Source organism: Myxine glutinosa, chromosome 1 (assembly GCF_964187855.1).
Source record: "Myxine glutinosa chromosome 1, kmMyxGlut1.1, whole genome shotgun sequence".
Lineage (NCBI taxonomy): Eukaryota > Metazoa > Chordata > Myxini > Myxiniformes > Myxinidae > Myxine > Myxine glutinosa.
In genome coordinates, this window is record NC_136261.1 from 393,307,743 (window position 1) to 393,379,831 (window position 72,089).

The 72,089-nt window shown below is 46.6% G+C and overlaps 1 long non-coding RNA gene across 1 annotated transcript; it reads left to right on the forward strand.

The window, feature by feature from the left end:
• Positions 1-1,670: 1,670 nt before the first annotated feature.
• LOC144889854 (uncharacterized) lies at positions 1,671-37,345 on the forward strand. Its single transcript, XR_013622116.1, has 3 exons — positions 1,671-1,745; positions 16,634-16,828; positions 37,260-37,345. It is a non-coding gene; the product is annotated as an uncharacterized LOC144889854 (long non-coding RNA).
• Positions 37,346-72,089: the final 34,744 nt, after the last annotated feature.

The window sequence follows — 72,089 nt, forward strand, 5'->3', positions numbered from 1 at the left end:
ACCTAGCCAGGGAGGGTTAGGTTAAATGCATAGGGATTTAGAAAGATGACCATAGGTGACCAAGATTTAAATAGTGACTTTTGTACAGGTAGTGGGGACGTAGAGTAGAGTAGAGGGTTGATAATGACGAGGGATGTGCGTTGTATAAGGGATGACAGGGAAGCACTAAGTTAGAGGGAAACCAGGTAGATTAGATGATGCAGTGTGTTTGGAATGAGAGTGATGAAATGAGGCATTGCGGATGAAGTCCTTGTAGTGCTGGTTAGCAAATTTGACCATTGACCAATCACCCTGGCCAATCTCAACCGGAAAGGAGCGTTATAATTTCCAGGATCGGGGGACGGCCAGCTTAAAAGACAAGGGGATTAACCCCCCCTTGGTAAGGGGAGCGCCGACCCCGAATCCACAACAATATCTTTCCATTCTTTCTGGGGGATTGACTTTATCCAAAAGGGGAGTGCTTTGATCCTGGAGGGAGTGTGTTGATCCTGACAGGAGGAGTGATTCTGTCCTAGGATAATTACACTCTAGAGTGTGCTTGTCCAAGGATTAGTTCACTCTCGAGTGATTTTATCCTCGGACAGAATCACTCTGGAGTGAGATTTTAGGGGAGTGAGAGAATCCTGCTACACTGGCCCAATGGCCTAATGGATAAATCTTCAGACTCCTAAGCTGGGGATTGTGGTGTTCAAATTCTGCCTGGGCTGAAAAATAAAATTCCCCTTTCTTTTTCAAGTCTTTTATCTCGTCTTGAATAAAGTCTTATACGATGAATAAATGCATTTTGTTCGTATGAAAAATGCCAGGGGTATAGAAAAGGCCCCTTTATTTAAGGGTATGTGGCAACATATAGAAAAGAAGGGACATTCCATAGCTTATAGAAAATGTCGAACAATAGAAAAGAAGGGACATTCAAAAAATGTCGTGTGCATGCTGTACTACCCTTATGTTCTGAGGACGAACAAAGTAATGCTCTGGAAAAATTCCTATAAAGGGGCACCCTACATCTGGCAAATAAAATACATTTACTTCTTCATGCAGCTGTGTCAATCAAATTGGTGACCCACTATATTAACTTTTCTAGAACATCACTTGGTTCCTCCTCAGAACATAAGGGTAGTCCAGCATGCACAGGAATGAACATGATCGGAGACATCCGTGGATCGGGATTCGGGAATGATGTTTGTTTTGATAAATGATAACGAGATGAGAACGAGATTGTTTATTAAACGGGGAGATCAGAGAGATAACGGGTTTAAAATAAATGTTATCATCACATTTTAGGTTTAAAACCCTCATTCGGATATTCTTTCACAAGAAAAGAAACTTAAGGTGAAAAACATGTTGAAAATCAAGCTGATGTTATGAAAATAACCACGTGACCTGCTGTGAGACTTGGGGTCCCGTCTGCCTCTGTTTGATGGTAGACATTAAAGATCCCATGGAGAAGGCGAGCTATCGCCGGCATCCCGAAAAATTACAAATTCCTAACGTCAGTTCCTGGCCGACCGGTTCGTGAAAGATTCCGGCTGAGTTTCCCCGGCTAAACCCAAGTAACATGGGAATAATTGTGACGGTTAAAGAAGAAGAGGGACGTCCTTGGCATGAGACAACGCTCGGGTTCTACGAGGCTACGTCATCGCGTTTTTCATGACGTCACGGGAGGAAGATCCTCTCCTCTCTGAGTTCAAATCCCGGAAGTGTTTTGGTGTTTGTACGTTTCTCAAACTTCATCACCAGGAGAGGTAACGTGTGTGTCTGTGTTCGTCATGGGATCGAGTGATAATGAAGTTATAAGTGATAATGAAGGTATAAGTGATAAATGTACAATGATCGAGTTTGGTTCGTTCCGTCATGAAGGAGGGTGGACACTAGACCTGTGTGGAGCCGGAGGGTTCGATTGGGAAGACACGTGTTGTCCGCAGGGTGACGGGGGATGTGTTTCGTCAGCAAACGTCAGCTTAATGCTTGGGAAGCGGCTCGCTTGATTCTATGGTTGGTGTACCCCTCTGTGGTGGTTTGGCCCCACAGTGGTGGTTCGGCCTCGCAGTGGTGGTTAGGCATCGCAGTGGTAGTTAGGCATCGCAGTGGTGGTTAGGCATCGCAGTGGTGCTTAGGCCTCGCAGTGGTGGTTAGGCCTCGCAGTGGTGGTTAGGCCTCGCAGTGGTGGTTAGGCCCTGCAGTGGTGGTTAGGCCCTGCAGTGGTGGTTAGGCCCTGCAGTGGTGGTTAGGCCCTGCAGTGGTGGTTAGGCCTCGCAGTGGTGGTTAGGCCCTGCAGTGGTGGTTAGGCCCCCAGTGGTGGTTAGGCCCCGCAGTGGTGGTTAGGCCCCGCAGTGGTGGTTAGGCCCCGCAGTGATGGTTAGGCCCCACAGTGGTGGTTAGGCCCCGCAGTGGTGGTTAGGCCTCGCAGTGGTGGTTAGGCCTCGCAGTGGTGGTTAGGCCTTGCAGTGGTGGTTAGGCCCCGCAGTGGTGGTTAGGCCCCGCAGTGGTGGTTAGGCCACGCAGTGGTGGTTAGGCCCCGCAGTGGTGGTTAGGCCCCGCAGTGGTGGTTAGGCCCCGCAGTGGTGGTTGGGCCTCGCCGTGGTGGTTGGGCCTTGCCGCAGCGGTGGTTCTCGCCACAGTGGTGGTTCTCGCCGAAGCGGTGGTTCTCGCCGCAGCGGTGGTTATGCCCCGCAGCGGTGGTGATGCCCCGCAGTGGTGGTTAGGCCCCGCAGTGGTGGTTGTGTGGCGCAGTTGTGGTTAGGCTCCTCCACGGTGGTTTGGCCCCACAGTGGTGGTGATTAGGCCCCGTCGCGGTGGTTCGGCCCCATTGTGAATGTGCATGTTATTGTTTGTACTTTTGAACATTTGTATTTTGTATTTTCATATCCATTAAATTGTATGATTTTCAGTTCATATAAATTATAAACGAAATATAATTTCCTGAGGTACAAAACAATTTGTTCAATTTTGATTGCTGCATTGCATCATCGCTTTTTCCACAGACACGAGATTTCATTCTTCATTGGTGAAGAATCACTTTAAAAACTCTCGAATCCGGATTTGAATCTTAACCAAAATTGAATCGAGTCTTCCTTGTCAGACACCCAACCTATCCACCAAGTTTATTCCAAATCCGTCTGACTTTTTGATATATCGTTTTTGGCCATATCTCTCAATGGTGAAAGAATCACTGAATACATTCAAGAAGCTGGATCCAGATCCAGATTTCCAGAGAGCCAGGAAACACTATCTATCTACTCTCAAGACTGAACTCTCAAACCTGTCTCCCTCTTCCAAATCCTGGTGGTATCTGGTCAAATCTGTTTCTGGAGTTTGTTCCCCTTCCATCCCCTCCCTTACCTCAAACGGCTACACAGCTGACTCTGCACGTGAAAAAGCCGAATGCCCCAACTCTGTGTTTGCCTCAAAATCTTGTGTCGCAAACCCATCTCTCTCTGTACCCACCATACCCAGTTGACCCCAGCTGCTCCTACACTATGTGTCCTTCTCTCCTGACAAGGTGGAGAAGTTTCTGTCAATCCCCGACTCTGATTCTGCAACTGGACCAGACTGCATCAGCCCACAGGTCCTAAAATCCTGCTTGCCACTCTTTCACACCCACTCTCTGTTCTCCTCACCCTCTCTTTTGCTCAAGGTCATTTGCCATCAGCTTGAAAATCAGCCAACATTACCTCTTTACACAAAAAAGGTGCAAAAACAGATCCTTGCAACAACAGACCAATCAGCCTGCTCCCAATCATCAGCAAAGACATGGAATCCATCATTGCTTCAAATATCAAATCCTTCCTCTTCTCCAATTGCTTCATCTCTGATCATCAATTTGGTTTCAGACCAGGTCACTCGACTCTGGACATGCTGCTTCTGCTGTCTCAACAATAGATGGAGGGTCCTCAATGTCAAACAGGAAATTAGAGCTGTCTCCCTTGACATATCACATGCCTTCGATACGGTCTGGCTCCCCGCTCTGCTCACCAAACTGTCCTCTCGTATCCATGGAAATCTCCATGCATTGACTGCAGACTTCCTCTCTGGTCATAATCAATGTGTGGCCCTGAATGAGTTTCTCTCATCTCCCCTTCCTGTTCAGGCTGGAGTTCCCCAAGGCAGTGTTCTGGGCCCTGTGCTTTTTCTGGTCTTCATCAATGATCTCTCTGACTCTCTTGAAAATCCTCTCTATCTCTTTGCTGATGACTCCACTCTCTGCCGCTCCATTCCTCATCCCTCAGATCGGCAGTCTGCAGCCTCCTCACTCTCTGCAGACCTGGACAAAATCACAGACTGGGCAAACAAGTGGAACATGTCTTTCAATCCTGACAAATCTCACACTCTTACGATGTCTCTCTGAAAAGACCGACTGGACAACCCTCCCATCTACTTTCTGAACAATCCTCTCCAAGAAGTTCTGTCACTCAAGCTCTTGGGTCTCACAATCTGCCATGATCTTTCCTGGGGAAACCACATTTCCAAGCTGGCCTCCAAAGCCAGTTGCCGACTGGCACACCTGAGCTCCTCACCACATACAAGGCTTTCAGCCGCAGCTCAATGGCATACTGCTCTCCCCTCTGGGCTGGTGCTCCTGCCTCACCTAGCTCGTCTTCACGCTGTTGAAACCAAAGCTTTCAGAATCATTGGAATCTCCCGCGATGAAGCTAACTCCGAGGGCCTTTCACTCACTCACCGCCAGCAGGTTGGTGGTCTTTCTGTCTTCTACCGACTCCTCTCTGGCCTAGCTCCCCCAGCTCCGTCTGTGCTCTGTCCGCCATATATTCCTACAGGACTCACAAGATCTGCCAGCAACTCTCTTATGGTGAAACTGCCAAAATCAAGACTCTGCTCACCTTCACTCCTTCATTCCTCTTTTCTCCCGCCTCTGGAACAAACTCCCTCACTCTCTTCAATCCCACTCCTCCCTCCAGGTCTTTAAAACAGCGGTTCATCACCATCTCTTATCTTCCCCCATCCAAAATCTTGATCTTTTCTACCCCCGTTAATTCACCCCAGATCCACTTTTTTGAAATACCGACTTCTTTCCTGTAAGTCCTAGCAGTGTCCATGTGTTTTATACCTCTCCCGCCACCCCCCCCCCCCCCCACCCACTTCCCATGCCTCCGCCCAAGCGCTCTCCCTCCCACAGATCTTCCGATGTCCCCGTTCTCTACTGTTGTACTTGTGTGCTTCCTCTCTCTCCCTATCTTGTCTCCCGCTCCTTTGATCATATGTTTTTGTGTCAGTTTGTTTTTATGTGATTAATGTTAGGTCTTACATTAGCCTCGATCTTGTACACACAAAAAAAGAAGGGCTTCATTAAAATCTAATCATTTCATCCTTGTCACATACGCTTTGGCTCTGTGCCATATTTCGTCCAAATCCATCCACAAAGTTTTGAGATCTTGTTCACAAACAAACAGACCGATGAAAAATCACTCCGAGAGCGACCCTTGGCAAAAGAGAACAAAGTAGAATGGCACTTGGTAGAGCATCCTTTTGACCATACAAATAAGTGGTGGTTGATTTTGGTGACCTAATATGCAAATAGCCTTCAAATTTCAAGTCAATCAGGTGAAAATTGAGGATTTTAGAAATGTGAAAATGTTGTTGACCTTTGGCCTATGTTGAGCTTTTGCCCGATGTTGACCTCAAAAATGGTGATTGAATTCAGTTCGTTGATATGCAAATCCTATTCAAATTGCAAGTCAATGTGATGAAAATTGAGAATTTTAGAAATTTGAAAAGATTGTTGAGTTTGGCCTATGTTGACTTTTTGGCCTATGCTGATCTCAAAAATCGTTGGTGGTTGAATCAAGTTCCCCGATATGAAAATCCTATTCAAATTGAAAGTCAATCGGATGAAAATTGAGGATTTTAGAAATTTGGGAAAAGTGGTTGACCTTTTTTATTTGTGATACAGGATCGAGGCTCGTGAAAGAGCAAACATTTATCACACAAAAAAATCAAACAGACACATAAAACATAATAAGGGGAGCGGTGGACAATATGGGGAGAGAAGGGGAAGCACACAAACACAACATTTGGGAGCAGGGACATCGGGAGATCTGTGGGAGGTAGAGGGCTTTGGGGGAGGAGGCGTGGGGCGGGGGAGAGGGGACCTTGTTCAAAATAAATAGGATTCTGTCAGACCACCAACCCCACCATTTGATGAAGTTTCGTGGAGATGAGTTAAAAATTTCGACCAGTTGGCAAGTATAAGTGAAAGGACAGACAAACGCACACAAACACACACGCAAAGCAGAGTTGTTGACATACTTGTCTAAAAAATTTTTTTGGCCAAGTAACAAACAGACAGGGGTGAAAACATGACCTCCATCCACCTTCGGTGGTGGAGGTAACAAGGTTGCGCTAAACGAGGTCTGATGGTATTTTAATTTTCTGCTCCTTCTAACATGTACGTAGTGTGTTCAAAAAGTATCCGACCTTTATTTTTCGTGCGTAAAAAAAAAGAAGCTAGGGAGGCGTTGATTGGTGCATGTATGTAGGCGATCCTAGAGTCCCTGTTTCAAGAGAGTTGTGTCAACTCAAATTTGGACGCCATTTTGTGTCTAAGTGTGTCGGATTAGATATACATGTACATTCGCGATATGGGGTGATATATTCTAAACCTGCTAAAAAAAAATTTACTACACATATTTAGTCTTATTATTACATACAGGTGATATTTGTTTTGTCAAAAACTCAGCTATTGCCGTGAAAAAGAGCTGTGTGGTGATATTAAAAGTGGTATGGCAATGCATATTACAAGCCAACACTGCATATAAGAGCTAACATTATAAGTAAGACAAACCAATGCTGTCGTTCTCTGAATTTTAATAACTTTTAGAAAGGAGTGTGGGCATATCCAATATTTTTAAAAGGGTGCCGAGAGCAATTCCGGTGTAGGACTTCCAGCCGACATATAGTCTAACACACTTAAAACAAATTCTGTACGCGGTATTGCCATATTTCTATAGTGTACAACTTTAGTTTAATCGACATTTATATTCAATTTCCATTGTAATGATTTAACAAGCTGCAAGTCAGCTTCTGTCTCTGACATAAGGAAAACGTCATCGGCATCTAGTAAGATTGAAACGTTCATTTATTACTACACCCTTGCCCAGAACTCTGATGGATATTGCCTGATCGATTAATATGTTTTATAGCTGGCGACTTAATTAGCACTTAATTTTCGACTGCGCCAAGCCGTAATTAAACAGAAAAAAAACTTTTAAAAATACCTGCAGTGTGCACGGTTCGTCTAGTCGAACAGATATGGAAAAGCACAGATAAGACGTCGTATTCACCATAACTTGTTTAATTTCACCAGGAACACGATGAGGCCAACACAGTAAACATTCAGTACAAAATTTGGTTCATACATTCAGTACAGAACATGATTCATACATTCAGACCGTAAGAAAACTCTGCCCGTAATACAACACTCTGACCAGACCAACACTTCATCCCACTACGTTCACTCCTCACAAGTGAAACTCATCACTACTCCGTTCACTCCTCACAAGTGAGACTCATCACTACTCCGTTCACTCCTCACAAGTGAGACTCATCACTACTCTGTTCACTCCTCACAAGTGAGACTCATTACTACTCCGTTCACTCCTCACAAGTGAGACTCATCACTACTCCGTTCACTCCTCACAAGTGAGACTCATCACTACTCCGTTCACTCCTCACAAGTGAAACTCATCACCACTCCGTTCACTCCTCACAAGTGAAACTCATCACTACTCCGACAAGTGAAGACTTGAATATGACTACAGATGGAGAGACTGCTCATGATACGGCGAGAAGAGACCTCATCTGTCTTCTGCGATGAGTGCAAGAGACCTCATGACAGCCACGTGGATGAGAAGAGACCCCGTATGAAGAGAAGAGACCCCGGGAGTTCACATGACCATTTCACTTCTTTCACACCACACACACAGCCTGCTTTCCTCGACAACACGTGTAGAAAAGACAGTATTTCCTATCTCTTGCACCTATATTGCAGCCTCAACCAATTACAGGTTGCCACTCTGGTCACATGACCAACATCACACAACTTGAGCTCAATGTCCTCTGTCAACTCACAAGCGCTCTCTGCGCCTGACTGCACACGACACCATTTCCCCCACTCGAATGCCCAACACAAGGAAGCTCACACAGGCGACAAACCAGTCTATTTCCCACTATATAACAAATATACATAGAGAATAGCTCCAGCTCTTTCGTCTGACTTTTGCTTCCCAAATTTGTCTTCTGACTTTATCACTTGGAAATCTATACATCTTATATTTCCCAGATTGGTTTGAACAACCAAAAGCAGAACAACCAGTCATTTTGTTTGGCAATAAACAACATTCCCGTACCAAGCTGACGTTCACGCACGGTGAAGTTAGACACAAAATGGCGCCACGAAATCACGTGACCAGAAATCTCGGGTCAGCGCATGGCGCAACTCTCTTTATACAGGGACTCTAGGCGATCCTAATGCGCACGCGTGAATTTTTTCCCACCTGCAGAAGCTGTCATTCGACGGCAGACCGCCGATGAGTGAGGAAATGTAAGTGAGCGCCGTCGGATTTTCGTTTTTGACAAAATGACGGAAAAACTTGAACAACGCAACTGCATAAAATTTTGTGTTTCATCAAACTTGCATCAAAACTGCAAATTGGTTTCTGGGTCGTACCCATAAACCCAGGACTCATCGCCAGTGATCACTGTGTTGAGGAAGCTGGGATCGCTGTTCACAGTCTCCAGCATGTCCTGTGCGATCTCCAAACGGAGTTGCTTCAGCTCAATCGTTCGCAGCTTTGGTACGAACTTCGCTGAGATTCTCCTTTTTTTTTTTTTCTTTTTTTTTTTCTTTTTTTTTCTTTTTTTTTTGTATACAAGATCGAGGCTCGTGAAAGAGCGAACATTAATCACACAGAAAGATAAACAGACACATAAAACAAATAACATCGGGAGCGGTAGACAAGATGGGGAGAGAGGGGGAAGGACACAAACACAACATTTGAGAGCAGGGACCGAGAGACATGGAGACATCGAGAGATCTGTGGGAGGGAGAGGGCTTTGGGGGGGAGGCATGTGAAGGAGGGGAGGCATGTGAAGGGGGGGGGGGGGTGGGAGAGGTATAAACATATGGACACTGCCAGGATTTCCAGGAAAGAAGTTGGAATTTCAAGCAAGGTGGATCTGGGGTGAATTAGTGGGGGTAGAAAAGATCAAGATTATGGATGGGGGAAGATAAGAGATGGTGGTGAACAGCTGTTTTAAAGACCTGGAGGGAGGAGAGGGATTGAAGGGAGTGTGGAAGTTTGTTCCACAGGCGGGAGAAAAGAGGAATGAAAGAGTGAAGGTGAGCAGAGAGCCGAGATTTCGGCAGTTTAACCATCAGAGGGTTGCTGGCAGATCTTGTGCGACCTGTAGGAATATTTGGGGGACAGAGCACAGAGAGAGCTGGGGGAGCAAGGCCGGAGAGGAGTCGGTAGAAGACAGAAAGGCCACCTACCTGCCTGCGGTGAGTGAGTGAAAGGCCCTCAGAGATAGCTTCATCGCGGGAGATTCCAATGATTTTGAAAGCCTTGGATTCAACAGCGTGAAGCCGAGCCAGGTGTGAGGCAGGAGCACCAGCCCATAGGGGAGAACAGTATTCCATTGAGCTGCAGATGAAAGCCTTGTATGTGGTGAGGAGCTCAGGTGTGCCGAGGAAGGACTTCGCACGATGGAGGATGCCCAGTCGGCGACTGGCTTTGGAGGCCAGCTTGGAAATGTGGTTTTCCCAAGAAAGATCATGGCAGATAGTGAGACCCAAAAGCTTGAGTGACAGAACTTCTTGGAGAGGATTGTTGAGAAAGTAGATGGGAGGGTTGTCCAGTCGATCTTTTCGGAGAGACATAGTAAGAGAGTGAGATTTGTCAGGATTGAAAGACATGTTCCACTTGTTTGACCAGTCTGTGATTTTGTCCAGGTCTTCAGAGAGTGAGGAGGCTGCAGACTGCCGATCTGAGGGAAGAGGAATGGAGCGGCAGAGAGTGGAGTCATCAGCAAAGAGATAGAGAGGATTTTCCAGAGAGTCAGAGAGATCATTGATAAAGACCAGAAAAAGCACAGGGCCCAGCACACTTCCTTGGGGAACTCCAGCCTGAACAGGAAGGGGAGATGAGAGAAATCCATTCAGGGCCACACGTTGACTACGACCAGAGAGGAAGTCCGCAAGCCATGCATGGAGATTTCCATGGATACCATAGGAGGAGAGTTTGGTGAGCAGAGCTGGGTGCCAGACCGTATCAAAGGCCCTTGATATGTCAAGGGAGACAGCTCTGATTTCCTGTTTGGCATTGAGGACCTCCATCCATTGTTGAGACAGCAGAAGCAGCATGTCCAGAGTAGAGTGACCTGGTCTGAAACCAAATTGATGATCAGAGATCAAGCCATTGGAGAAGAGGAAAGATTTCATATCCGAAGCAATGATGGATTCCATGACTTTGCTGATAATTGGGAGCAGGCTGATTGGTCTGTAGTTGCAAGGATCTGTTTTTGCACCTTTTTTGTGTAAAGCGGTAATGTTAGCTGATTTCCAGGATGCTGGCAGATGAACTTGAGCAAAAGATAGGGTGAAAAGAACAGAGAGAGGGTGAGATAGAGCGACAGAGCAGGATTTTAGGACCCGTGGGCTGATGCCGTCTGGTCCAGTTGCAGAATCAGAGTCGAGGTTTGACAAAAACTCCTCCACCTTGTCAGGAGAGAAGGACACAGAGTCCAGGAGCAGTTGGGTTCGACTGGGAAAGGTGGGAACAGAGAGAGACGGGTTTGGGACTAAGGATTTCGAGGCGAACACAGAGTTGAGGCATTCGGCTTTGTCACGTGTGATGTCAACTGTGTGGCCATTTGAGGTAAGGGAGGGGATGGAGGGAGAACAAACACCAGAAACGGATTTGACCAGATGCCACCAGGATTTGGAGGAAGGAGACAGGTTTGAGAGTTTATTCTTGAGTGAGGAGAGATAGTGCTTCCTGGCACTCCTGAGGGTAGACACACACTTGTTCCGAGCTTGGTGGAAGGAACTGAGATTTCCTTCAGTTGGATTAGCCTTCCAAGAGGCAAAGGCAAGTTGTTTCAGGGCAACTGCCTCACCACAAGATTCAGTGTACCATGGACGGGAGGAAGGGTAAGACAATTGAAGGCGAGATGGGATAAATCTGTGCATGAGAGAGATCAGTTTGCTTTGGAAGAATTCCCAGGAAGGATTGATGTCAGAGGCAGTGGAGATGGGAGACCAATCCAGACGATTGATGGCTGCTTGAAGACCGTCCCAGTCGGCCTGAGTGAAATGCCAGACTCGTCGACGCTGAGGAGGCTCTCTGAGAATGGCCAGAGAGATGTCCACTTTGACAAGCACATGATCAGAAGAACCGATTGGAGCAGAAGAAGAGCAGCAGACATTAGCAGGGAAGTTTGTCATAACCAAGTCTAGAAGAGAAGATACTCCATTGGCTGAGATCCGGGTCGGGAAATTGACAGATTGTGTCAATCCCAGTGAGTCACAGAAGTCCTTTGCTGAGGTGCCATGACTAGTGAGAGAGGAACCCACACCCAACCAGGTGGCATGATGACAGTTGAAGTCACCACATATGAGGAAGAGAGAGTTGGGATGAGTGGATAGAAGTTGGTCCATGTTGTCAGACATTGAAATGTAGATGGAGTCATCACTGTTTGGGGGACGGTACAGAACACATATGAACAAAAGGTGGGAGCGGAGAGGAAGCCGTAACCAGAGGTACTCCTGCGGGTGAGGAGGAAAGAGAGCAGTGCAAGGAGAGTGAGGAAGAGAGTTTTTGACAAAGATAGCCACCCCACCACCAGGCCGAGGCTCAGGTCTATCATACCGGAGGAGGGAGTAACCAGGAAGAGATATTAAGGAATCAGAGACATCTTGAAGGAGGAAAGTCTCTGTTAAGCAGATCAAGTCTGGATTGTCAGAAGCAACCTGTATGGAGAGATCAGTCAGGTTTGAGCGAAGGCCCCGGATGTTTGAGGTCCATACCGTTAATGAAGAGAGAGGGGGAGCATCGGGTACAGGACAGGGGAGGGGAGGAGTAGGGTAAGATGAAGGATGAGAGGGGGAGGTAGGGAGAGCAGTTGATAGTGTTTCAGATGTTGCAGAAGAGTTCCAAGAAAGGGAAGGATGAGGAGGATGAAAGGTTTGATGGTGAAGGGATGCGGCACAGTGAGGGGTTGTTTGAGGGGGGGGCAGAGGAAAGTAGAAGGTTTGGGGGGGTGGAGGTATGAGATAGAAGGGAGACGAAGTGGGGAGGAGGCAGCTTGGAGGAGGAGGGGGGAGGAGAGAGAATTGGAGAGGAATGGTATGGGGGGAGAATTGAATGGGAGGGATTGGGGGGGAGTTTTGAAGGGGAGGAGTGAGGGGGGAGTTTAGGAGGGGAGGGGCAAGGGGGGAGTTTTGGAGGGAAGGGGAAAGGGGGGAGATCAGGAGTGGAGGGGCAAGGGGGGGGATTAGGAGGGGAGGGGCAAAGGGGAAGTTTAGGAGGGGAAGGGCAAGGGGGGAGTTTAAGAGTGGAGGGGCAAGGGGGAAGTTTCAGAGTGTAGGTGCAAGGGGGGGGATTTGGATGGGAGGGGCAAGAGGGGAGTTTAGAAAGTGGATGATTAATGAAAGACGAACATTGATAACAAATTGGGTTTGTTGTGATTTTCAAGTTAGCAATCCGATTCAGAATGATGGAGGAGGGATGGAATGAATGTGAATTTAGACCATGTAGTGAGGGAGACGTATAAGATATTGAATTTCTTTTTTTTGAAGTGGAATGAGTTGGAGAGGAAATTGAGAAAAGCCTTTTAAATAGGAAGAAAAACAGCGTGTTGTAATATACCACTGAATAAAAAACAGAAGGGGAAAGGTTAAACATATTTAAATAATATTTAAACAGAACTATGAACAATCTTATATGCACAAAAATACCAACGGGGGGAGAGCCGAGAGGGACCACCACGAGTCACGTGAACAGGGCAAATGGTGGATGGCAAGGAGATAATGGGGGCGGGGCGAACAGCACACCTGGACAGAAAATACAGGATGAGACAACAGTACACGTGGAGAAAAGAAAATAAATGTTTTTGTTTTTTTTGTTTTTTTGGGGGGGGGGGCGGTGGGGATTTAGAACGTTAGACAGTATTATGTTCGGGGTAGAAGGGAAAAAACCAAGAGCCAAGCAAAACACGCTTAAGTTAACAAAACACCGACGGGGGTACAACTACAAGGCCACACACGAGGAGCAGAACACGATTAATTAATTACGAGTTACAGGAAATTCAAACCAAAACTAACTATAACCAAACAATATCGCATGGACGATAAAATAACGAGTTGAAATTTGACAATCTATCTGGGGAAATGGGGGAGAAACACGTGGTCGAAGAACGAACGAACGAATAAGAATGAATAAACGAATGAGCACAGAGAAGGTAATGTCTTTTTTTTTTGTTTTTTTGAGTTGAGATTTACATAAGGAAGTAGGCTTTGGGGTGGAAAGACTGCGAAAACAGAGAACGAAAGTTATTGGATCACAAACGACAGGCGCTGAGAGAAAAACAAAGCCTCAAGGTTGTACAGTGTACACTGTACAAGACCTCAAGACGACACGAATTAACACGATTTTCAATACAGGTATGAAAGATTTGCACCGAAAATCTTTGACGGGACAATATACGTACATACACCATAAAAGAAATACAGTTATAACGAAAATACAAATTGGAACAATTACTTAACTTCGATTTCGATGGAGAGCGTGTGGAGCTGCGAAAAAACGAACCATCGCCAGCAAGACCGGAAACGGAAGTCAAAACGGAAGTCTTAACTTCGATTTCGATGGAGAGCGTGTGGAGCTGCGAAAAAACGAACCATCGCCAGCAAGACCGGAAACGGAAGTCAAAGTCCTGAAGCCCAAATCCTCCTCCATAATGGAATGAACGGTGTTGAATCTTGCGGATCGTTTCCACTTGGGAATCGCCAAGCTTTACACAAAATTTGATGCAGTAGCGTTGTTCAAGTTTTTCCGTCATTTTGTCAAAAACGAAAATCCGACGGCGCTCACTTACATGTCCTCACTCATCGGCGGTCTGCCGTCGAATGACAGCTTCTGCAGGTGGGAAAAAATTAACGTGTGCGCATTAGGATCGCCTACATACGTGCACCAATCAACGCCTCCTTAGCTTCTTTTTTTTTATGCACGAAAAATAAAGGTCGGATACTTTTTGAACACAGTAATACATTAATGGCTTGAGACTTAAAGCTGAGAGGAAGTGGCTCGTTCAGGTCTGGAGGGGATTATATGGAGCATGGCTAATCCAAGAAATTCAAAGGAAGATGAAATTGAGTGAAGGAAGCAAAACAAAAGTCTGAAGAGTCAAAAGCACGTTTATGTACCTCGATGACGATATGTTCGTCGGACTCCATAAAGCCTTTATACAACCTTGTTTGGAATATGCTCGCTCTGTGGAGTTTGTAGAAGTTGATTTATATTGGTTCCTTCAGAAATATACAAAGGAGAACAACAAGATTTGTCCATATCCCTGAAAGGACTCATTTATGATGAAAGCCTTGGGAAAATTGAATCTTTCAACTCCAATCTATCGAGGTGCACCTGAATGCATGGACATGGAGACCTTCAAGATGCTCAATAAACATGTCAAGGTGAAGATCATCTACAGCCTGATGCTCCCGTAAACAGAGGATACTCAATCAAACTGCCAAGTGATTTCCTGCGTCAAAGTTTCTTGTATAGGAGCTTGCGGGAAGCATTGGAGAATGTTGACTTTTCCACACCAGAAAAAGGTGTTTTTTGGTTGTTTTTCTTTGGTTTTTTTTGCATACAAGATCGAGGCTCGTGTAAGAGCTAACATTGATCACAAAAAGGGTTGTCCAGACGGTCTTTTCATAGAGACATAGTAAGAGTGTGAGATTTGGCAGGATTGAAAAACATATTCCACTTGTTTGACCAGTCTGTGGTTTTGTCCAGGTTTGCAGAGAGCGAGGAGGCTGCAGACTGCCGATCTGAGGGATGAGGTATGAAAGCCCGCTTGGAGTTTGCAAAAGAGCACCTAAAGGACTCTCAGACTGTGAGAAACAAGATTCTGTGGGCTTTCATGTGTCTTTCACTGAGGAGAGGCTTCCGTCTTGACATTCTGCCATAAAGCCCAGATTGGTGGAGTGTTGCAGTGATGGTTGTCCTTCTGGAAGTTTCTCCCATCTCCACACAGGATCTCTGGAGCTCAGCCAGAGTGACCATCGGGTTCTTGGTCACTTCTCTTACCAAGGCCCTTCTCCCCCGATTGCTCAGTTTGGCCGTGCGGCCAGCTCTAGGAAGAGTCCTGGTTGTTCCAAACTTCTTCCATTTAAGAATTATGGAGGCCACTGTGCTCTTGGGAACATTCAATGCAGCAGAAATTTTTTTGTCGGCTTCCCCAGATCTGTGCCTCGACACAATCCTGTCTCTGAGCTCTGCAGGCAGTTACTTCGACCTCATGGCTTGGTTTTTGCTCTCATATGCATTGTCAGCTGTGAGACCTTATATAGACAGATGTGTGCCTTTCCAAAATCAATTGAATTTACCACAGGTGGACTCCAATCAAGGTGTAGAAACATCTCAAAGATGATCAAGAGAAATGGGAGGCACCTGAGCTAAATTTCAAGTGTCATAGCAAAGGGTCTGAATACTTATGTCAATGTGATATTTCAGTTTTTTCTCTTTAATAAATTTGCAAAACTTTCTAAAATCCTGTTTTCTCTTTGTCATTATGGGGTATTGAGTGTAGATTGATGAGGGAAAAAATGAATTTAAACTATTTCAGCATAAGGCTGCAACATAACAAAATGTGAAAAAAGTGAAGGGGTCTGAATACTTTCTGAATGCACTGCATGCAAAACCACTTCGTAATTTATTTAACTTATTCAAAATTATTAATTTATTATTAATAATTTATTCAAAGTATTATTAAACTTATTAATTTATTCAAAGGGAGATTGTGTTTAATAAATTCAATGAAAAAAGATCACAAGCTGGGCAAACACTTGAAATTTGTCCTTCAATCCTGACTTCCCACAGACATGTTCCAGAGGAATGTTGTTGTTCCATCTGATTTCTTAAAACTGGTTTCTTATTTATTACCTGAAAGTTATTGATGTGGGGAAACTGTCTGCATATTAGCAAATCTGTGGCATGGATTACATCTGAGCACAAATACCCAGGCTTCATACACATCACCTGTGCTTGTGTGTAAGGCCTTCTCACCATTGAATGTCTTCATTCTAACATTTCTGAATAGGCCGAGATTTTACAAAAATATCTAAACTTTTGAATGTTTTATATGTGGCCAAATCAACATTCACATCAACATGTAATACAATTACAGTATTGTCTTAAGACATGCAGCTTTGTTTTTTTGGGGTCACAGGGTGTGCGTTAGTGTGTGGTGAAAGTTAAAAGTACTGTAACTGATTTAAACAGAAGATAAAGCCTCAAGTACAGAGGTTCTTCACATATTGGCACATTGTCAGATTAAGGTACTCAGAGTGGAGGGAATATCAGGAAGAGTGGGATGTTTTTTGCCTGTAAAGGTTCACGCACCATGTACGCTCAAGTTGGCTCTGAGAAGGATTCCTGTCATGTGCAACCGGAATTGGAACAGCCGACTGTGCTTGCGTGTGGAATGAAGGTTGAGGAGCTGGAAGCATTTCCCGAGATTCTGCAGATAAAAATAGAGGATGTGAACTCCTTTGGTCTGGCGGAGGAGCAAAGCTACCATCTCAATGGTGAGTTGTGTGAATCACTTCTGATGATATCTGTGTATGTTTGGTGCCCTCTTTGTACACTTAATGAAGGCTCCTGAAAGAGCTCGAGCAGAATGGAAGGGAATAAAATGTAAAGAGGAAATAACAATAGTAGAGTATAAGTGACAGTGAGATGAAGGGGAGGGGACATGGGGTGACCAAGCTGTGCAGAAGTTGAAGGAAACACAGGAATAAGAGGAAGGGGAAAGTGTGGATGATGAAACCAATCAACGAACAAACGAAAAGAGGTGAAAAGAGGTGAGGTGAGGTGATTGGTGGGCGGGGGGGGGGGGGGGGGGGGCAGGGGTGTTGGGGAAAAATCACAATTACCTGAAAAAGGGAATGCTTTGAAATGGGGGTCACTTGGGGGTGGAAAGCATGATGGTTGGATGGAGGATGATCTGGGATTGTGATGAACAGTTGTCTTGAAGACTTGGTGGGAAGAATGAGATGGAAGAGAATGTGGAAGTTGTTTCCACAGGTGGTTAAAAAGGGGAATGAAAGGGTGAAGGTGAACAGTTTTCCTACATTTTGGGAGTTTCACCAGAAGGGATTGCTGGTGGACGTGTTCCCTGCAGAAACCTTTGGGGCAGGGGTGGGGGCAACGCATGGAAGGAGCAGAACAGAAAGGAGACAGGATAAGAAAGAGATACCACTAACCTGTCTGTGCAGTGAATGTGATGGGCTCATAGACTCAGTTTCATCACGGAAGATTCCAACTATCTTGATGCCTTGGTTCCACAGCGTCCAGCTGAGCAAGGTGTGAGGCAGGGGTGCAAGCCCCTCGGGGTTGCTGTGTACTTTGAGCTGTGGTTCCATCCTCCAGCACAAGAAAATTCCCCTCGTGAGGTCAAGTGCACGAGTTAGTGTACGTTGAGCTGTGGTTCTATCCTTCAATGTCAGACAATCCCCTCATGAGGCAAACTGTGCGCACTGAAACGACTCTGGTGAAACAAGGAAAAGCAGAGGATTGTGGTGGATTATTAATTTTCATTCATTCGCATTTGTCTCTGCTCGGCGTCTTGGAGATAATTATTCTCCAACAGTCTTGTCGCCCGTTTGGGAGTCTGAGTCCATTACAATTTACATGTTTTAAAAGCCAATTGATATCTCTCACCTGTCACTGGAGGAAACAACCAATCGGCTCTCACCTCATCAATCATCCCCAGTTGTGACTATCATTCGATAGTTAGTCAACACAAGGCTCTTCGCGTCAAAGACGGCTGAATAAAGCAACCAAGAAAAGCTCTGCAACATAAGGCCATTTCAAGCTCTATCCAAATTCTTGCACAGCGGCAGGCATTTCTAAGTCGCACAAGTATGAAAACCCCAACAATACAAGCTCACATCCGCCACTGTTCATCACTTGTTGGCGAATCGTCAGCAATAGTTGACGGAACGCTGTTCTGTGGAGGAATTCAGGTCATTCAATGCTCATTTACACTGGGACCTTGGTTTGCTGCATTGTTAACATTCATCCATAGGATGGTGCACACATTGATGAATTCAATGCATGCGATAAACCAGGATGGCAGTTTATATATACTAGGGCATGCCCGTACTATATATATATCTAAAATTATATCCCCCCCCCTCTATTTACATGAAATGGTTTGGTCCATGAAATGTTTTGGTCCATTCGCAACGCCAAAGCGAACGGCGAACGCTTTACATGAAATGGTTTGGTTCATGAAATGTTTTGGTCCATTCGCAACGCCAAAGCGAACGGCGAACGGCTTGCGAGTACAGTGACAATCCCCCCCCCCCCCTCTATTTACATGAAATGGTTTTAATTAGTTTTAAAACATAGTTTAACGCCAACATAGCGGCAACATAGTTTGCCAACGTGAAATAAATGAATACGCTCTCAAATGTGCCGTCCGAGGCAGAGTGTGTTCGCCACGTTCGGCACACGCGATAGCTCGCTGCTCTCTGATTGGTTGAATCGTTTTTTGGACATAGCTCGGTAACTACTTCTGCGATTAATTAAAAACCTTGAAAAGGCACATCCTCGGGTCCCCAGCAATATACCTGGCAAGTTTCAAGTATATCGGACCCGTGGTTGTCGAGAAACAGCGGTCACAGACAAACAAACACACACACAGACACACACACACACACACACAGACACACACACACACACACACACACACAGAGATTGCTGGAATTATAGATAGATTTATCCAGATTTGAACTCAGACAATGCAGCTCAGACGTCTGTGCACAACTTTAAGGTATCTTGCCAGTCCAGTCCTTCAATACCATTAATCAACACATGATTAGCTCACCTGGAACGTAGTTCCGGGCAGTTTATGCGATGGCGTCAGTCCGTAAACACTTGCAACTTCTTCTCCGAAACTGCTGAGGGGATTGTGACGAAACTTGGCATAAATGATATATGGTACGTTGTGACTAAAGTTTGTTCACGTCATTAGAAAAAAAAACAGGGTTTAAGAGGGTCGACTGGGGGTCAAAGTGGATCCAGGTTTGACCCCCAAAATAGGTATTTGCTTTTTTTCTTTGAAACTACAAACACACAATTTTGATGAAACTTGACCACAACCTTCACCAAACGTGATGTACCAAAGTTTGTTCACAGCATTAAAAAATAATCGGCCCTTCAAGGGGTCTGTGGAAGTCGTGGGGGGAAGGGTTGCCCCCCCCCCCTCACAAAGTAGGTATTTGGTCTTTTCTCTGAAACTACACACGCAATTTCAATGAAACTTCACCACAACCTTAATCACCTGTGATGTATCAATGTTTGTTCAAGGCATTAGAAAATTGGGGTCTGAAGAGGTATACATGGTGAGGAGGGGGAGGGGTTGCCCCCCAAAAATGTTTTTGTTTGTTTGCTTTAAGTCTTATGATTATGTTCGTATTATTGTACACTAGCAGACAGTACCCGCCCTACGGGCGGGGCTTCAATTGGGAAGCCCAAATGAAAAGGTAAAATATCAGAAATTGAAGGCTTTTTTATTTTAAACTATTCATATAAACATCTGTTGAATCATATCACACGCAAATCATCAAAATCTGAACAGTACATGGCTAAACAGTACATGGACGATCACGTACCACGTACGTCTCGTGTCTCGCTTGCTCTAATGTTGTCCCGATAATGATCCTTCCCCAGGTTCACCGACGGAAACCTTGTTGCGACTTTTACTTCCCCGAGACAGTCAAGTTCGCTCATCTTTTCGGTCCACCGGCACGAGCCGAGAACGGCCCGTGCAGGGGCTGATCCAAGGATCTCATCAAACTGTCCGATCGGTAGTAGCGACAGGCGGTGTGTACAAAGGGCATGGACTTGATCAACGTGAGCTCATGACTCGTGCTGACTGGGAATTCCTCGTTCGTGGGACACTGTCTCAAGCCCCAGTCCCCATCACTGATGGGGCTCAGCGGTTTACCCGAGCCTGACGGCAAAGGGCAAGGTACACGCTGGCCCGTCCAGTGTAGCGCGCGTGCAGCCCCGGACATCGAAGGGCATTAAACGTTCATTAAACATTAAACGTTCATTAAAGGATTACGAAAAGAAAAACATTACGAAATTACGTTCACACCATCACGTCAAACACTACCATGAACACATACATCGTCACAACATCGTCGCAATGAGAACATCGTCACAATGAACGTTATGCGAACGCAAATGTTATGCGGGAGTCCAAACCTGGGAATGCTGGAGACCAAAGCTGAAATTGGGAAAACTAAATAGCCTATTTTACTCCTGGAGATCCGAGGATTAGCCACCCAAAATATCTTTGCGATCGGTTCAGCAGTTTTTATGGTTCCTTCGAACAGACAGACGGACATTTGGTGAATTATAGTAAGATCGTCACAATGAGAACATCGTCACAATGAACGTTATGCGAATGCGAATGTTATGCGGGAGTCCAAACCTGAGAATGCTGGAGACCAAAGCTGAAATTGGGGAAACTAAATAGCCTATTTTACTCCCATGGGTCCCGGGATTACCCACCCAAAATATCTTTGCGATCGGTTCAGCAGTTTTTACGGTACCTTCGAACAGACAGACGGACATTTGGTGAATTATAGTAAAGACTAGCAATGTTACCCGCCCTACGGGTGGGGCTTCAATTGGGATGCCCGAATGAAAAGGCTAAATATCAGAAATTGAAGGCTTTTTTTTCTTTTAAACGATTTATATAAACATCTGTTAAATCTCGATCGGTGCAGCCATTTGTGCGGCACCTGGGAAAATAACGTCATGTGGGAGCAAGTATCAGCAGGATGTGTGAGTCCACGTTTCTGATCCTCCTTCATGCCGAAGTAGCCCACCACTTCTCCAAGCATTCCGCTCTTCAGATCCGCCATGACAGATATAAGCTTGATACTGAAGACGCGTGCAGTTAGTACTCCCGATGTTGTATGTACTCCTGTGTCCTCTAACAACCCGTGTCCTGATAAAAGGTCTTTGTCCGGGGTCACCGAGCTCGATCGGTGCAGCCGTTTGTGCGGCACCCAGGAAAACAACATCGTCACAATGAGAACAATGAACGTTATGTGAACGCGAATGTTATGCGGGAGTCCAAACATGAGAATTCTGGAGACCAAAGCTGAAATTGCGAAAACTAAATAGCCTATTTTACTCCTGGAGATCCCAGGATTATCCACCCAAAATATCGTGCAGATCGGTTCAGCAGTTTTTACGGTACCTTCGAACAGACAGACAGACAGACAGACAGATGGACATTTGGTGAATTATAGTAAGATATGGAGAAGGCATATTAATAATTTTATCAAAAGGTCAAAAGTCAGCGTCACATCAGATCATCAATTTTCATGTGATTTATGTGAAATTTTTATAACTAGCAAAGGTACCCGCCCTACGGGCGGGGCTTCAAATGGGAAGCCGAAATGAAAAGGCAAAATATCAGAAATTGAAGGCAGAATTTTTTTATTTTAAACGATTCATATAAACATCCGTCAAATCATATCGCACGTAAATCATCAAAATCAAAACAGTATCTTTAGAATTTCAATAACAGCCACATCACTGTTCATATCGGTAAATATTGTTGAGGATTCAGGGTTGGCGCTCCCTTTACCAAGGGGAGGGGGGGGGGGTTAGTCCCCTTGTCCGTGACTGACCGACCCGAGTCCTTTGGAAGTTATAACGCTCCTCCGCGGACGAGATTGGCCAGGGTGATTGGTCAAGATGGAGTCCCAAATACCTGCGTGCCAATCCCTCCGCGAAGCAGGGAAATAACTCCCGCTCGAACCACGGACAGGTGGAAATTGCCGAGCGGTTTAGCAATCCGCGATTCGAGCCATTAGCAAAAAGACTAACCCGATTCTGAGCGGTTCTAATTGTGCCACGTATACTCAATTGAGAAATCACGAAAACGATTGGATGGCGAGGAAACCAAAAGGTAGGAAGAACAGATTTATTAATTACGTACAAAAACCCGAAGAGGAAACGAAAGAAGGGCATGTACAAAGGAAGAAGAAGAAGCAGCAAACACCAGGCAAGCCTTAAACAGTCTTAATTAACACGCCCAGGACAACACAAACAGACTTACACGAAAGGGGAATAGCAGGAAGGAAGGTCCAAGCAGATGGGCAGCATGGGCTCCGGCTCCGATCCACGCTTCACCCTGGTCCACGCTCCGGCTCCGATCCACGCTTCAGTTCCGTGGCGAAACCCGGCAGGTGGCGCTGCTCGTATAGCGTTGGGATGCAAGCGGATATTATTTGGCGGGGTTCATAAAGCGGGGAGGGTATCTGGCTTTCTCTCTGTCGTAAGCAGCACGCCCTCTCACGCAGCTCTCTCTAAGTAGTCCATCCGCGAGCGCTTATATTACGTGCTCGCATATCAAGCCGCGTGCTCTCTGGACACACCCACAGTGAGCTCGCCTCGGCCCTGGCTGGTCGCGAGGGCTCACCAACTCCGCCCTTAACAGGGCTACGCCTCGCTCCAATAACTCCTCCCCCTTCTTTACCAAGCTGGAGCACATGGGCAATGGAGTCTTGGGGGATAGAAAACCACTCTCCGCCAAAGCTTTTGAAAAGAATTTTGGGGCCTAATCTTATTTAATTAATACAACGCAGAGTCAAACTTTTGGAAACAGAGCCTTATCTGAAACACATACTAATGAAATAACTGGAGTTCCTATGGTGTTCTACGTGTTGCTTGTGGACTAATTAGGGTGCGACCTTCAACCTTTTGAAGATGGGAATATTTACAGGGGATTATTTATAATGGATTATTATTTACAAGTGCAGGTTCTAAAAACCGTAACACAGCACCCTCCCTTTCGCCAGGCCCGTCCCGGGCCGTTTCACAAGGGATATCTTTTACAGTTATATATGACACTTCGGTGTGGTTACCCTCTCGTATTAACCTCACCCTGAGTGCGACATTTTAAAACTAGATATGTCCCGCCTGCTGCGTTGCATTCTACCTAACAGACTCATTCCCACAGACTAACTGAATTGCGGAATTAATTTTCAAACTAAACATTTAGCTGGTGGGGAGCATTATTTACAAAGACTACTATTTCGTATTTACAAACTATCACCCAGGACCTGTCTTTTTTTTGGGAAACAAAAGAAGAACTTTTGAAAAGAGGAAAGGCATGCACTGCAATGCACCGATACACCATACCCACATGCACAGAAATGCACAATCAATCATAAAGTGCACTAAAAGCACAAAAAGCACCACCAAAAAGCACCAATCAGCACCACAATCAGCACCATCCAGTGCACAGTTATACATTTTTTCAAAAATAAACTGGCGTCTTCTCCGCTGGGCCGATGGCTGCTGGGCCGATGTTTCTTGGCGTCTTCTTGCTTGCTGCCTATTTGAAAATAAAAGGGCACAAACCCCGTCCACCTTTTTAATTACGGCCAGCAGGGGCCAACTAAGGTGGTCCACCTGCTTGGCATAGGTGCCACCTCGACCGTGGTCCGCAAGCAAGATGCTGGCAGCAATGGTTCGCGCCAGCAGAGGGGCCAGGCCACAGAACGTATGATCCATATATGGTGGGCTTGGCCACAAAGCGTGTGGTCCATAGGTGGTGTAACGGTCCAGGCAGGCAAGCAGCGAGGGTGCGGGCGCACAACTGCGACACCTGCACACTTTCCCCTCGGCACACAAAGACCACGGTCCATGAGTGGGGAAGGAAGACAAAGCAGGGCTAGTGGGGTGCAAGGGCACAAGAGTACACATCCATACAAGGCAATTTAATGTGAGGAGCGCAGGAGAGCGAGCCAAGAAAGCTCGTCCCTACCGTTCATTATCAATCCCAATCCCTTATCAATCCCTCCTAAGCCAAATTTGTCATCATTTCCTCTGATGGAGGAAGAGATGGAATGCAAACGATGTCACCGCCACGTCATGATGTGTCTTTCATTCCAAATGTCTGCACAAAAATGTGGTGTGGAGTTTGGTCACCTTGGTAAGTGGATGCGGATGGTGCGAAGAGATTTTCATCCTAACTATCTTCTAATTGACATCAACACACTTTACACTACCCGGGGTCTTTCCCTGCCAAACCATTGGCCACTTTACTCTATGCGGTTCTAAAAACCAATTCCCATTGAACATACTGTGGCGCTCACCAATTTGGGGCCTCACTCCCCCGATTCTGCACCCTGTGTCCTCGCACAATTTTGGGGCTGGGTCGTGTGGCTCCCCGAGCAGGTCTGACTTGCCTGCGCACCTCCGCCACTGCAGTTGCCACCCGAGTTTACCTAGCTCCTCACCCTAACCTACCTACCTGGGGAAGGCCCTCCTGGCGCTCTCACCGCGTCTATACCCTCCTTGGCATCGGGCTACCCGGGTCCTTCCCATGGATCCTCGGGCCCCACTGAACTCTAATCTGGCTCCCAGAGCCTCCCTGCGGCCTCACCTGGCCGACAGACTAACAGTGGCAGAGTGCTCAACCAACCACACCTTTAACAGGCCACACGCCCAGCCATTCCATTTCACTTACACACCCAATCACACACTTCTTTTCAACTACCCGCACTACAGATGTCAATATCCACCAAATTTTTCTACTCCCTCTACCTACTTTTAAACTACCCGACCCGGGTACTCGTGAGGGGGTCCATCCTTCCCCCACTCACTCCTTCGCACCGTCCATTCCACACTACACATTCCTCACTCCACTCACTCCACACCATTGATTCCACACAACCATTCTCCATACACCTGCATTTCACTTGCACACCTTGCAAGCCATTCACTCCATACAATACCATTCATCATGCTCACCACAAAGAACTTCCATTCACAATTCCTTATTCATCACTCTCACTACAAACACACTGCTTCATCTAATCTAACTACTCCCTTCTGAAACTCGTGCTCCCAGTCTTCCCTTATACTGAGCACTCCCACATCGTTATCGTCCATCTAATCTACCTACGTCCCCTACTGCCTGTACAAAAGTCACTACTTAAATCTCAAGTTACCTATTGTCATTTTCTAAATCCCTAATCATTATCCAAGCCCTCCCTGGCTAGTTTGTACAGCCAAAAACCCCATAAAACTATTGCTCATGTGCCCGGGCAGTAATGTGAGAGATGGTAGATTTACCATCCCTCCACATCACTATTGCCATCACTATCACGCCCCAGTCCTCTGGCACTATGAGCCCCCTTCATAAGAGGTACTGGGTCCCGCCTCGGCATCTAGAGCCGAGGCGATCCATGAGGGCACCTCCTCGCCGGTGTAGGGTCTTATTCGTTCGGCATGGACCATCCAGGGGAGGGCTCGTGGCCCAATTTTGATCTTAACGACCACGTCACAGACTTGCGACAGGACGACCCCCGGGCCTTGCCAGGGAGAGGTGAGTTTTGGGCACCTACCATTCCGCCTCCGGGGATTGAAGAACCAAATCTTCATCCCCGGAGCGTACTGACTCCCCTGGCTCCGGTGGTCGTACCTGCGCTTCATCTTGGCCCCCGCCAGATGGAGCTGGCGGCGGTCGAAGGCATGGACCCTCTCCATGCCTTCTTCCAGGTGACGTGCATAGCCCTCCCTCGGCGGGATATCAGTGGTCTCTGGCACGGGACCGCATAGCAAGTCGGCGGGAGCGCGCAACTCCCACCCATACATAAGCAACGCTGGACTGCATGCGGTGGCCCCGTGCTGGATAGTTCGGTCGGCCATTAACAAATACGGGAGATGTTCGTCCCAGTCATCCTGACGGGTGGTGGTGAACAAGGCCAGTTGTTGGACCAATGTTCGATTGAACCTTTCCACCATCCCGGCGGATTGTGGCCGCAAGGGCGTTGTCCGTGTCTTCCTAATTGACAGGAGTCTGCACACATCTTTTAGCAATTGACTTTCAAAATTTCGACCCTGATCGGTGTGCAGCTCCTGTGGAATCCCATGCCGACATACAAATCCTTCCACGAAGGCCTGTGCCACCACCCCGGCTTCTTGGTTGGGGAGGGCATAGGCCTCCGGCCACTTGGTTAAATAGTCCATTACAACGAGGATGTACTTGTTACCTTGGCGGGTGCAGGGTAGCGGTCCGAGAACATCCATAGCCACCCGTTGAAGGGGGGCCCCCACCTGGTGTAATTGAAGGGGGGCCCTCATCCTCCATGCTGGTCCCTTTTTAGCAGTACAGGCGTCGCATCTCCGACACCAGTCCTGTATATCGCGCCCCATATTAACACAATAGAACCTCCGGCGGACCCGAGATGTTGTCTTTGTCCTGCCCAAATGGCCGCCGGAGCGGGTACCATGCACCTGCTGTAATATGATGTTTTAAAATTTGTTTGGGACTATCCCCAGCCAGGAAGTTCTCTCAGAGGGAACCTCCACCCACTTGCAATACAAGATGTTATCCTTCAATCCCAGTGTCTGCCACTGAGCCCAATATGCCTTTGTTGGTTGCCCCGAGGGGGGTTACCTCTTCCCCATTAGGTCTTTGTCCCAATCGAACCCATTCGTACACCGGTCCCAGGACGGGATCCTCCCGCTGGGCCGTGCTCCAAGCCAAAGTTCCAAATTCTTCATCTGCAGTTCGTGGCAAAATTGGCCCTCTCACCCGGGTTGCACAGACTACGAGGGTCGGGGTGGAATCGCCCAATTGTTCCCTCTCCTCGTGTCTCACACAACATTTGCAGTTTTCCCCCAGACAAGGACGCCGAGGGAGTGCATCGGCATTCCCATGGGCCTTCCCGTCCCTATGGGTCACATTAAAATCGTACTGCTGCAACTTTTCCAACCACCTTGCAATTTGGCCCTCCGGTTCCTTGACCCAAAGGAGCCATTGCAAGGAGGAATGGTCAGTTCGAACCAAAAATTTCCGCCCATACAAGTACGGGTGGAAATGGTTCATGGCAGACAGCATAGCCAATAGTTCCTTGCGAGTGATGCAATAATTTTGTCCGGGCCTACTCATGGCCCGACTATGATATGCGATCACCCTCTCCACGCCCTCCCGTGTCTGAGACAAAACTGCGCCAATCCTTCCTGGCTTGCATCCGTGTCCAGGGTAAATGTCCCGTCACTAGAGGGGTACGATAGAATGGGTGCGGATGTCAAACACCCCTTCAATGCGAGGAAGGCCTCTTGGCACTCCCTTGTCCAATTCAATCTCGTCCCCTTCTCCGAAAGCCGGTGAAGGGGCCGGGCCAATGCTGCAAATTTTGCCACAAAGCGCCGGTAGTAGGAGCAGAGTCCCAAAAATCCCCACACCTCCTTGATGGTACGTGGTGCGGGCCACTCCTCTTCAGCTGTAATTTTGCCTGGGTTTGTTTTTACCCCCTCGCGACCGATAACGTGACGTAAATAGGCCACCTCTCTTGCAAACAAAGTGCACTTACTCGGACTCAGCTTCAACCCTGCCTGTCTGAGGCACCCAAACACCTGGTCCAAATTAGCTATCACCTGGGGGAATGTCTTCACATGTACCAGGACGTCATCCAGGTACACCAGGCATGATTGCCATGGCATGCCGCCTTGTACATGCTCCATTAATCGTTCAAAGGTGGCGGGGGCATTACACAAACCAAACGGCATCACAGTGAACTGATACAGCCCCTTACCTATGGAAAATGCCATTTTCTCCTTCCCTGCCCTATCCATCTCCACCTGCCAATACCCACCCTTGAGGTCCAAAGTTGAGAACCAATTTGAGCCCGCAACAGCATCGACGGTGTCATCAATTCTTGGCAGGGGATATGAGTCTTTGAGTGTCATGTTGTTTAGCTGGCGATAGTCAACGCAGAAACGCGTGGTCCCATCTTTCTTTTTGACCAGCACAACAGGTGACATCCAAGGACTTCCCGAGGGCTCGATGATACCTGCATCGAGCATTTTTTCTACCTGTTCATCAGCTTCCTCCCTCTTGCTCCAAGGGAGCCATCGGGCGGGCTGACGAATAGGCCGGGTCTCACCGGTGGGGATCTGATGTTTCACCAGGCCCGTACGTCCAATATCCTCGGAGGATAAGGAGAAGATATCCAAATGGGATTCAATTAATTTGTGTAAGGCCTCCCTCTGGATACCTCCCAACTCTACGCTACTTCGATTTACGATCTCACAAATGGGCTCGGGCCAATTCCTACTACTTTTTGAAGGCTCCCCCTGGGGTCGGCTCGGCTGGACGTTCTCGCCCCTCACTGCCGCGACTTCTTTAACTGGGGTGCAGCCGGCTACCTTCGTGCCCCTTCCTATAGTGCATGGTTCTGCACTAATATTAATTACTCAGACGGCCACCACCGGCCCGTCCGTTTTTACGAGGGTGCGGCCCATGATTAAACCCGGTATGGACTGCCCTGCGACGGGTTCCACCAGGCCGCAGGACTCCTGCCGTGTTGGGTGAGCTGACCATCGGGCCGTCACTATGGCCTCGGCCCTTGGAGGGATGGTCACGGTCTCGGAAGCCTCCAACTCCGTCCTCTCAGCTGTGCTCACCCCCTCAAATGGTATCTCCTCTACTCCCACTTGCAGGGTCCCCCAGCAGAAATCGATTTTAAGTCAACAAATCCAACCCTATTAAGTATGGGTCGCACACCTCCGCTACCCAAACTTTTATTTCCCTCTTTACCGACCCTCACTAGAGGGTTACAAAACCACGCCCTATGATCGGAGCTGTTACCCCGGTAGCCAGCTGCAAACTATGATTTTCCAGATGCTGGATTTTATCCCAGCCATCTGCACTCAAATTGAGGATCACAGGGCTGATGATCGTAGCGCTAGCTCCTGTGTCCACTATGGCGTCTACCCCCACGCCGGCAATTTTGCACCGAATTGTTAGTCAAGCTGTACCAATTTGGCCACAATAGATGACCTGTCGCGTCAATGAGGGCGCTTCACCATCCCCTGCTGCCGAACACGGCCCTGTATGTTCGGCACATTCTAGTTTCCCGGGCCCTGGCGGGGGGGTGTCTGGGGTCAGCTAACCCGACCCGTACAGGGCGGAGTTGTTGATCGCGGCTGCCCAGGTGCGTCCCGGCGCGGAGCTCTACACTCTCGCGCCCAGTGACCCAGCCGACTACAATTATAGCACCTCACCTGGTAAGGTGCTTGCCTCCAGAATTCCAAATTCCGCCCCCCCCCCTGAAAGTCCGAATTGGGGCATTTGATCGTGTCCCAGCGTGGGCCACCTCCGCTGGGCCATGGTCCAGGTCCCGCCAGACGCTGGTTCACCAGCCTCTGGACCATGCTCTCCAGTTCAGGGCCCCCTTTGGGGGCGGACCCCCTTTGGGGGCCGCCACCTGTCACGGACCCTACCTGGCGCACCGCCACTGCGTGGCGCTCGCTTCCCCGGGCCAGGGGCCTCGCTGCTTCCCAACGGGCCACAGCGTCAGCCGCCTGGCTCAAGGTCTGCGCGCGCCACATGGCGAGCTGTTGTCGGAGCTCCGGATCCGGGAAGGCCTGGATAAAATGATCCAGCGCCAGGCTTTCCTGGGAACTGGCTGCCATGCCCGCGTGTGCAATCCCTACTGCGTGGTGAATGTCATGGGCAAGTTCCCCGATGGTCTCCTGGGGCTTGCATTTTCGCTGCGCGAGCTGAGCTTTAACAAGCTCGCTCTGCTGTTCAATGCCGAATCGGTTAATTAAGGCTGCGCGGATGGCTGGCAGGGTGAGAGCACCCGGTGGCAGCGCTGTCAGCACCTCTGCCGCCGTGCCGCGCAGTGCCCCACAAGGTGTACTCCACCTTCGTCCGGATTCCAACCTTTTCCCCGACACACATACTCAAACTGCGCCAGGTACGCCCTTGGATCACTCTTACCGTCATACGGCGCGAGTGGGACCTTGTGGGTGCCCGAAGACCGGACCCCGTGCGTCGCTCCTTGCGGGGTGAGCGCGGGGCCGAACCATTCGGGCCCCCACATTACACTATTCCCAAGGGGCTCTCATTAGGGCTGTCAACCGATCCGAGACCGGGACGAAATCCCGGTGGTTTCGGCTTTCGAGACGGTCTCGGGACGGTCCCGAGATAAATTGACTGACGCAATTTCTCGGTAAAAAAATCCTGGTTAAAATTCCAACTTCTTGCAGATATTTTCCATAATCGAGGCATTTATTGAGCCTTGCTTTCATTACTCTGCTTCTGCACAAGCATCATTTTTCGCAAGTGCAGCTGAACTGACACAAACGATGATAGATAAAGTAAACTCACTGTTCCAGGATTTTCCCCTTGTCAACAAACAATGCACTGCAAACGAATCCGAATTCCGAATCCGGATCTTCACCAAAATCTAATCATGTCGTCCTTGTCACACACGCTGCATCTCCACAAAATTTCGTCCGAATCTGTCCACAACTTTTTGAGATATTGTGTTCACAAACAAACGGACAAACAGACAGGAGTGAAAACATAATCTCCATCGACCTTTGGTGGCGGAGGTAACGAAATCAGGATAAAGGTCCCAATGAAAATCCCCCGCATCGCAACTTTATTTAAACCGTTGAATCCTTCCGCTGTATCACTCCGCCTCGCCCTCGCCCCGCTACGGTCACGTGTCCGTCCTTGGAGACGAGTTACGGAATGTGGTTGCTAGGGTCTTTAGCACATGAATATCGAGGGACTCGCTCGAGGCCCGTGAATGGAGGGACGGTGTTTATTTAGATTAAAAACACGTTTATAACGGATTATTCTACACACAATGTATTAATACAAGTACAATACATTTTTTTTTTTGTTGTTGTTGTTGTTGTTGTTGTTGTTGTTGTATACAAGATCAAGGCTCGTGAGAGAGCGAACATTAATCACACAGAAAGACACACAGACATATAAAACAAATAACATCAGGAGCGGTAGACAAGATGGGGAGAGAGGGGGAAGGACACAAACACAACATTTGAGAGCAGGGACCGAGAGACATGGAGACATCGAGAGATCTGTGGGAGGGAGAGGGCTTTGGGGGGGAGGCATGTGAAGGGGGGAGGCATGTGAAGGGGGGGAGGCATGTGAAGGGGGGGGGGGTGGGAGAGGTATGAACATATGGACACTGCCAGGATTTCCAGGAAATAAGTTGGAATTTCAAACAAGGTGGATCTGGGGTGAATTAGTGGGGGTAGAAAAGATCAAGGTTATGGATGGGGGAAGATAAGAGATGGTGGTGAACAGCTGTTTTAAAGACCTGGAGGGAGGAGAGGGATTGAAGGGAGTGTGGGAGTTTGTTCCACAGGCGGGAGGAAAGAGGAATGAAAGAGTGAAGGTGAGCAGAGAGCCGAGATTTCGGCAGTTTAACCATCAGAGGGTTGCTGGCAGATCTTGTGCGACCTGTAGGAATATTTGGGGGACAGAGCACAGAGAGAGCTGGGGGAGCAAGGCCGGAGAGGAGTCGGTAGAAGACAGAAAGACCACCTACCTGCCTGCGGTGAGTGAGTGAAAGGCCCTCAGAGATAGCTTCATCGCGGGAGATTCCAATGATTTTGAAAGCTTTGGATTCAACAGCGTGAAGCCGAGCCAGGTGTGAGGCAGGAGCACCAGCCCATAGGGGAGAACAGTATTCCATTGAGCTGCGGATGAAAGCCTTGTATGTGGTGAGGAGCTCAGGTGTGCCGAGCAAGGACTTCGCACGACGGAGGATGCCCAGTCGGCGACTGGCTTTGGAGGCCAGCTTGGAAATGTGGTTTTCCCAAGAAAGATCATGGCAGATAGTGAGACCCAAAAGCTTGAGTGACAGAACTTCTTGGAGAGGATTGTTGAGAAAGTAGATGGGAGGGTTGTCCAGTCGATCTTTTCGGAGAGACATAGTAAGAGAGTGAGATTTGGCAGGATTGAAAGACATGTTCCACTTGTTTGACCAGTCTGTGATTTTGTCCAGGTCTTCAGAGAGTGAGGAGGCTGCAGACTGCCGATCTGAGGGAAGAGGAATGGAGCGGCAGAGAGTGGAGTCATCAGCAAAGAGATAGAGAGGATTTTCCAGAGAGTCAGAGAGATCATTGATAAAGACCAGAAAAAGCACAGGGCCCAGCACACTTCCTTGGGGAACTCCAGCCTGAACAGGAAGGGGAGATGAGAGAAATCCATTCAGGGCCACACGTTGACTACGACCAGAGAGGAAGTCCGCAAGCCATGCATGGAGATTTCCATGGATACCATAGGAGGAGAGTTTGGTGAGCAGAGCTGGGTGCCAGACCGTATCAAAGGCCCTTGATATGTCAAGGGAGACAGCTCTGATTTCCTGTTTGGCATTGAGGACCTCCATCCATTGTTGAGACAGCAGAAGCAGCATGTCCAGAGTAGAGTGACCTGGTCTGAAACCAAATTGATGATCAGAGATCAAGCCATTGGAGAAGAGGAAAGATTTCATATCCGAAGCAATGATGGATTCCATGACTTTGCTGATAATTGGGAGCAGGCTGATTGGTCTGTAGTTGCAAGGATCTGTTTTTGCACCTTTTTTGTGTAAAGCGGTAATGTTAGCTGATTTCCAGGATGCTGGCAGATGACCTTGAGCAAAAGATAGGGTGAAAAGAACAGAGAGAGGGTGAGATAGAGCGGCAGAGCAGGATTTTAGGACCCGTGGGCTGATGCCGTCTGGTCCAGTTGCAGAATCAGAGTCGAGGTTTGACAAAAACTCCTCCACCTTGTCAGGAGAGAAGGACACAGAGTCCAGGAGCAGTTGGGTTCGACTGGGAAAGGTGGGAACAGAGAGAGATGGGTTTGGGACTAAGGATTTCGAGGCGAACACAGAGTTGAGGCATTCGGCTTTGTCACGTGCGATGTCAACTGTGTGGCCATTTGAGGTAAGGGAGGGGATGGAGGGGGAACAAACACCAGAAACGGATTTGACCAGACGCCACCAGGATTTGGAGGAAGGAGACAGGTTTGAGAGTTCATTCTTGAGTGAGGAGAGATAGTGCTTCCTGGCACTCCTGAGGGTAGACACACACTTGTTCCGAGCTTGGTGGAAGGAACTGAGATTTCCTTCAGTTGGATTAGCCTTCCAAGAGGCAAAGGCAAGTTGTTTCAGGGCAACTGCCTCACCACAAGATTCAGTGTACCATGGACGGGAGGAAGGGTAAGACAACTGAAGGCGAGATGGGATAAATCTGTGCATGAGAGAGATCAGTTTGCTTTGGAAGAATTCCCAGGAAGAATTGATGTCAGAGGCAGTGGAGATGGGAGACCAATCCAGACGATTGATGGCTGCTTGAAGACCGTCCCAGTCGGCCTGAGTGAAATGCCAGACTCGTCGACGCTGAGGAGGCTCTCTGAGAATGGCCAGAGAGATGTCCACTTTGACAAGCACATGATCAGAAGAACCGATTGGAGCAGAAGAAGAGCAGCAGACATTAGCAGGGAAGTTTGTCATAACCAAGTCTAGAAGAGAAGATACTCCATTGGCTGAGATCCGGGTCGGGAAATTGACAGATTGTGTCAATCCCAGTGAGTCACAGAAGTCCTTTGCTGAGGTGCCATGACTAGTGAGAGAGGAACCCACACCCAACCAGGTGGCATGATGACAGTTGAAGTCACCACATATGAGGAAGAGAGAGTTGGGATGAGTGGATAGAAGTTGGTCCATGTTGTCAGACATTGAAATGTAGATGGAGTCATCACTGTTTGGGGGACGGTACAGAACACATATGAACAAAAGGTGGGAGCGGAGAGGAAGCCGTAACCAGAGGTACTCCTGCGGGTGAGGAGGAAAGAGAGCAGTGCAAGGAGAGTGAGGAAGAGAGTTTTTGACAAAGATAGCCACCCCACCACCAGGCCGAGGCTCAGGTCTATCATACCGGAGGAGGGAGTAACCAGGAAGAGATATTAAGGAATCAGAGACATCTTGAAGGAGGAAAGTCTCTGTTAAGCAGATCAAGTCTGGATTGTCAGAAGCAACCTGTATGGAGAGATCAGTCAGGTTTGAGCGAAGGCCCCGGATGTTTGAGGTCCATACCGTTAATGAAGAGAGAGGGGGAGCATCGGGTACAGGACAGGGGAGGGGAGGAGTAGGGTAAGATGAAGGATGAGAGGGGGAGGTAGGGAGAGCAGTTGATAGTGTTTCAGATGTTGCAGAAGAGTTCCCAGAAAGGGAAGGATGAGGAGGATGAAAGGTTTGCTGGTGAAGGGATGCAGCACAGTGAGGGGTTGTTTGAGGGGGGGGGCAGAGGAAAGTAGAAGGTTTGGGGGGGTGGAGGTATGAGATAGAAGGGAGACGAAGTGGGGAGGAGGCAGCTTGGAGGAGGAGGGGGGAGGAGAGAGAATTGGAGAGGAATGGTATGGGGGGAGAATTGAATGGGAGGGATTGGGGGGGAGTTTTGAAGGGGAGGAGTGAGGGGGGAGTTTAGGAGGGGAGGGGCAAGGGGGGAGTTTCGGAGGGAAGGGGAAAGGGGGGAGATCAGGAGTGGACGGGCAAGGGGGGGGATTAGGAGGGGAGGGGCAAAGGGGAAGTTTAGGAGGGGAAGGGCAAGGGGGGAGTTCAGGAGTGGAGGGGCAAGGGGGGAGTTTAAGAGTGGAGGGGCAAGGGGGAAGTTTCGGAGTGTAGGTGCAAGGGGGGGGATTTGGATGGGAGGGGCAAGAGGGGAGTTTAGAAAGTGGATGATTAATGAAAGACGAACATTGATAACAAATTGGGTTTGTTGTGATTTTCAAGTTAGCAATCCGGTTCAGGATGATGGAGGAGGGATGGAATGAATGTGAATTTAGACCATGTAGTGAGGGAGACGTATAAGATATTGAATTTCTTTTTTTTGAAGTGGAATGAGTTGGAGAGGAAATTGAGAAAAGCCTTTTAAATAGGAAGAAAAACAGCGTGTTGTAATATACCACTGAATAAAAAACAGAAGGGAAAAGGTTAAACATATTTTAAAATATTTAAACAGAACTATGAACAATCTTATATGCACAAAAATACCAACGGGGGGAGAGCCGAGAGGGACCACCATGAGTCACGTGAACAGGGCAAACGGTGGATGGCAAGGAGATAATGGGGGTGGGGCGAACAGCACACCTGGACAGAAAATACAGGATGAGACAACAGTACACGTGGAGAAAATAAAATAAATGTTTTTGTTTTTTTTTTGTTTGTTTTTTTGGGGGGGGGGGGGGTGGGGATTTAGAACGTTAGACAGTATTATGTTCGGGGTAGAAGGGAAAAAACCAAGAGCCAAGCAAAACACACTTAAGTTAACAAAACACCGACGGGGGTACAACTACAGGGCCACACACGAGGAGCAGAACACGATTAAATTAATTACGAGTTACAGGAAATTCAAACCAAAACTAACTATAATCAAACAATATCACATGGACGATAAAATAACGAATTGAAATTTGACAATCTATCTGGGGAAATGGGGGAGAAACACGTGGTCGAAGAACGAACGAACGAATAAGAATGAATAAACGAATGAGCACAGAGAAGGTAGTCTTTTTTTTTTGTTTTTTTGAGTTGAGATTTACATAAGGAAATAGGCTTTGGGGTGGAAAGACTGCGAAAACAGAGAACGAAAGTTATTGGATCACAAACGACAGGCGCTGAGAGAAAAACAAATCCTCAAGGTTGTACTTGTACATTGTACACTGTACAAGACCTCGAGACGACACGAATTAACGCGATTTTCAATACAGGTATGAAAGATTTGCACCGAAAATCTTTGACGGGACAATATACGTACATACACCATAAAAGAAATACAGTTATAACGAAAATACAAATTGGAACAATGACTTAACTTCGATTTCGATGGAGAGCGTGGAGACCTGCGAAAAAACGAACCGTCGCCAGCAAGACCGGAAACGGAAGTCAATTATGACTTCAAACGGAAGTCAAACGGAAGTTTGACTTGAAGTTTGACTTTGAAGTTTGGTGGGGCTTCCCAGGAATTCAGAAGTCAAACGGAAGTCAAACTACATTATGTAGTTTTATGAAACTAGGGCATGCCCGTACTATATCTATATCTAAAATTATATCCCCCCCCCTCTATTTACATGAAATGGTTTGGTCCAAAGCGAACGGCTTGCGAGTACGGTGACAATCCCCCCCCTCTATTTACATGAAATGGTTTGGTCCAAAGCGAACGGCTTGCGAGTACGGTGACAATCCCCCCCCTCTATTTACATGAAATGGTTTGGTCCAATTCGAACGGCTTGCGGAGTTTGGTAAAGAAATCGCCATCGCGTGCACAAACGCGCAGGAAAGCGAAAGAATCGCAAATTAGTTTTAATTAGTTTTAAAACATAGTTTAACGCCAACATAGCGGCAACATAGTTTGCCAACGTGAAATAAATGAATACGCTCTCAAATGTGCCGTCCGAGGCAGAGTCTGTTCGCCACGTTCGGCACACGTGATAACTCGCTGCTCTGTGATTGGTTGAATCGTTTTTTGGACATAGCTCGGTAACTACTTCTCCGATTAATATGAAACCTTGAAAAGGCACATCCTCGGGTCCCCAGCAATATACCTGGCAAGTTTCAAGTATATCGGACCCGTGGTTGTCGAGAAACAGCGGTCACAGACAAACATACAAACATACACACAGAGATTACTGGAATTATAGATAGATGAGTTTTTGATGAACATTTATGTTTAATTGCAACGCTATAACTATAAATTGTAAGAATCCCTCGGGGTTTGGTTTGACGGTTTGAATGTGAAAGTATTTTGGTTATCTTATCTCCACTTTAGGCCTGATAAGTTGATTACGTTTACTTTAGTCACAGAGTCAAAATAAGGAGGGGGGGGGGGTGATCACTACACCGCCTGCTTTATAATTTACTAGCAGAAGTACCCGGCATTGCCGGGTGGGGGAGGGGACGGGAACGGGGGGGGGGGGGGGGGGGGAGCGAGCCCCTTGGCAAAGCGAGCGATTTTTTTTTTTCATAGCGTCATAGCGTTATAGCGTCATCACGTGATCGCTCTGAGCGAATCAGCGCCCACCTGCTCTGATGCCGTGGATTCCGTGCGCTGAAATGCGCTGAGGTAAATATGAATAAAAAATATTTTGTTGTGTGGCAGGAACTTCTGAAAATGTCTGCCGTCGTCCTGGTGGGGCTTCCCAGGAATTCAGGTAACGCAGTCGGGTTGATCAAAGCATGGGCTCGGATAACTTGGGTGCCTTATCAGTCGACAATTGTTAAAACACGTGAACATTCGATGAAAGGCGTTATTTAGCGTTATTAGTTTCAATTTCTGGAATAAGGGGTCGGTATATTCGATCCGTCCACCGAACGGCTATCAACGGGTTGAACAAAAAATTGTCCATTCCGATTTGAGTTGAGGCACGCAACGCTGCGTCATTATAGCCCGCTTAACGGAACTATTAAAAAAAAAGTAACATGCACATGTGCGCAGCAGCAGGACGCGGCAACTATTGAACTATCATGAATATCGAACGGTCGTACGTGTACGCGCGCGAGCTACGAGAACGCTTGACATGCCCGATCACAACTCACAAAATGATAATGAAACTCCAACCGGGACTCGAATATGCCTGGGCAGAAACATTTTCTCCCTCTCTCTGACATTACAAGAAATTACACGAAATTACAAGCAAGAAATTACACAACAATACAAACTGTAATGAGATAACCCGGTCCCATCGGTGGCCGATCATCTGCATGTAGGCGGTGTATTTTATTTCATCCCGGTAAATTGAAGCTAAGTCGGAATTTAAGTTCTCAACATCAGAAATGAATTTTTTTCATTGTTGTTTATATATTGTAATGAAATTCCATTATTTTTGAAGCCTTTTTTTTTTTTTTTTTTTTTTTTATGTATTACTTTGTCAGGAACCGAGCCGATCCGAGATCCCGTTATGAAAATTGAAAATTTATCGAGACGGTTCCGAGACGGGATTTTGAATCTAGCTAACAGCACTAGCTCTCATGCATCCCCCGTCCCTCTAAGGACTACCCCTGTCGGTGTCAATGCTTGGGTTGCCCCTCCTCAACCCACTACCCACTCCATACTCGTACATCCTGGCTCACCAATACCCCTCACACTCCCCATAATCGGACCTCCTTGCACACATTCTCTTTCCACGCACTCCGGACCAGTCGCACACCACACCATTGGCCTCTCACGACCGCACGGGTCTATACCAACACCCAAGCTCGCTGAACCTCCCCTCACACCATATACATTTCCGAGCATATCGCCACTCACCTCGGCGCCTCTTCCTCTTCGCTCCTCTTGCACCTGCAAACTCTTTATTTGGTTAGCAAGCACGTCATCACGCTGTGAGCACAGACCTTCCACATATTCCATCACCTCCTCCTTTATTTCCTTCTTCGTCTGCCTTCGTCTCTTTTTAATTTCACTCACCCCTTCTTCCACTTCCTCTAACTTTTGTTTCACCTCATTTATTTCCCGGTGCACCCCCTCAATTTCTTCCTCTAAGGCCACCTTGGTCGTCTCTATATACTTCCTGACTTCTCGTTCTCTCGTCTCCAACGTCTCTGCTACCTCGTCCAGCCTCTTTGTCAGCCCCTCGTGTACCGTCTGACATTCTTTCTTCATCGCTATTAGTTCTTTCTTTATTTCTTTCTTCATCGCTTTCAGCCCCCCTATCACCGCTGTGTTCTTATCGACTTGCTCCCCTAACTCCTTTTGTCCCACTGTCAGCTGCTCTACTTCTCGTGTCAAATCCTCTATACCCCCCTGAAACCTAGCCGTACTCTTTCTCACCTCTTTCTCCACGCGCTCCTCACACTGCTTTACCTCGTCACGTACTCCTCCGACCTCTTCGCTCACCCCGCGCCTTATATCCTCCCCCATCTCTCCCATTTCCCTGGTAGATGCCACCCTCATCTGTTCCAAATCATTCTTTTGAGCATCCAATTTGCTTTCCAGCCCGTTTTTGACCTCCTCTATCTGATCCCCCATTCGTTTAATTTCCATTTGGTTCTCCTGGGTGGCCATTCTATTTTCCAATCCCATTAACCCATCCTTCATTTCCCTAATTTGGTTACCCACGTCCTCCAATTTGCCCCCTAATTTGCCCTCTAATCCTCCCATATCATTCCTCAACCCCCCAATTTGGTCTCCCAATTGCTTACTATCAGCCGTCATTTCTCTTTGCTCCCGGGTGGATCTATCACTTTGGGCGGCCAACTTACCATTTACTTTATTTATTTCATTCTGTTGGGCGCCCATCATTTTTTTCATTTCTGCTATAAATTGCGCCATGAGGGCTTGCATGTCACCCACCCGCAATAGCGCAGCGGGCGCGGCCCTCGTCACCACGTGCGAGGCGCCGCCATTTTGTGCACCTGCGACCCCTCTACCGCACCTTCTTCATTCTCCTCCTCCATCTCTTCCACTTCCTCCCTATATTGAAAACATTAAATTCTTTATATTATTAAAACATTTTTCTTCTTCTCCCTAGCACAAATCATCAATCCCTTCCCAACATAAGTCAAAGGTAGTTTCATCAACAGCAGATGTCTTCAGGTTTTGAATCTCTTTCTGTTAAAGACAAGAGAGGAGAGATATTTATTTCATATTTACGTATCATGTCAAAGCGTCTTTGAGTTTCTTGAAAAGCGCTATACAAAATAAATGCATTATTATTATTATTATTAATACTGTATAGGGTAAAGCAAGGAGAGAAATATATGAATGATATATTTATGGTCGGATGCCCTTCCTGACACCAACCCTGAATCACTTCTTACGATGTGCAGGGATACGGGGTACCTGTTGTAAACGGTGTACCACACACACACACACGTACCTCCAAAAAGTTGAGTTTGGTGTCAATGCAATCGAGATGAAAATTAAGGATATCACAGGTTGGTAGGAAATCAAAATAGACCCACTCATAGCCGTGGTCATCAATCTCAACAGGTGTTGTATTCTGTTTGAAAAAAGAAAGAGTATTATATTGACAATGAATAAATAAATGTCAGCTCCCATTTATTGGTTCCCGTTTATTGATGCCATTCAGAGAGATGGATAATGAATTACCAGGGTCAGACTCGGATGGTCGTTTTGTACAGAAATTTCATCTGTGTCTTCATTCTGAGCCCTCCATCTCAGAGGTAGGTTATTCAAACCTATATTCAGTTCGTTGTACAACTCTTGAGGAACCTTATGAAAATCAATCACATTGCTGCAATAAAAAAATATATCATGAGTCATATATATTTAAATTCATCACATACAAAGCTCACATCACCAGTTTAATTCTGAATGAAACTTACCAATGTCCTGGCGAGTATTCTTCATCAGAGGAAAGACTGGAATAAGACAAGTTGATGCTCATTTTCGTCAAATCTCAAGAGTTGTACAACGAACTGAACACAGCTTATTATAATGGGTTTAGGGAATTGAAACTTAAACTGCCCTGTCGTTGTTTCGGGGAAACTCAAGGCGTGTGTGAAAAACAGGAAACAAGACAATGAAAATTCCGGGAAGAGATCCAACTTATATGACATGTCATTTCTCAACAATGAGCTATTAATTAGAAAATGTTCGAGTATGGTTAATGTTGTCCCTTTTACTATAATATAAATGATCGAACCAAGTATTAACCAGACTAAAGAGTGGAGGTGTAATCAACCTTGGTATAAAAATGGAAAACATAATGAATGTGAAAAATATCAAATAGGTATAATTGAAAAGGCAACTGGTAAAAAAGTTCACAAAACAAATAAGAGAATGAATTTAAATACCGGTGAGTTGGGTAAAAAAAATGGAAATATTTTTGAGTGGACAGAAAACTTTGATGGTTGCCAGGAAAATATATACTTTAATTTAAAAATGGTGTGTGGCACAGGAGGAGGTCAAACAAGAACATTGAGGGAGGTTTACCATTTTATCTTAGCTCAGTTAAAATATCTTGAAAAAGAACCAAACTCAAACCTCTTCTTTAATAATATATTAGATGGTGATGGAAGTTGGAGGAGAATTAAATTATTTCCCACACATAAACAAATATTTGTAGGATCGATGTTTGAGTGGTCTACTCAGGATCATTGATAGTAAGAGTACCATAAGACCAAGGGGGGCAGGAATAGAGGTGTTAAGGGGAAATGAAGAAAAGTGATGGTGAGAGGAAAATTTACATGTAAGTGAATGGAGATTTGGAGGTTCAATGAAGGATTGGTTCCAAGCTGTTAGTGTTCAGCCTGGTACATCAAGATGGGTTTACCATTCAGCCCTAGCTCAATTAAAATATCTTCATTATGTATTAGCCCAAGCAGATCAATTGACTCATAAGACCAATAAGCTTATGGTTCAAAAGGCCAAAAGGCTCATAGAGTCTTTTGGATTAATAGGGGTGTTTTCCAAAAGTGGGAAAAGACAGGGGGGTAAACGACATTAGATAGGGATTTCCCATGTTAAATGGAGGTGTCCCAGGAACAACATTTATCATCTACTACTGTCCGATCCCACTGCTCCATCTGCACCTCGCATGGCAGTTTCGCCCGATGCACCCAATAGACCAGTAGGACAAACACGTCTGTGTCCTCACTAAGCACACGGATCACGCCATGGCCACGTCTGGCAGCCTCAAGGACATTGGAGATCATGGTGACGTCTGCTTCATCATGACCGAACACACCATAGTCCGGAGTCTCCATCACCGAATTGTCTCCTAGATTGAAGGTACACAACACGCTCGTCAGCCTCCGTTTGTTATTCTTGCTCTTCAGGATTGCATCTCTCTTGGGCAGAGGACTGGTGATGGAGAGCTCATATTCGGTGATAACCTCACCAGCTCGCCGCATTCTCTCATGATCCTTGGCACAGACGACATCTTGGTACTTGTCGAAGACAACGACCTTCTCAGTACGATTTGGATATTGACCTAAACGACTCTGGATGGACGCAATCAGATCTGAGGTACTGCCACTGTGTGGCCAGACAATATGGTAGAACAGCTGTGAAACATCCACGATAACAATGTCAGGAGCAGTTGGCAAGATCTCAAGCACACCGAGGCGTTTGACCAGACCCGACTTGTTGCCTTTGCAGAGAGAACCATAACCATCGATGAGTGATGAAGGTACGACACACAGTTCGTAGGCAAACAGAGGTTCAAGCTCCAACTGCCGCCGCTGACCAATCATCAATAGCCAGAGAAAAATGTTCTCAAGGTCTATTACTGGCCTTTCATTGTTGCGCTTGACCTTATTCTTGAGAACTTCCATCGCCTTGATGGGGCTGCTGATAGAGTTGTAGAACCCATCAGGGAGACTGGCGATGAATTTTCTCTCCATCTCTTCTCCAATCACAATTGAACCCGCCACATTCACATCAGCGGATCATCAGATGAAGATTTTATGGCTCTTAACAGTGAATAAATGTCGATAGATATACCCAAACTTACAGAACTTAGATAGCAAACTCGTTCAGTGCATCCGCCATCTTTCTTTATCCGTCCTGGGACTAGAAACTAGTTATTGAACAAACCACAGGCAACCCACTCGGCATTTACGAAAATGACACTTAACCTGGCCTTTTGCACCTGATCTTCACCTTGAATTGAAAAAATAACAGAAGAAATAGATTCAACACACACCAAAACCCCCTAAAATATGTATTACATATCATTATTGGGCAAGTGGTTTAAAAGTTAGATTTTCAACATGGCGCCTGGCGGCAATATTGGATTTATGCAAATTACCAGAGTTGCCCAAACTTGCAATATGGGCAACCAAGCTGAATTTGTTCTAGGACCCCATGGGAGTACAAATCAACGAAAAAAGTTCATTGGAAAGAACATTTCTAGGTTGGGTATTGAGTACAAAGGAACGTCAAACCGACTATTTTATACAAATTTGGATTTAACTCAAGTAAGGGATTCACTCTTCAAAATAATTGACAAGGTTTTTAGCTCTTTTAATAAGTTTTTATGGGTCAGGTTTGATGGAACATTCTTTTCAAAAAATAAATGCTCAAGTTTTCATTGTTTTGATAAGCAGAAGTTTAAGGATGCTGTTAATTTTATTTTGTTTATACTTTTGTGGGATTATGTTCCAATAGGTTCAGGGTATTCCCATGGGTGGGAATTATAGCCTGGTGGTGGCTCAGCGTTTCGGGTGTCGGCTTGGGGTTGTGGAAATGTAACTCATTGATTGGGACTAGTAACGAAGCAGATAGACGATTTCGTAAATGAGTGTCAGGAATGTGCACGAACATGGTAATCTCTTGTCCACCTGGTCACAGCCCCAGGCTGGAGCACCCCCCTATTGTTTGGTAAATGGAACTCGCAGCAGGAGGGGAGCGAGCTGGTGCCAGTGAGGCGACCGAGTAACGTTTGCGGAGAACGGATTAGAAGCAGCGGAGAAGGGATTACGATTTCAGCGCACAGAGGATTAACTGAAGCTTGCCGATATAAACAGAAGAGACTTTGAGTCAAGAGAGCATTCATCCTCAGAAGCCCTGCACGACGGAATGAACGTGTACCACGAGTTCGGCGCTGCAGCCGAACAAGAAGGACTATGCGGATAGAGTTAACCTGGTCCATTTGAGTTAAACGATATTATTTGGTAATGGAATGAAGTGAATAACCAGTTAATAATAAAGTCATGACCTTTTGTAAAACCTGTTTCCGACCATTGGCGTCTTGAGTCTCCCCCACCACTTCCCCTACAGGGTCCTCGGATCCTTGGTTCGAATCGCGGTCGATCACTGAATTAATATCATGGTGGTTGACTCAGCCTGTCATCCTTCCCAGGTTGGCAAATTGAGCACCTGTTACCCTATGTGTCGCAAGGGGTGACTAACAGGGTTGGCGGCAGGAAGGGCATCCGGCCATTAAACTGCTTCAAAAAGGGGACAACGGTGCCCAAAAAAGGCCAACCCCTGCTCTGTGGGGAAAATGGCCTCTGAAGGTGATTCCATGGGTGGGAATTTCAGCCCCCAACGAGCAGACATTTTTCTTATTTTCTGTGAGTTTTCATTTATGCAAAAACTGATGAAGGTGAAAAATTAGGATTTGCTAAAATATTGTCTCGCACCTGTCGTTATGTAGATGATATTTGTGTGGTTAACTATAACTTTATTGATAGGCCACTTTAAAATATTTATCCAGATAGTCTGATTGCACACAAGAGCAGTTATGATTGTACTGTTGCTGTGTATTTGGATGTGTTAGTTGGAATTGGACAGAATGGCTTTAGTACAAGTGTGTATCATAAAGCTGATGACTTGAGTTTCCCTCTAGTCTTGTACACCTTTCCAGGTAGCAATGTGCCAATTAGAATGGGTTACAATGTCTTCTCATCTCAGTCACTTAGATTTGCAAGAATTTGTTCAGTGGAGGATGATTTTGTGTTGAATGTGCTGAGAAGGTATTTTCCATCATGTTAAATCGAGGATATTTGGCTGATTGTTTGATCAGGTCTTGTGAGAATGTCTTTCGACTCCATCTTCACCTTTTGTTTAAGTTTTGTTGGTTTTCATGTAAACAGGTTCCTATTGCATTGCATTTGATACAAGTATGAAATTATGGAGGTATGTGGGTAAAAATGATATGTATAAAATGTAATATAATTTTGCATTAATGTGATTGGTTGGTGGTTGCTAGTGCACGCAGTGCAGCGTGGTGGAATCGGTTGTGGATGACAGATTGAATATTTGAATGGCAGTTTGAGTCGATGGTTGGATGGAGGTTCTGTGTAATGGACATGTCTGTCAGGTGGAGTAGTTATCGCTTCGTAGATTGTGAAATAAAGTAATTACCCTGCGCTCGCGAAGCGAAAAGCGGGGTTCAGCATTCAAGTGCGTACGTGTGCCATGTCTGCATTTTAAAATTTCATTTTCTCGGCAGCCGTTGGTCCGATTGACAGGAACTTTATCAACATTGGAGGGCCTCCTCCTGTAGAATATTTGATGATTATTATGATGCCATGGGTCACGTGGTACAGGCGCCATCTTGGAAAAACTTCGCACCTCTATCTCTGAAACCACTCCATGGAAAAAAATTTGAAACCTGGCTCATTGTCAACTACACCACATGGGGAATAATATACGTTAATGATGATGTCATCGGTGCCTTCGTTATGACGTCATAATTCGACAAATACAACACTTATCCATCTTTCATTGTCAAAAAAATTTCAGCAACTGTTGGTCTGAGGGACACGAAATTTTCACCATGAACTCCACATGGGAAGGGGAAATTTCACTGGAGCGCCTCCGTTAAAATATTTTAATGATAATCATGACGTCAAAGGTCATGTGGTACAGGTGCTATTTTGTAAGAACAGAAAAATGTTGCACCTCTATATCTCCAAAACCGCTGCATGGAAAAAATTGAAACATGGCTCATTGCAAAGAACTCCATATGGGGAGGGGAATAGGTGTTAACGATGACGTCGTTGGTGCCATAATTATGATGTCATAATTTGACAGGGACAACGCTTAGTCTGATCAGTTTGAAATGTATTGAGCGTGATCTATGCAACAATTATATTAGAGAATATAAATTTATGATCGCTCACGTGGTCTGGCAGCCATATTGGATCAAAGAAAAAAAAATGTTAAAAAACAGAAGAGTTGGCTCGCAACAAGTTGACTGTGCAGAGTAAGTATTGTATGAATACCATCTAGTTTATGATTAAGTCATTAGTTTGTGTTGATACTTCAAATAAAAGTAGTAATTAGATAAGTTTAAATAAGGATATTGCATTGCTGTGTTGACTCATTGTCTGGACACAACTTTGAGGTTGTGGGTCCCTTGATGTTGATTAATCTACTAATGTTGACCTGCAGTCAGGGTTGTGGACCCGCCGTTTGGAGGTTCTGGGCTGAAAGGATCGAAACCTCGATGAAAAACGGTGCACAGCTGATTATCCAGGCAGTTGGAAAACCAGTCAATTGCTTATGGGTAAAGGTAATAACTTCAAATATAAAATAGCTTTTACACGTACATAATATATTTACATATGTATGACTGTATAGGTGTGTTTATATGTCCATGTGTATGTACAGTCACGTGAAAAAGTAAGTACACCTCATGTAAAGTTTTGAATTTTTCAACATATTTCAATATACAGCTATTTGATCTTCATTTCAACAATATTGACAGATAAAGGTGATATAATATAACATATATCATGAAACATTTACATTTTGTAGTCCATTGTATAATTTAAATAAACATAAATGCAAATTTCGCATGTGGAAAAAGTAAGTACACCCCTACATTTATCACCATTTCAAATGCCTAAAATTAGAATCAGGTGCACCAGCTCAGGTGCAAATGATTAGAACATCGTGAGAGAGGATCTTGAAGGAACCTGTCTCATTTAAACCTCAGACATGTAGTTTGGTTTGCTCTTTGTTGAAGTGTGCGGCGTCACCAAGCCTAGATCAAAAGAGCGCTCTGAGGCCTTCAGAAAGAATGTTATAGATGCCTACGAATCTGGGAAGGGATTTAAAAAGATCTCCAAACAATTTGAATCAATCATTCGACTGTCCAGAAGATCATCTACAAGTGGAGAAGATTACAAACAACTGCCAACTTGTTCAGGCCAGGCCGCCCCAGCAATTTCGGCCCGAGAGCAGATCGCAAGAATGTTGAAAGAAGTCTCTAAGAACCGCAGAATGTCGTCACGGGACCTACAGGTAGCTCTTGCCACTGTTGATGTCAAAGTGCATGAGTCTGCCATTAGAAAGAGGCTGCACAAATTTGATTGACATGGGAGATGTGCCAGGAGGAAACCGTTGCTGTCCAGAAAGAACATCAGGGCAAGACTAAAGTTTACCAATTAACACCTAGGCAACGACCAGCACTTCTGGAACAATGTGCTCTGGACACATGAGTCAAGGGTAGAGCTATTTGGCCACAGTACCAGAAGACATGTTTGGCGAAAACCAAAGACAGCATTTGACCACAAGAACCTGATACCAACTGTAAATCATGGTGGTGGAAATATGGTTTGGGGCAGCTTTGCTGCATCAGGGCCTTGGCAGCTCACCATCATAGAATCCACTATGAATTCTTCATTGTACCATTGGGTGCTTGAGGATAATGTGAGGCCAGCTGTCGGAAAGTTGAAGCTCAACCGAAGGTGGGCCTTGCAACATGACAATGACCCAAAACATACCAGTAAATCCACCAAGGAATGGCTGAAGAGAAAGAAATGGAAGGTTCTGGAATGGCCCAGTCAAAGCCAAGATCTAAATTCCATCGAGATGTTGTGGGGGGATTTGAAACGAGCTGTGCATGCAAGAAACCCCTCAAACATCGCACAGCTGAAAGAATTCTGCATGGAGGAGTGGGCAAAAATTTCTCCCAGTCGATGTCAAAGACTGGTAGACAGTTATAAGAAATGCCTACTTGAGGTTGTTTCTGCCAAAGGGGGCAACACCACCTATTAGAGCCAAGGGTGTACTTACTTTTTCCACATGCGAAATTTGCATTTATGTTTATTTAAATTATACAATGGACTACAAAATGTAAATGTTTCATGATATTTGTTATATTATATCACCTTTATCTATCAATATTGTTGAAATGAAGATCAAATAGCTGTATGTTGAAATATGTTGAAAAAGTCAAAACTTTACATGGGGTGTACTTACTTTTTCACGTGACTGCATACGAATGTACGTGTTTATATAAATATGTATGCATCTATTATGTGTGTGTATATTGTGTGTATGTGTATGTGTGTATGTATTGTTAATGTCCGGCTTCCTTCTTGTAACAGTGCAGTAACTGGTCTTTATTTTGATCATACGGAAGCTAAGAGAAAGAGTGTTCTGCACAACCCTCCATCAGCCAAGATTTGTCTTGTGTACATCAAAATGGTCCTCGTACTAAAAAGGTATGTGGAAGCTGAAAGATCTGACAGGTGGGAACAGCACCTTATTGAGGTGTAAACATGCTGCCATACCTGATATCTGCTGGACACAGTAAACACGTGGCAGGTCTCCCACAATATCTGATGGTGATGAAGAAGCATCCACCACCAGACATAGGTACAGAATTCCAACAGGTACATTTCACTGCGAGTGAAACTAGCGGTAAGTTCAATGGTGTTTGGACTGACGTGGCTTCAGAACAGAAACTGATATGGTGTTTAATCGTGGATGCTTCTTCTTCTTTTGAATGTGGCACAAGGCGTCATTTGACGTCATTGCGTCATTGACTGAGTGCGTGGCCTTGGGCAGTTAAGGTTGAATTTGTTCTGTTATTTGTTCAGGATGCCGGCGATACCTCGTCTCCTCTTCACGAAAGACATCGTGGGTTCTTTAACGTTCGCCAACTAATGTCGGTGGACGGGATCCCGTTTAACGTCCCTCCAGGATGGTACTCGCATTGATGGATCACCGTACCTCTGAAACACCGGGGTGAGAGTTTGTTTGCTGGGTCGGGATTCAAACCCAGGTAGACAGCTCGATGTGAGTGTGTGTGCTTGTAGAGACCAGGATATTCTCCCAGACAAATCATGGAGTGACATTGTGAGCAACATTCACCCGGATATTAAACACCGTCCCCTCCCCCATGGATGACATTAAGGAACAAGCATGGAGGACAGGTACACAAACTTGTCGTGTACTTTACCTGCCACAGACATTTACAGGGACACATTTCGATCTTCGTCTGATCACTTTTACGGAGCATCGTGTTTTACCTCTCTCCACCCCACCCCCAGGAGTACCTCTGGCTGCGGCTTCCTCTCCGCTCCCACCTTTTGTTTTCAATTTATCACATGGAAATTTATCATGAAAAAAGCGTTCGGAGCACCTGCCGAACTCGGGTTCTGTTCAAACGATGTCACAATCACTTCAGTCTCATGCGCACTGCCCATTGTTTCCTATTGCGACGTCACAAAGCACATTTTGTGCATGTTCTGTGGCAGGGTTTTCACGTAATAGCTGCGAAGATTCGTCATATCTTACTATAATTCACCAAATGTCCGTCTGTCTGTTCGAAGGTACCGTAAATACTGCTGAAACGATCTCAACGATATTTTGGGTGGATAATCCTGGGATCTCCAGGAGTAAAATAGGCTATTTAGTTTTCCCAATTTCAGCTTTAGTCTCCAGCATTCTCAGGTTTGGACTCCCGCATAACATTTGCGTTCGCATATCGTTCATTGTAACGATGTTCTCACTGTGACGATGTATTTGTTCACGGTAGTGTTTGACGTGACGGTGTGAATGTAATTTCGTAATGTTTTTAGTTTCGTAATCCTTCAATGAACGTTTAATGTTTAATGAACGTTTAATGCCCTTCGATGTCCGGGGCCGCACGTGCGCTACACTGGACGGGCCAGCGTGTACCTTGCCCTATGCCGTCAGGCTCGGGTAAACCGCTGAGCCCCATCCGTGATGGGGACTGGGGCTTGAGACAGTGTCCCACGAACGAGGAATTCCCAGTAAGCGCGAGTCATCAGCTCGCATTGATTAAGTCCCTGCCCTTTGTACACACCACCTGTCGCTACTACCGATTCGGACGGTTTGATGAGATCCTCGGATCAGCCCCTGCACGGGCCGTTCTCGGCTCGTGCCTGTGTGCAGAAAAGATGAGCGAACTTGACTGTCTAGAGGAAGTAAAAGTCGTAACAAGGTTTCTGTAGGTGAACCTGCGGAAGGATGATTATCGGGACAACATGAGAGCAAGCGAGACGTGAGACGTACGTGGTACGTGATCGTCCATGTACTGTTTAGCCATGTACTGTTAAGATTTTGATGATTTGTGTGTGATATGATTCAACAGATGTTTATATGAATCATTTAAAATAAAAAAGCCTTCAATTTCTGGCATTTTACATTTTCATTTGGGCTTCCCAATAATTCCCGTAGGCCGGGTACTGTTGCTAGTAGGTTGTAATATCAACATTCAATGGCGTCGACATGTAAAATTAAAAAGAGAAGTGAATTAGTGAATGTTTAACATGAAGGTGTTTTCCTGTTCTTTGTTTAAAGATGTTACCAGCCCCTGGAAAAGGCAGCGCAAATGGCATGGAATAGAGGGTCGCCGTTGCCATCGCAGTGCAGCACCGACCAGGTGATGTTGTTGATTCGTCAACTAATGGCACAGATGACGATGAAAATGGAGAAGGGACAAGGTGGCATAAGGAGTGACATGCATGTGGGGCAGGCAGAGGTAAAGGCTGATATGAAGGCTGTGGGTGATGAGATAGCAGCAACGCTCGAGGTTGCACACGGAGCGGTGAGGAAGCATGTGGACGGTGTCCTGAACTAGATGGGGGCAGGTGAGGCTCGAATGATGCAGCAGATAAATGGGATAAAAGAAGAGGTAAATGGACTTGTGGAGGGGCAAAAAGAACTGAACGAGCAAATCAGAAGAAATACAGGATGTGAGGGCAGCTCAGAAGGATGTGTGGTTCGTTGGGTACAGAAATTGTGGCAGGTAACAAAGAATGTAAAATGGGACATGATGACCTAACACAGAAGATGGAATAAATGGGATGAACGATGGAGACAAAATAATGGAAAATGAAGGAAGGAATGGAAGACACTGAAGTAATCTTTGAAAAAGAGCTAAAGGGGGAAAACCGGGAAATAATAAAGATAGAAAATGTAATTTAATGGATAAAGGCAAAGAAGAATGATTGGAGACAAGCGAGAGGGCAAAGATGTTAAGGAGGAGATCATGGATTGTGGAGAAACAAAGTGTAAAGATCGGGACAACACATGGCAGGTGCAGATGGAGAGGTTCCGAGCGATCAAAGCGATCACGCCGGGGTGAGGCTGTGTGAGCTGGGTGAATTAATGGTGTGAAAAGGTGTGTGAGCTGGAGTGAATTCATGGTGTATGAGCTGGAGTGAATTCATGGTGTGAAAAGGTGTGTGAGCTGGAGTGAATTCATGGTGTGAAAAGGTGTGTGAGCTGGAGTGAATTCATGGTGTGAAAAGGTGTGTGCCGAGCTTGGGTGGAATGAAGAACCCGGGGTTCCTTGGAGTGCCGAACCTGAGTGTGCAGAGTAGAGTGCATGAACGAGCGATAGTATGGGTCATGTACCACTCAGACGGGGGTAATCGTTAGCTTGACTGAGGGGAGGGATGAGCCTCCCGAGTGGGAAATGTTTTAAATGCTGGGATGATCTGTTCCTGTACGCGGGAGATTCAAAAGAACAGGTTTGTAATCCGTACCTGTCCAAGGGAGGTCACATTTCAAGGTACTCCATGTCACTGTGTGTTAAGGTCCGTGTCAGGCAAAACGCCCGTGTACAGATAATTGGAAAACAAATTCCCAAGGAATGGTGCGTGGCTGAGAGTGTGCGGCTCAGTGTGCGCGGCTGAGTGTGCGCGGCACGAATGGCAAATTCATCTGCAGGATCTCCACGGGATGGTTCACATGTAAAGTCGTGTGTAAACTGTCATGGGGTGACCCATGTGTGTGAATGGAGTGAGAATGGGGGTGGAGTGGATCGTGTGAATAAATAGTGTGCGAGAGATTGTGAGACGGCCGGTGTGTGTAAGTTTTGTGCGCTGGTCCACGAGGCGATTTGTAGGCATACCTGGTTTGGGGATGTACCATGGTGCGAGAGTGGGCGTGGTGATGGTGAAAATCTTCCAATTTCAGGTTTGGTCTCCATCCTAACATTATTTTCCCACACCTCTGTATACGCTTCTTTGGTTGACGTGAAACGCAATTGGTGGATAACTCCAAAAGACCCTGAAGACCCAAAATACCCTGAAGACCCCACAGACCCCAAAAACCACGAAGACCCAAAACACCCCAAAGACCCAAAACACCCTTAAAGCCCTGGGGCTCCAAAAGACCCAAATGGCCCCGAAGACCCAAGAGACCCTGAAGACCCAAAACACCCAGAAGACCGAAAACACCTGGAAGACCCAAAAGACCCCGAAGACACAAAACACCCCCAAAGACCCAAATATATACTTAAAGGCCCAGAGGATCAAAACGACTCTGAAGACCCAAAACACAATAAAGACCCTGAAGACCTAAAACACCCTGACGACCCAAAAGACACCGAAGTGGTCAAAGATGCATATCCCTCTGAAACGACCTGTGGTGAGGCACACGGAGCAGTAAATGTAATAATAACACTTGAATTTAATACTCATAATAAATAAATTTAATTTGAGAAGATTTTTTTTTATCATATAACATAAAATATTGATAATAATTTAATAACAAATCAATGTAATAATCTAGAAGATGTAATATACATTGTGCAACTCCAGTAAATTACAGATAATTTTTAAAAATGAATTTTACAATTTTTATTTTATTTAAATTGAAATAAACACTTGAACACTGTTGAACACAAATCACCTTCTTGTTCCTTCCACAAACCTACAGTTTCGCAGTACTTGGACATGTTAAATAGGGCAGTGAATAAGAGTGATGAAGAAGACTGCTTCATTAGTGCTGAACATGCAGAATTTTTCTTTTTAATAATCTTTAACTTCATTATTAGCTCACCTGGAACAATGGTCCATCCGTCCGTTACTGTGTAAACACTTGCAACTTATTCTCTGAAACCACTGATGGGATTGTAACCAAACTTGACACAAATTATATTTGTTATGTTGTGACAAAAGTATTGTTACGGTTTTTAGAACCTTCACTTTGTAAATTTTAGTAAATGTTCCCTTATAAATGATCCCCTGTAAATATCCCCATTATTTGGCTTTATTAAAGATCGCACCCTAGTTAGTCCATGGACAACACGTACAGCACCACAGGACCTCTCTGTAGTTATCTCATTATTATGTGTTTCAGTTAAGGATCTGTTCCCAATAGTTGAATCTGCGTTACATTAATCAAATAAGATAGGCCCCTTCAATTTCCCCAATCATCTCTCCCGCTCTTCAAAGTGCAGAGAGAGCGGTAGGGCAGCGTTCGCTGCCCCTTGTCTTGATTCGATTGCTTGCCCCAAGCCGCCATTGAACATACGGTCTCAAGCTGAGGAAAAAGGGGGCGGGACACAAGAACAAGGTGTGGCACGTCAACTCACCATCAGAGGTGGAGCCAGTTAGCCCTTGCCGGCCAACCAGGGCCGAGGTGAGCCGACTGGTAGGCGTGGCAGCTTGATACAACAACGGACAATAAAAGCGGTTGCGAGGGACTGCTTCAGGAGATGAGTGAGAGGGATGAGGGCGTCGAGAGATGAAAGAGAGGAGAGCTGAGTGCGAAGGTGCTGACTGCTTCAGGAGATGAGTGAGAGGGATGAGTGCGTCGACAGATGAAAGAGAGGAGAGCTGAGTGCGAAGGTCCGAGGTGCGAGAGGAGAAGATGCTGAGAGTGGGTCCGCTGGCAACGACAATCTCGCCATCTATTCACATTGTCAGACCGCGTGAAACTAATACGTGCAGCTGCCGCCGGGTTTCGCCTAAAGCCCGGAGCGTGGACTGGAGCGGACCTCAATGCTGTGCATCTACCTGGACCTTCCAGCCCTGCCAGCCTGCCTGGACCTTCTCCTCCTTCCAGCCATTCCTTCCAGCCATTCCTTCCTGCCATTCCCTATTCATGTGAGTCTGTTTGTTTGTCCGGGGTTGTAAGTAAGACTGTATAGTTAAGCTTGCCCTGTGTCATTTTGCTCTTCTTCTTCTGTATATTCTTTGCCTTTCGTTTCCTCTTCATTTCGTGTAAATAATTAATAAATACCTGTTATTCCTTTACTTTGGTTTCTTCTTCCCCCAATCGCTTTAGTCCCTTCTCAATTGAGTACCTGTGGCACGATTCGGCCAACGCTCGGAGTCGGGTTTAGTCCTTTGTTAACGGCTCGAGCTGCGGTTGCTAAACCGCTCGGCAATCTTCCATCTTGTCCATGGCTCGGGCAGAAGTAGCGCCCTGCTTTGCGGCGAGATTGGTGAAGGTATTTGGGAAATCCTTGACCAATCACCCTGGCCAATCCCATCCCACAAAGGAGCGCGATACCTTCTAGGACTCGGACGGCCAGTGTGATAGACGAGGGGATTAAACCCCCCTCGGTAAGGGGAGTGCCGAAACCGAGATCCATAACAATTGGTGTCAAGAGTGGGATTTGAAGCCCGAACCAAATTTTAAAACATCTAAAAAAAATTGGTCAAAAATTTACGAGCGGCCGAAATTTTATTAAAACATCTAAATTTTAAAATTGTGCCATGGATGGTCAAGGCGGTCGGATGCCGGTGGGGGAGATAGAAAAGGGGGTAGAGTCGACCCAGGACCCCAGGGAGGCAGTGGGAGTAATGCGGGAGGAAAGCAAAGAAGGTGCGGTAGCAGGGGGTTGTAGGCACAAGAAATGGCGGCCTCCCGTACGTGACGGCGATAGCCGGGCCCGCAGTGACAATGGACTGGGGCCTTTTTGTGATGCATTTCAGTGCATATATGAAGGGGGACAGTCAGGGATTCGATGCAATGATGGCTATCCAGGGGATCGACATGGGAAAAATGAGGCACGAAGCAAGGTACAACCCGGGTGGATTTCAGGAGCAAATGAACGCCACGGTGAAAAGAGTAGGGGAGAACATTGACCGCATGGCGAGCGGGAAGGACACAAGGGTACGCGACGAGGTAACGCGACTCAAGGAGCGCAGATTGAGCGAGTTGGAGCAAGGCGCAGGTAACTGGACCGGGGTAGAAATTGCAACCCGGGGTATGGGGAAGCCGGCGACCGCCGAGGTAGAAAAGGAAATTTTATTCGGACCAGTGGTCGTCGAGGGAAAGAAAAAAGAAATTCAAATCGAATCAATCGAACCAATAGTGGTGGAAATTGGAATTGGAGAGACCACAGACGTAGTAGTGGGGCGGCTTAGCCCAAATATTCAAAAGAATTGTGCATTTTGTGAAACAAGCACCAAATTTGGCACAAATGTACATTAATATGTTGCGAACATTTTCAGATATTGGGCCACTTGAAATTCCTTATTTTTTTTTCTAATTTTTTCAAATTTCGTAATTTCAAATTTTTCGGGTGACACCGTCACAATTTCGGTCTTCGAGACCGGCCGATAGGCAAAGTGTGACCGGAAGGGACGAGGTTCTCCTGACCACGTGGCCCTCGATCTGGGAAGCGAGAGGCGTTCCATTAGTGGACGCGCCCCTCACGCCCGACTTTTGGGCGGCCCCGGCAGGCCGTTTGTTTTGACGTTCCGTGACAGGCCCCGCACCCCCACCTCCGGGCCGACCGGAAGCTTGTGCTGAGTACATCATACCTGAACAACTCAGTGAAGCAGAACACAGCAGTGCACACCAGGGTGACCCCTTCAGTGCATAAACCAATTAACCTGTCCACTGCAGGGCATATAGAAATGAAGTTATTTTCTGCATATAATAATAATATAAGTTCAGTTCTATATAACAATTTCTATTATCACCACTACCACTACAACTACCACTACTACAAGCTTTGTCTGGAATTTTGTGGACTAACAGACAAACAGACATACAGACAAGCTGGGATCAAAACATTACCTCCTTCCACCATTGAGTGTAGAGGTAAACATCATGGAAATTATATCATGCCCTAGATTTAATTCATGCTTACCCGTGTATTTGCTTCACTGGTTCACAAAGGTCTTTTGCATACATGTAATTCAGACTCTCGTCTTCATTGCTGACTACACAATGTTCGCAACATATTAATGTACATTTGTGCCAAATTTGGTGCTTGTATCACAAAATGCACAATTCTTTTGAATATTTGGGCTAAGCCGCCCCACTATATCGGCCGGCCTCGAAGACCGAAATTGTGACGGTGTCACCCGAAAAATTTGAAATTACGAAATTTGAAAAAATTTGAAAAAACAAATTACGGAATTTCAAGTGGCCCAATATCTGAAAATGTTCGCAACATATTAATGTACATTTGTACCAAGTTTGGTGCTTGTATCACAAAATGCACAACAGATTTGCTATGCTGCTACACTATAGAAGAGCATTGGTGGGGTGAATGAATGGAAATTGCACAAAGTCTGGATTTGTATAGTGATGCTGTGCTTATTAACCAAATAGAAAGTTTGCAGGTGTTGGAGCGAGGAGGAAGAAGCGCCCAGGTGAGGCGGTCTATGTTTGGTGCAAAAAGAATTTTCGCGTGCTTGGGATGCAGGTGTAACCCGGGCGCTCGTAAAAGGTCCGTGATGCGTGTTATGAATGGCAATGGCACGCGTGTACGAATGGCGCCCGAGCGCAAGTGTGATACCGAGTGCGAGAGTGAATGCACAACAGAGTATGGAAGTGAAACCGAGTGCGAGCAAGAATGCACGTCGGAGTGTATGTGTGATGAGAGTGATATGGAGAGTGAGATGGATGAGGAGCGGGTGCGAGGAGGCACACCTGAGTTAGTGGTGGAGCGCGTGATGGGGAGTGTTAAAGGGGATGTAACGGAAGAGTGCACGCCCGTGGTGGTTATGGAGTAAGTAACGGGGGAGAGTGCACGCGAGAGGTGTGGAACGGAGTGTGTGATGAAAGAGTGTGCGCAAGAAGGTGCGCAAGAGGAGTGGTGTGTAACAGGGAGTGCGGTGGTGGAATGGACGGAGTGTGTGGAATGCATGAGAGGCGCTGAGATGCCGGGTTTAGTGAGTGTAAAAGGGGTCGCGTATGCGTGTGAGCATGCGAGTAAGGCATCGACATTGACCGGGGCAGCGGTTAGGCCGACGTATAGCCGATGTGAGCTCCCGGTCTGTGCCGGGCGGTGTGGGCTGCGGGAGCCGGCGGGGATCGGTGTCGCGTCACTCCTGTTTGGAGCGTCATGCACGATTCGGGCCGGGCCCCGCCCCGCACGGTCGAGTCCGCGCTTTGCCGGGCAAGGCGACCGGCCCGGATCGAGGGGAGGCAGGAGGGGTCGGAACGGCGCCCCCTTGTGGTGGTGGCATTCCACCCGGGCAAGGCTGGCCCACCGCGCATTGGAGCGAAAGGCCCCGCGCAGGGATGGTGCTTGGAACCTTGGCCCAACCAAACCTCCTCCCCTGAACCGAATGCCGGACGGACTCAACCTGCAGGAGACCAAACCACCAAAATTCATTGCTTGGCTTTGCGAAGCCGAGCTTTGAAAATGTCATGACGCACCGAGGCCCGAAGTTTAATGGACATTTGGTAGAGATAGTGAATATGATTGGCAAATTGGATGGGCCAATTTGATTGGCAAAAATTGGATGGGCAAAATTGATAATGGGAGATGCCTGATGTGGAGTGATGGCAACTCTGCCATCCCTCCCATCCTCTGGGCACATGAGCAATAGTTTATGGGGTTTTGGCTGTGTAAACTAGCCCGGGAGGGTTGGGATAAAATGATATGGATTTAGAGATGACTTTAGGAGACTGGAGATTTAAGTAGTGACATTGTACAGGTTTTAGGGGACGTAGGTAGATTAGCTGGTTGTTAACGACGTGGTATGTGCAATAGTGTAAGGAATGAATGGGGGAATCACTAAGTTAGAGGGGAAACCAGGTAGCCAGATGATGCAGTTGTGTTTGGAGTGAGAGTGATGAAATGAGGAATTGGTATAAAAGTGCACGGTAGTGCTGGTTATGAAATGAGGCAATGCTCGTGAACGATGTGTGTGTGTGAAAGTGAATGAGCAGGGCATTGTGGACATGTGAGTAATTGTGATTGTGCATTGTATTGAGCGAATGGTCCTGGAGGGAAGGAGGGTGCAAGTGCCACCAGGTGTGCAGGTGACACCAGGTGTGTGGGCACAGGTGTGCAGGTGAAGCACAGGTGGATGGAGAATGGTTGTGTGGAATAGCTAGGTCGGAATGGATGGTATGGAGTATGGAATGGATGGTGAGGAGTGAGTAGTGTGGAATACATGGAGTGGAGTGGTTGGTGCGAAAGGAGTGGATGGGGAAGATGGACCCCTTCACGAATACCCAGGGAGGGTAGTTTAAAAGTAGGTAGAGGGGGTAGGTAAATTGTGGTTGGATATTGGCATCTGTGGTGCGAGTAGTTGCACAGAGTGTTGGATGGGTGCATTAGTGGAGTCAATTGGCTGGGCGTGTGGCCTGTTAGTGAGTGTGATTGGTTGAGCACTCCGCCACTGTTAGTATGTCAGCCAGGTGAGGCCGCAGGTAGGCTCTGGGAGCCAGTCGAGTTGTTCAATGGGGCCAGAGGATCCAGAGGATGGACCAGGGTAGCCTGACACCAGAGAGGGTGGTAGTGGGGTGAGAGCGCCAGAGGGCCTTCCCCAGGTAGGTTAGGGTAAGGAGCAGGTAAGCTTGGAGACAACTGCAGTGGCGGAGGTGTGCAGGTTAGCAGACCTGCTGGGAGTGCCACACGACCCAGCCCGGAAATTGTGCGAAGGCACAGGGTGAAGAATCGGGGGAGTGAGACCCCAAATTGGTGAGCACCACAGTTTGGTCAATGGGAGTTCGATTCTCAGAACCACATAGTGTAAGATGGCCAATGGTTTTGCAGGGAAAGACCCCGGGTAGAATAAAAGGTGTTAGAGTCATTTAGAAGTATAGTTGGGATTAAAATCTCTTCGCACCATCTGCATCCACTCACCTGAGGTGATGACAGGACTCCACACCACCTTTTTGTGTAAATGTCTGGTTGGATTGGAAGACGCATCATGACATAAGTGTGACATTGTGCTGTAACTCCATCTCTTCCTCCTTAGGAGGGATTGATGAGGAATTGGAATTGGGGGCAAATTTGGATTCGAGGGATTGGTAACCAATTTGGATTAGGGGAGATATGGGGAAGACGAGACAGTGGTGATGAATTTGTAAATGTGTAGAATTTTGTGTAAATATGGGGTAAGGGCAAGGGTAGGGTAGGTGACAGGGGGGGAGGGGGTGACGTACGGTGGGGACGAACTTTCTCCGCTCGCTCCCATGCGCACCTCACCTTGCATTACCTTGTTTTGATGTGAACCCTTGCAATCCTGCCCCGATGCTTGCTTTGTCCTTCCTTCCCCACTCACGGCTTGTTCTTTTGGGTCTGGGGGGAGTGCGCAGGTAGCCGCAGTTGTGGGCCCAAACCGCCGCTGCACAGCCTGCCTGGACCGGTACACCACCTTATGGACCGCACGACTTGCAGCCTAGCACCACCATATGGACCACGGTTCTGTGGCTAAGCACCAGACGTATGGACCCCACGTGTTGGGGCCTGGTCCCTCTGCTGGGACCGGCCATGATGGCCAGAGAAAAGGTTGCTTGTGGACCATGGTGAGGTGGCCCCTATGCCATACAGTTGGACCACCCTTAGTTGGCCCCTGTTGGCCATAAATAAATAAAAAATGGACGCGTTGTGTGCCTTTTTTATTATTACAAATAGGCAGCAAGCAAAGAAGAGACAACATCAAGAAACATCGGGCCAGCAGAGCAGGAGCTGACAAGAACAAGGTCATCAGTTTGTTTACTATTGAAATGTGATGACATGTGTGAAATGAGCACTGGATGGTGCTTTTCGTGCTTTTGGTGCTTTGGTGCTTTGGTGAATTGTAATGCTCTTGTGCTCGGGGGTGCACTGCAATATCAATTGTGCATCCCCGGGCATGTGGGTATGGTGTATCGGTACAGTGCAGTGCATGCTCCTTCCTCTTTCAAAAGATCATTTTGTCTCCCAAAATGACAGGTCCTGGGTTCGCATTGTAAATACCAAATAGTGTCTTGTAAATGATGCTCTCTACCGGCTTTACGTGTAGTTTCGAAATAATTCCATGATTCGGTTATCCTGTGGGCGTGAGTCTGTTAGGTAGGATGCAACATAGCAGGCGGGACATACGTAGTTGTTTTAAAACGGTCGCACTCAAGGGTAAGGTTAATAGTAGAGGGCTACTGCACCTGAGTGTCACATTAAGTAAAGTTATTTTGGGCCGGGACAGCCCTGGAGGAGAGACGGGTGCTGTGTTACAGTTTTTAGAACCTTCACTTTGTAAATTTTAGTAAATGTTCCCTTATAAATGATCCCCTGTAAATATCCCCATTATTTGGCTTTATTAAAGATCGCACCCTAGTTAGTCCATGTACAACATGTCGAGCACCATCGGACCTCTCTGTAGTTATCTCATTATTATGTGTTTCAGTTAAGGATCTGTTCCCAATAGTTGAATCTGCGTTGCATTAATCAAATAAGATAGGCCCCTTCAATTTCCCCAATCATCTCTCCCGCTCTTCAAAGTGCAGAGAGAGCGGTAGGGCAGCGTTCGCTGCCCCTTGTCTTGATTCGATTGCTTGCCCCAAGCCGCCATTGAACATGCGGTCTCAAGCTGAGGAAAAAGGGGGCGGGACACAAGAACAAGGTGTGGCACGTCAACTCACCATCAGAGGTGGAGCCAGTTAGCCCTTGCCGGCCAACCAGGGCCGAGGTGAGCCGACCGGTATGCGTGTCATCGGAGCCGGCGGCTTGATACAACAACGGACAATAAAAGCAGTTGTGAGGGACTGCTTCAGGAGATGAGTGAGAGGGATGAGTGCATCGACAGATGAAAGAGAGGAGAGCTGAGTGCGAAGGTCTGAGGTGCAAGAGGAGAAGATGCTGAGAGTGGGTCCGCTGGCAACGACAATCGCGCCATCTATTCACATTGTCAGACCGCGTGAAACGAATACGTGCAGCTGTCGCCGGGTTTCGCCTAAAGACCGGAGCGTGGACCGGAGCGTGGACTGGAGCGGACCTCGATGCTATGCATCTACCCGGACCTTCCTGCCCTGCCAGCCTGTCTGGACCTTCTCCTCCTTCCAGCCATTCCTTCCAGCCATTCCTTCCAGCCATTCCTTCCTGCCATTCCCTATTCGTGTGAGTCTGTTTGTTTGTCCTGGGTTATAAGTAAGACTGTATAGTTAAGCTTGCCCTGTGTCCTTTTGCTCTTCTTCTTCTGTATAATATTTGCCTTTCGTTTCCTCTTCATTTCGTGTAAATAATTAATAAATACCTGTTATTCCTTTACTTTGGTTTCTTCTTACCGCGATCGCTTTAGTCCCTTCTCAATTGAGTACCTGTGGCACGATTCGGCCAACGCTCGGAGTCGGGTTTAGTCCTTTGTTAACGGCTCGAGCTGCGTGTTGCTAAACCGCTCGGCAATCTTCCATCTTGTCCGTGGCTCGAGCAGAAGTAGCACCCTGCTTTGCGGCGAGATTCGTGAAGGTATTTGGGAAATCCTTGACCAATCACCCTGGCCAATCTGATCCTGCAAAGGAGCGCGATACCTTCTAGGACTCGGATGGACAGTGTGATAGACAAGGGGATTAAACCCCTCTCGGTAAGGGGAGTGCCGAAACCGAGATCCGTAACAGTATGTTTTTTTTTTGTTTTTTTTTTTTTTGTATACTGAATCGAGGCTCGTGAAAGAGCTAACATTTATTTCACAAAAAAATCAACCAGACAAACAAAATATACAAAAAGAGGGAGCGGAAGACAAGATGGGGAGAGAAGGGGAAGCACACAACCACAACATTTGAGAGCAGGGTGAAGTGTGGGAGGGAGAGGGCTTGGGGGGAGGAGGCATGGAAAGGGGGGGGAGGGGGGGGGGAGAGGTATAAAACACAAGGGGACCGAAATTAGCGGGGGTAGAAAAGATCAAGGTTTTGGATGGGGGAGGATAAGAGATGGTGGTGAACTGCTGTTTTAAAGACATGGAGGGTGGAGTGGGATTGAAGAGAGTGAGGCAGTTTGTTCCAAAGGCGGGAGAAAAGAGGAGTGAAGGAGTGAAGGTGAGCAGAAAGTCAGGATTTTGGCAGTTTAACCATAAGAGGGTTGCAGGCAGATCTTGTGCGACCTGTAGGAATATTTGGGGGACAGAGCCCAGAGAGAGCTGGGGGGGCAAGGCCAGAGAGGAGTCGGTAGAAGACGGAAAGACCACCAACCTGCCTGCGGTGAGTGAGTGAAAGGCCCTTGGAGTTAGCTTCATCGCGGGAGATTCCAATGATTCTGAACGCTTTGGTTTCAACAGTGTGAAGATGAGCTAGGTGTGAGGCAGGAGCCCCAGACCAGAGGGGAGAGCAGTATTCCTTAGAGCTGCAGATGAAAGCCTTGTATGTGGTGAGGAGCTCAGGTGTGCCAAGGAAGGACTTCACACGATGGAGGATGCCCAGTCGGCGACTGGCTTTGGAGGCCAGATTTGAAATGTGGTTTTCCCAGGAAAGATCATGGCAAATAGTGAGACCCAAAAGCTTGAGTGACAGAACTTCTTGGAGAGGATTATTCAGAAAGTCGATGGGAGGGTTGTCCAGTCGGTCTTTTCGGAGAGACATCGTAAGAGTGTGAGATTTATCAGGATTGAAAGACATTTTCCATTTGTTTGCCCAGTCTGTGATTTTGTCCAGGTCTTCAGAGAGTGAGGAGGCTGCAGACTGCCGATCTGAGGGATGAGGAATGGAGCGACAGAGAGTAGAGTTGTCAGCAAAGAGATAGAGAGGATTTTCAAGAGAGTCAGAGAGATCATTGATGAAGACCAGAAAAAGCACAGGGCCCAGAACACTACCTTGGGGAACTCCAGCCTGAACAGGAAGAGGAGATGAGAGAAACCCATTCAGGGCCACACGTTGACTACGACCAGAGAGGAAGTCCACCAGCCATGCATGGAGATTTCCATGGATACCAAAGGAGGAGAGTTTGGTGAGCAGAGCAGGGTGCCAGACCGTATCGAAGGCACTTGAAATGTCAAGGGAGACAGCTCTAATTTCATGTTTGGCGTTGAGGACCTCCATCCATTGTTGAGAAAGCAGAAGCAGCATGTCCAGAGTAGAGTGACCAGGTCTGAAACAAAATTGATGATCAGAGATCAAGCCATTGGAGAAGAGGAAAGATTTCATATCTGAAGCAATGATGGATTCCATGACTTTGCTGATAATTGGGAGAAGGCTGATTGGTCTGTAGTTGCTAGGATCTGTTTTTGCACCTTTTTTATGCAAAGCGGTGATGTTGGCTGATTTCCAAGCAGATGGCAGATGACCTTGAGCAAAAGAGAGGGTGAAGAGAACAGAAAGAGGGAGTGAAAGAGCGGAAGAACATGATTTTAGGACCCGTGGGCTGATGCCGTCAGGACCAGTTGCAGAATCAGAGTCGAGGGTTGACACGACGAGGGTTGTCGATGTTCACGGGATTAAACAAGTCGTGGTCTAAGGGGTCTCCTGGGGGGCAAAGTGGATCCACGTTTGACCCCACAAAATAGGAATTTGCTTTTTCGGCACTGAGAAAATAGAAGTGTAGGGGAGTTGATGGGGGAGGGGGGGTGGGGGAGGGGGTCGGTCAAAGTGAATCAAGGTTTGACCCCCCAAAATAGATATTTGCTTTCTTCTCCAATACTACACACACTATTTCAATAAAACATTACCACAACCTTCACTACCCGTTCTGTACCAAAGTTTGTTCGCGGCATTAAAAAAAATCTGCCCCTTTAGGGGTGTATGGGGTGGCTGCCCTCCAAAATAGGTATTTACTTTTTTCTCAGAAACTACACACACAATTACGATGAAACTTGAACATGACCTCCACCACCTGTGATGTACTAAAGTTTGTTCACGGCATTTAAAAAATCGGGGTCTGAGGTAGTCTATGGGGGTGGAGGGGTAGGGGTGGAGGTTGCCCCCCAAAATATGATTTTTTTGTTTGTTTGTTTGTTTAAAGTCTTATGATTACGTTAGTATGATTGTACATGATCTAGCAACCGTTGAAATTGGTTTAAAATGTCATGATACGGTTTAAAATACCTTTATTCAGTGTAGTATACTGCTTTATTCTACCAGGTGAGCACCCAAGGTAATTGCCCCTTTATTTATACTTAAATTGAAGTTTACATTCCATGACATAACATGTTCTATGAACTCTCAAGATGGTTCTCAAACTCATTTCCCTGCAAAAGACTGAAGCTGATTTGTACACAGGTGATGTCTATCCTGTAATAGTTAGGGAATTTTAGCAAATTGTATTGACCATCTGTGAAAAGATTGCTTACCAAAAAATTTCTTCACTAACGTATTCATCTAGGTGTCTACTAATACCTATCAATTAGTGCAAACCCAAATCCTTGTGGAAAATTCTGGGGAGCCAATCAAAGTTCGGGTGCTCAGAGGGCCTGCGCGAAAAAATCGGAAAATTAACTTTTGCCAATTTTGACTTGTGGGATGTCTAACTAGGGGTTTTTTGGGGTGCTGAATTGATTCCAACCATTATTGTTGAGGAAAAATGAATCCCTGGCCGTAAAATATTGATATGATACATTTTTAGATATCTCAGACTGTGTTTTGCTGTAATTTTGCGGTAATTTTGCGGACATCGCTTGGATGGCAGGATGGGCTATCAAGTATCTCAACCCCACATTCGAACATGACAACTGGAATGGTTTCATGAAGTCATTATACAGACCTGAATACAAGGAGAAGTCCCTCATTGAGTTTCTTCCAATCATCGAGGGTGACCCTAACGAGTACAGCACTATCTACACCACGCTAATGGAATGCCTATGGCGCTGTCCTTCTCCTGCCCTCATAACATTCGACCTGCCTATATGGTTGAAAGCAACGCAGATAGTCCTCCAGTCTGAATTGCCCATCATCACAAGACTAGGTGGGTTTCACCTCCTGAAAAGCTTCCTAGGGTCCATTGGGATGGTCATGGCTGACTCTGGGTTGCAATAGGTCATACAGCTAGTTTATCCACGCAGCACCACAGCAGAACACATCCTCTCAGGCGGGGCTTATGCCAAGGCCATTCGGTTTCACCTTCTTGCATCTGCAGGAATTGCCAAGTTCGTGCTGAGAGGTGTCTTCAGTGAGCAGGAGTACGAAGACATGGAGGACTTCATCAGGACTGCAAAAGATGAGACAACAGGTAATCAAAATTCTGCTAATCTAACATCTGCACCAAGGATAGTCACTGTCTTCGAGGAGAGGATGGCAGAGAGATTGAGGATCTTAGCTGAAGGAGGAAGGACACCAGCACTCTGGGTCTGGTACTATGGCAGAATCGACCTCATCAAGGAGTGAGCATGTCCCAGACCACACAGGTCATCTCAGCTGCATCATTGGAATGCTCAATACCTTCGCAGCAGCGGGCCACCATCAGTACGCAAAGGGAGCAAGGCTGTATGTACAGCTGATGCATCAGCGACAGGGGAGTCCCATGTTCCAGGAAACTCTATCCAAGTTCACTTTGTACGGCAACCATGTAGTCAGGTTCTCAGACCATGAATGGTCAGGCACATGGACCGACATCACGATAGAAACCACACTCATGCGTGAGGCAAAATCCTCCGGTGGTCTAAACAGAGGCCGCTTTCGGAATGAGTCTTCTCATAAGTCTTGGGTTCAGACTCTGAACCACTTCTCGTTCATTCACCAAGAGCTAGAAAGAAGCATGGTCAAATGTGGGGTACCTGTCCACACCGACGTTAAAAGAGCCCAAATGAAGAGAGATAACGATGCTGTCAACACCATAGTTGGGTGGTTGGAGGAAGTCAGCCCTTTCGATGCCACACGGGACAAGAAGACTCTGGTGTCCTTCTCAACTGGGTTCAGCAGCACTCCCGAAGACCAAGTCAACGCTGATCAAGCAGAAGAAGTTGGCAGAGCCATACACAGCTAAGATGGATGGGAAAACTGTTCTGGATGCAATGGTAGCCAAACACAAGGTCAAATCACTTGCAAGCCTCAGATCTGGACCCAAAGTCAATGGCAAGAAGCTGGTCATTGACTCACTGAAGCTATTCAACCGCCTCATTGTCATCAGTGAGCGTGAAGTCAAGACCAAAGAAGCTCTGCGCTTTGAGTTGACACCAAAACCGATGTCTCTGTTTGACAAAAATCAAAGGTTGCGAAAGCCAGACAAGGCTGCCCTAGCAAGGTCCCTGAAGGCATGTGTGGCACCTGTCGAACAACCCCCCTGCACAAACCTTGTGGTTGATGGTGGGTGGCTCCTGCACAATGTCAAGTGGGAGGCTAACCTTACTTGGAAGGATGTTGCCGAGAGCTACCTCCGGTTTGTGAAGTCCATGGGGAGCCATCGCCTCCGGATAACGGTGGTCTTTGATGGATATGGCAGCTCCACCAAGGACCATGACCACTTGAGACGAACAAAGAATGCATGCTGTGACAATCAGATTTGTCTGGATCTCAAAATCATCATTGCAAGAGAAAAGTTCCTCGATAACAAGAAAAACAAAGCCCAGCTCGTTCTGCTCCTTGCTGAGACATTTAGTAGGAATGGAATCAGTGTACAGCAATGCTCCGATGATGCCGACACCTCCATCATCCGCGCAGCTCTAGATGAAGCAAGAGAATCCTCTGTCGAGGTGAGGGCTGAGGACACAGACGTCCTGGTTATGCTGATTCATCATGTTGCAGACCATCCGATCTTCCTCACGACAGCCAAAGAAACATCTTACGATGTCGGAAAGATCCGGGAGGCCATCCCAGAGATATACCGGAGGTATCTCATCTTCTTGCACAGCTTCTCTGGCTGCGATACAGTGTCTGCCATTTTTGGGTTTAGCAAACCAACTTTGCTAAGCAAGCTCTGCAAGACTGATGAAGCAGAGAGGGCAATGGACGTGTTTATGGACATCCGAGCTGAGAAAGGTGATATTTTTAAAGCAGGCTGTGATCTTTTCAAGCTCATGTTCCATGGGAAATCCTCCAAAGACTTGGAAGACTTGAGATTCGACATCTTCAGCAAGCGAGCTGCTACAGGGAGCATAAAACCTGAGAAACTCCCCCCCCCCCCGACAACAGGAGCTGCAGCACAGCACTCTCTCCGAACTTACCTCCAGACTAGAGACTGGCTGATGCTGCAAAGTCCATCGTTGGATGCCCGGGACTATGGATGGCAACTCACTGAGCAAGGATATGCACCAGTCCCTTCTACAGACCCCATTGCACCAGACTACCTCCTGACGTTTGCCAGCTGCAACTGTGCGGGGGACTGCAGCTCACTCAGGTGCTGCTGTAAAAAGCAAGGAGTCAAGTGTATTTCTGCTTGCGGCATCTGTCATGGTAACTCTTGCCTGAACATAAACCAGCTGGATGACAAGAGGAGTGAGGAAGATACTGGGGAGTTTGATGAATAAGGTTGTAAAAGCTGACGAAGCAACATTTCCATTGAGCACAGTTCTGTTAAAAATGTCAATAGAATACATTTTATATGATCATGGAGTGTTTTTTCCTCAAAAATAATGGTTGGAATCAATTCAGCACCCCCAAAAAACCCCTAGTTAGACATCCCACAAGACAATATTGGCTAAAGTTAATTTTCCGATTTTTTCGCGCAGGCCCTCTGAGCACCCGAACTTTGATTGGCTCCCCAGAATTTTCCACAAGGATTTGGGTTTGCACTAATTGATAGGTGTTAGTAGACACCTAGATGAATACGTTAGTGAAGAAATTTTTCGGTAAGCAATTTTTTCACAGATGGTCAATACAATTTGCTAAAATTCCCTAACTATAAATGTGGAATGCAGACAACACAACAACGATTCATCTGTCATAGAAGATTTAAAAATGTGCTTCTGCAAAGGAAGGTTCAGATGATATTCACATGACAAATGGAAGTGCTTCCTCTTTTGCAACTGGTGAGTAGAAACGTAAAAAAATTAACATCCAATATTTTGTGTTGGATTGTACAAACCACAACATACCATACAAACCATCCATCTGGATAACAATGAGGCGCTTCTTGATGGGAATATGAAGAAAGTGGGTGAGGAGAGGAGGGAGGAAGAGGGTGGTAAGCGAGAGAGGGAAGGGGGGAAGGAAGGGAGAGGAGGGGCGAAGAAAGGGGGAGGAGGGAGGGAAGGGGGAGGAGGGAGGGTGGGAATGGGGTGGGGGGAGGGAGGAATGGGAAGGGGGAAGAAAGAGAGAGCATGGAGGGGAGGGGAGGAGAGAGAGGGAAGGAAGGGGTAAGTGAGGGGAGAGTTAGTATATCACACAAAACAGTTTGTCAATTAAAAAATGGGTACATGAAAACAAAAACGGGAGGTCTGTCTACTGTAACGCCATGGCTTGCAAAAGCAGCCTGAATAGCGTTCACCAAGTTGTGGTTCATCATATTCAAAAAGGGTATTATAACACACCAAAACTTCCCCGGCCTTGTGAATAATGAAGTACACAGGTATTTCTGACTTCATTTGTGGAGCCCTAGCCAAGTGGCTTCAGCACTCCAGCAAGCACTCCAACGAAATGGGTGATCAGGAACGGCTGGCTTGGCAAACGATAGTAAGCTGATTGCTTCTGGTTGAAATGGCCAAGGAATTTAAAAAATAGATCGCAGATACAGTGGAGTGACACACTATCACATGGAAGTATGACTTAAGTTAAAAATGATTTAGATAAATAAATTTTAAAAATTCCAGAAAGAGAATGACAGCCTCGCTTAAATAAATGAATATATACACTTAGTTATAAAAATCGTGAGATATGGTAAATTTTGTCAGATTTCACTTTAGATTTGGACATTTATTTAATCTATAGGATCCAATCCTCATATCTGAATCCAGATTTTGATGATATGCTTCATTTATGTAATGACAATCGATCGTGTTTCCTCGGCAGGGCACGTTTGAATAGGCCGAAACAAAATGGCGGCTTAAGAACCAAGGGAGTGGCATTGGGCTGGCCAAGATGGCGGACCACCATAATGGTAAGGCTTTTTCAGGTTTTTTCTTATGAGCATCTCGTTAATCATCTTCAAAAAGGTTGTTATAACACACACAAACGCCCAGTTTTCATCATTGAAATCTGCTGGAGGTCCAGGTGTATGCATGCAAAGTTTGGTGCTGCTAGGTTTCATGGTTTTAGAGTTATGAGGTGACAGATGGACGGATGGATGGACACTGCCTTTTATTGTTATAGAAAATATCTTCTAAGGCATAGAATCTGGGTTTGGGCAAAAACACACTCCTTTGAGTTAATCTGCCTTGGGGAAAGTTTTGATCTGAAGCCTGCATGGGAATGTGGTTGGATAACAATGTGAGCCTTCTATACCATCCAGTCATAAAACCTGTTTACCCACTTCTCTTATTGGATAAACTGCAACAACTTTTACTTTGTATGATTCCCAAGCTCTGGTTGGATAACGACTCCAATAACCTTTTTGTAACTTTTTCATTTCCTGAACATTCTTATCAGTGTGTGTGTTCTTATCAGTGTGTGTGTTCTTATCAGTGTGTGTGTTCTTATCAGTGTGTGTGTTCTTATCAGTGTGTGCTTTCTTATCAGTGCGTGCTTTCTTATCAGTGCGTGCGTTCTTATCAGTGTGTGCGTTCTTATCAGTGTGTGCGTTCTTATCAGTGTGTGCGTTCTTATCAGTGTGTGCGTTCTTATCAGTGTGTGCGTTCTTATCAGTGTGTGCGTTCTTATCAGTGTGTGCGTCAAACATAGCCTTGAGCACTGCCTGTTTCTTTGTTCTTCTCTCCATATACAAACCATGTTATTCTGCCGAACCTTTGAAAGAGTTGATTGGGGTCTTGTATTGTTCTTTGCTATTCTTTGTATTGTGATTGATTTTGATTGATTGTGATTCTGTATTGTTTTAGGAATCCATTTTAACATAACACGAATGTAAGTACACGTGGGCATGGTGGGGAGTGATATTTATTTTATATACACGGATTTATATACCCGGTGTGTACCCTGGTTTAGAATAGGTACACTGTATCCCTGCATGTCGTAAGAGGTGACGAAGAGGGTTGGCGTCAGGAAGGGCATCCGACCATAAAAACATTGCCTCAAAAAAAAAGAGAACCATGACAATTACAACTACATATGGGCAGGGTACAGCCCGCAGTGGAGATCGGTTTCTGAGGTTTGGGACATGGAATGCAGGGACAATGACAGAAAACAGAAATACAAGTTTGTGTGGCAAGGGTGCCCGGAGGGCGTGAATGGTGTTGGTGTCCTGTTTCCTGAAGAGTTTGTAGACAGTGTGGTGAGTGTGACTAGAGTGAGTGATAGGTTGATGATGGTGAAAATGATGATTGGAAAGCTCTTGGTGAACGTCATCTCGGGATATGCTCTGCAGTTGGTCGGAGCGATGAAGAGAAGGACAAGTTCTGGTGTGCGATAGAGAAGCTGATGGAAAACGTGGAAGATGAGGAAGTTGTTGTGGTAGGAGACATGTGGGAAGGAGTATGGACGGTTTCGAGGGAGTTCATGGGGGTTATGGATATGGTGTGAGAAATGGAGAAGGTGAAAGGATTTTGGAGTTTGCTGATGGAGCTGATTTGTTGATTTTTAATACTCAGTTCCAGAAAGAGGATAATAAGCTTGTTACATACACGTCAGGTGGGTCGACGACAACCGTTGACGACATGATGGTGCTTAGGCGAGATAGGGGGCTCCGGGACACAAAGGTGATCCCGGGGGAGGAGGCTGTTTCACAGCACCACTTGGTTGTCTGCGACATAAGGGTGAAAGGTGCGAGGAGAGTTCGGTGGGTGAAGCACCAACCGAGAATGAAGGTGTGGAGGTTGAAAGAGGTGACAGTAAGGGAGGCATTAAAAGAGAGGCTGAGTAGGGTAGAGGATGATGTGGTTGAGTTTGAAAGTGGTTGGATGTCCATGAAAGCTAGTCTGTTGGGAGCCGTTGGTGAGGTATGTGGATGGACAAAAGGACCACCGAGGCACTCGGAAACATGGTGGTGGGATGATGAAGTTGGAAAGAGGATTGAGGAGAAGAGGAAGAAGTTCAAGGAGTGGCAGAAGGCGAAGGGTAAGGGAGCAGAAAAAGCAGAGCATGAAAGTTATAACGCAGCCAAGAAGGCTGCAAAGAAAGAGGTAGCAAAGGCGCAGGAGGCATGTAGGAAAATGTTCGGAGATCGCTTGGATTCGGAAGAGGGTCAGAGAGCGGTTTTCAGGATTGCAAAGCAGATAGCGAAAGAGAGGTGTGATGTGATGGGGGTGAGTTGCTTGAAGTCTGAAGTGGGACAAATCGTTGTGGACCCAGATGGAATTAAAGGAAGATGGAAAAGATATATGGAAATGCTGTTGAATACAGAGAATGAATGGGATGGCAACATAGAGAGTAACCCAGTTTTAGGACCGGCAGAGAAGATAACTGAGAAGGAAGTTGAGGAAGCGATAAAAGCAATGAAGAGAAGAAAAGCGGGAGGGTCGACGGGAGTTGTGGGAGATATGATGAAGGCAGGGGGAAATTGGGGTGTGAAGAGAATGACAGAGATCTTTAATCTGGTGGTGAAAGAAGGCCGCATTCCAGTGGCTTGGGAACTGAGTACCCTCGTCCCTCTATACAAGGGGAAAGGTGACCCTCTGGAGTGTGGCTCGTACCGAGCGTTAAAGTTATTGGAGCATGGATTGAAGGTATTGGAAAGGGTGTTGGAGAGGAGGATAAGGAAGAAGGTGAAGATCGACGAAATGCAGTTTGGATTTATGCCAGGAAGAGGAACGACAGATGCGCTCTTTATTGTCAGGCAGTTGCAGGAGAAGTACATGGAGAAGAGGAAGAAGTTGTTTCTTGGGTTTGTTGATCTGGAGAAAGCATTCGATAGGGTTCCACATGAAGTATTGACATGGGCATTGAGGAAGTTAGGAGTGGAGGAATGGTTGATCAGAGTAGTGATGGCAATGTACAAAAGAGCGCGCACAGCTGTAAGGATGAAGGACGGGAACAGTGGTGAGTTTGAGGTGAAGGTGGCAGTGCATTAGGGGTCGGTACTAAGTCCACTACTATTTGTAGCTGTGATGGAGGTGCTGGCTCAGAACGTAAAGGAGGGTTTACCGTGGGAGTTGTTGCATGCAGATGATCTGGTGTTGATTGCAGAAAGTATTGATGGACTGAAGAAAAAGATGAACAAGTGGAAGGAATGTATGGAGACAAAAGGTCTGAAGGTGAATATCAGAAAGACGTAGGTGATGGCAAGTGGTGAGGTGGAAAGAACTGGGAAGTGGCCATATGCTGTGTGCAGGAAGGGTGTCGGAGTGAACTCCATTCAATGTACAATGTGCGCGGAGTGGGTTCATCAAAAATGCAGTGGTCTGAGAGGGTCATTCACCAGTGTGGCAGCTACATTCA